We start from the raw sequence: 68,573 nt of genomic DNA on the forward strand, positions 1-68,573 counted from the left end.
AGAACATCTATTTAATAGTGTGCAAAAAAAAATTTTTTTTTTTCAGGGACTCCTTCAGACAAAAATAAGAAACAACATTTTTGTAGACAGCTTTTGATTCCAAGTGATCACAAAGAGCTTAAGGACATTTTTTTTAAATGCAATTTTCACTCGACTAAGAATGCATTCATAAAAATTCATGCTTGTGGGGGTACCTGTTGTGTAGGAGGATGCTCTCTGGTCTATGGGCAAAACATCAGGGAAAAACATGAAGTCAAGACCAAAGCAACGCTTCTTCTTTCTATCAAAAGAAAAAAAAATGCAATAATAAGATCCAGGACAACACTTTTTCATATATTCTACATCCAATATTAAAAAAAAAGAAGCAAGGACGCATACATGCTAAAAGCCTAAAAGGCCCGAACATGCAAAAACTACGTCTTTGCAACAGACACAATATCCCAGGTCTTATAAATATGTCGATATTAAATGTTTCCATATAATTTGTACTGTTTTAGGAACTGCAAGCAGTTTCAATAGCTTCATAATATGACTTCAATCAAAAAAAATTAAAGTCCATCATTTAAATTCTAAGTATTTATGTTGTTATCTGACTACCCTTGCAAAAAGTGCTCCAGGTCTTAAATGACAAGGAAACAATATACTTTGTTCAGTCCTTGACAACAGACCAAAATGAAGGTCGTATTAAGTGGTACTGTCCTATTAAAGTTTTAGTTACTGGATTTGAAGTCAAATCAAGATGAAAGGACCACTCCAACATCTTAAAATCAAAAACTTTTTTTCCCAAACTTTGCTCTTCATTTGAGTGCTTTTGTGAGACAGTCTCATTTAGGACATTACACGGCTTTAAAGTGTAAATCACGAGTGCTGATTCATTCAAAGGGTGAAAGCGTGAGGTCACGGTGTTCACATGAGCTCTCGTTTAGTTAAGCCCGTGGTCTTGCTCTGCTTGTGTGTGGGAGGACCGTGGCAGCTGAGGGATTGTAATAGCCCCTCGGACTCCCATCCTGAGGTCGGCCCAGTAAGGCGAAATGAGTTGCACACTCCTCTGACTGGCCCGTCTCCCCATTGACTAGATCTGGCAGGATGTGTGGATAGTGCAAGATCATTTTCCGCTCCTGCTCTGTAGTCTTTGATGGAAACCTCTGTTTTGAAGGAAACATCGTCAAAACTGAAAGCTCCTCCTCCGACTGACGTCATTCAGAGGAAATGTATTTTTGTCAGCGCGCTGATTCTAATCTCATTCTGCAAAAACTGCAATAGTCTAGGTTTTTGATTTTTTTAAAAAATTGTTTTTTTACTTGAAATGGAGAGGCCCGACACTGTCCACTGTGATGAGCTAGAGAGAGGAGAGCAAAGCCTAATCTGTTGCAGTGTAAACATGGCCCCAGAAAAGCACAGGAATGTCTCTGCAGTGGGAGCTGGACAGAGGTCAACTGGAGGCCAAGGCAGGTGGTATACATCAGAACCCGGGCTGACGTCTCCACACTCACTTATCCAAACAAGAGGCGGGCAGTATGTTGGCCTTTTAGCAATGGAGAAGGAGGAGGAGGAGGAGGAGGAGGAGGAGGAGGAGGAGGAGGAAGACTGAGAGAAGGAGAAAGAGAAGAAAAGGGGAGTATAAAAGGCTCAGCAGACAGGAACAAGGAGGAGTTTCCCTTCCATGCGATCATCTTTCCTGTCTCCCTTTATCCCCACGGGGGATAAAAACACCGGTTAGCAAAGGAGGCTAAACATGACAAGCGACTGTTGCCATCTCAATGCCCTTGATCTTGAGCCCTGCACTGATCTGGAGAGCGTAGGCCACAAATCACTGGCAGCAGGTTGGCGATGGTTTTGCACACAGGAGAGACAGTGTGGACTGGCCAAGACGGAAAAATCACTCATTCCACACAATCTCTTGTTTGGACTCAATTTCTTTAGACCCCCAACCAGTGAGTCTAAAAGAGCTGGCAGGCAGAACTCTTTTATTTTCATCAGTGAGGCATACACTACTGTGCACCACATTTCTAATTGATATCCCATAGCTGCAGAGAGAGTTGGAGCTTTCACATATGTGTCTCACAAATGAGGTTATGGGTTACAAGATTAGCTATTGAGATGGCAATATTGGTTTACCTGTGGACACAAGTTGCTCATTACTTGCTATCTCTACTGAGTTAAGTATGCCTTGAAGTGTGTCATTATGACAGACTAAAACAAAAAATCGACTCAAAGGAGCGTTGCCAGCCAAACATATTGTGCCCTTCCATCTGTTATCCAAACTGCTTATCCTGCTCTCGGGGTCGCGGGGATGCTAGAGCCTATCCCAGCTCATAGACATGACAAGGGTTGACTTACGAAGAGCAGGTATAAAAATCAGCACAGTTTGGTGGCCCAGTGGTTAGCACTGTTGCCTCACAGCAAGAAGGTCCTGGGTTCAAACCCCAGGCCGTCCCAGGTCCTTTCTGTGCGGAGTTTGCATGTTCTCCCCATGTCTGCGTGGGTTTCCTCCGGGTGCTCCGGTTTCCTCCCACCATCAAAAAGACATGCATGTTAGGGTTAACACTCCTGTCTGTGCCCCTGACCAAGTCAATGGAAAGAAGAACCGGAGTTGGTCCCCGGGCGCTGCAGCTGCCCACTGCTCCTATACAATAGGATGTTTTAAATGCAGAGAACAAATTCATTGTAAGACTACAATGTCAAAAATAAAGTGGCTTTCTTTCTTGTTTTTTTTCTTGTCAAGTTGGGGAGCGTAGAGTATTGATCTATGTGCTGTCAGTTGGACTAAAATTACATAAGTCTTTGTCCACACACCAACTGCAGATGACGGCCTAGTCAAAATAAATTGGACACAAGCAGTAAGTGACATGAATATGGAACATGCTCTTTGATAGGTCATCCTCACATGTTGACCCCTACCATTTACCACCGAGTTCCTATGTAAGGCTAAAGCTGCACACTCTCTGCCATGTAGTGTTTTTCTCTAAAGTCCTAACCTTACTTGGAATCAGGAATTTAGAGACTTCTCAACCATGACAGTAATTTTGCGAGGGCAACAAAGTAGCCCACAGTTCTGTGATTTACATATCCTGAAGATTACAGACTCAAAGCTTGCTGCTAGATATGAGGTTCACCATAAATGGAACCAGGATTTCCACTGAAGTAAACAATAATTACAAGCCTTCCTGACGCAACCTATTATGGAGATGTATTAAGCTATTGTTGCTATTGGCTCGTAATAGCAGGTTAGGTGGTATATTCTCTCAGAGGTTATACTGGGCCTTATTAGACCTAGCAGAACTTCTGGACACGCTGTTCTTACGGTATCTTTACAAAAACAGCCTCAAACGTTGACATATTTTCCGTTTAAACAGTAACAGGGTAGTTTGTTGATATTGCTAAGTATTATTTATTTGAAACTGTAGTAAGTATAGGTGCACTGTTTCCATCATTTTCTCTTGGTGCTTTTCACACAATAATAATGTCCTTGCAGAGGCACTGGTCTGGTTGTGCTCATAAAAACGGGTCCTTGTAAATCTGCTTACCGAATCCGGTGGTGGTGGTGATGTGTCCTCATTGTGTGGCAAAGCAATCAAGTATTGAGAAAAGGCATGCACAGTTTGTTGGACTTGTGTCTTTAATCCACTATTTCAAACCTCTGTCAAACTGAGTAACACTCATATTCAGAAATAGAGCACAGGTTTACACCATTTTCCCATCTGGAGGATCCAACCAAAGGTCACCATAAGAAGTGTTTAAACAATAAAATTTTAAGCATAATGAATAATAGATGCGAGTTGAGCATCGGACCAAAAGGTACATGGTGTTCCTGTACATTACGTAATTATATAGATAAATGCATGACTACTTTGGACAGACACAATAACACTATTCAGTTTTTAATCCGAGCACAGCGAGATGTTTCAGTTTGTTATCCGCGAGTCACTTATCACATTGCAAAGAAACAGTTATGCTTTTGTCCCTCTGCTTTCCTAAGAATGGTTTTTGTATGATAGTATTGTTCGCATTACTCACATCCAGCTGATCCTGTTAGCTGCAACCTGAAGATACCTTCTTTCGGCTAAGGAGAAGGAAAACCCACCAAACACATCCTATGTTGTCTTTCAAATTTGATGCGGCCGATAAAAATTATGGCAAAGTTTGATGTATCTGATTTATAACACGGGGTGTATCAGTATATATAATGTGCTTAGTCATTCATCTCACTTTCATTCAAAACCCTCAAATCCCAATGTGATGTGGGTCTTTCCTTTGGAGAAAAAAAACAATTATTTCAATCACTTACACTGTCATTTACAAGCAGTTCTACTGCAGGGGTGTAATTGGATGAGAGAGTGTGCCAGGCATTAGTGTTGAATCAAATTAGCTTATTTAAGTGTTGTTATTATAATTACAGCTTTACTTAGACACAAGTTACATTCCTTGGTGCATTTACTTTATTTTAAATCAACATGTTTGAAGCAGAAGAGTTGGATAAACATTTTGTGCTGGAGGTTTGGCTGTTGCAAGGGGTATTGAATACATTTGGATAGTGAAATTCAACAGTGGTATCAGCAGTTCTTCAGTTTTTCATTGCTCAGTTTTCTTTCAAACTCCATATCACGACAAACCAGAGATTAGGAAACTAGCCCACAGCTTAACAGCTTGCTGAATGAAGACTATGTGGGATCAGCTCTGCTGTAAGTGTGAATGAGCTAGCTACATTAGTACATGGATCGGCATGCACCTCTTCTGCTTTTTACAGGAAACTGTGCTAGATATTAGTTGAATACAATGTCACACAGTCTAAGAGGGCTTTATACTCACACAATGGAAAACAGGTGTATACAGTAAATGAAAATGACAATAGACAACACCCAAAATTCAGATAAGAAAAAACTCCACAGATAATTAAAAAAAATCATTGGGGTGTCCAGGTAGCGTGGCAGTCTATTCCGTTGCCTACCAACACAGAGATTGCCGGGTTGAATCCCCGCGTTACCTCCGGCTTGGTGGGGGGTCCCTACAGACACAATTGGCCATGTCTGCAGGTGGGAAGCAGGATGTGGGTATGTGTCCTGGTCGCTGCACTAGTGCCTCCTCTGCTCGGTCGGGGCACCTGTTCAGGGGGAAGGGGAAACAGGGGGGTATAGTGTGATTCTCCCACATGCTACGTCCCCCTGGTAAAACTCCTCACTGTCAGGTGAAAAGAAGTGGCTGGCAACACCACATGTATCAGAGGAAGCATGTGGTAGTCTGCAGCCCTCCCCGGATCGGCAGAGCAGCAACCAGGGCTGCTCGGAAGAGTGGGGGTAATTACCCGGATACAATTGGGGAGAAAAAGGGGGGGAAAGTAAAAAAAAAAAAATCACTGGAAAAAAATGGAGAAAGAGGAAGAGCATCAAAGGAGGGATCAGGGAGTCCTCTTTCAGGACAGATAGACATGAAATATGTGCAGAGTGGGACAGGTAGTCAATACGGTACCAGATTTAAGGAAGACAAATTATAAAAAAGCACTCAACAACCACAGTTGATGATAACAAACCAAAGCAAAAGGCAAAATGGACACTGGGACAGCACTGTGTGAATTTTATGTATTTGTACAAGAATTTAGATATTTCACAAGCTCCATTGACAGCTGACATTAATCCAGATTGTTTCTGAGGGAGCCTGACATCCTGAAATCCAGGCATGTCATCCCAAGCATCGCCACAGATTAGCACCGTCCCATGAAGCAACACTAACTTTTAGCATTACAGAGGGAAAAGAAAGCAATAGAGGCCTCATTCATGCAGTGGTCCGACCCAGAAACATCAATTACACAGACACAAAAAGTGCAGAGGGAGAATGATTTGCAGCTAGAGCCATCACAAATGGAGAAGCAGCAGTAATAAATGAAAGACAAAACTAAAGGTAGATGTGAGTCTCCAGCAAAGCCGGAGCTAGTCCAGGCACACAGCAGGCAGGCTTATATGCTCACTGCAAACATGCAGATGGGTAGTGAGCGGCCTAACCCTAAAGGAAAACTCTGGTATTTTTTAACATAAGCCCTATTTTCCTTCAAACCAAGGGATGGATAGCTGTGTTCTTTAAACTGATTCAGTATTGTGCAAGCTAGTGTCAGATGACTGCACACTAAACTGCAATGCAATCCTTTGGGGCAATAGCGCTCACCAAATACCATCTACTTAAAGAGCTCTTTATTGCAGTACCAGGCTCAGAATTTTATGAGAAGAGTCCAAAGAGCCATAGCCATGATATCAGTTCTGTATTTAGATATCAATCCATTTCTAACCCAGAGCAGAGGTCTCGCTCTGTAACCCTGCAAGCAGTGCGCTGTTGCAGAAGGAAACGTGATAGAGTTATATAGAAATGCAAAAAAGGAAAATGCGGGGAAAAGTCCACCTTTGCAGTGACTGAGTATACTGGGATTGTCTTTTCATAATGGAAAGTGTTTTCAGACACTTATCAAAACGGTCTGACCCTGTTAGTGCCAAAAAAAGAGCTTTCATTAGACATTATTGGCTTGAAGGATTCCATTGCAGTTTGGTGTACAGTAGTGGGCTGATGCTAGCACGCTCAGCACTGAATCAATTTAAAAAGTTCTGCTATCCATCGCTTGGTTTGTCTCCTAAATTTTGGATGTAGCCGGGTGGGGATTGAGTTCTAAAGTAAAAAACCACCAGAGGGCGCTGTGCCTTGTGGAGCCCCCCCAGCGCGAGCTAGAACAGCGGAGATTAAACCGGAAGTTCCGGGTTTTTTTGTTCCCTTCCTCAAGTACGCTGGAGTGATCGGCTGTGTTTCTAAGAGCTTGTAAAAGAGATTTATTGTTAGAGCGTTTCCATGTGTAACGGATAGCCAAGCAGAGTTAGGCATCCATCACACCATGTGGGGGAGGACCATATAAAACGCTATACTTGGAGGACCCTGCAGTTGTTTTTTGTGCAGTTACTTTATTTGCTTATGTTCTTTCATTTGATTAGGCACTTGTATGCTAGGTAGTTTCCACTGGCTAGCTGTACAAGAGATTAGGCATTTTATAGGCTAAGACCCTGAGATTTATGTTGAGCAGTATCATTGTTGAAACTAAATTTATTAATGTCATTTTTCTAAATCATAAAATTGATCGGAATAAAGAACGCTGTTTTTTATGTTGTCTTGGGATATTTAATTTTACCAGGCTGCATATTTTGGTACCAGGAGTGGGGTTTAATTTTTTGGAGTTTCCTGATAGTTTGAGAATTAGCTAGATAGGCTAGGGTTTTTTTTTTAGCACATAAACAACTGCAGTGGTCGTGTGTTGATGAGGATCCCAGACCGTGAGACCTTCCTGGAGTTGCGGTGGAGAACCAGTGACCAGATTTCGGCGATCCAGGCAGCACTGAGAACGTGGAGGAGGAAGACCTATCACCTCTACTCAAGTCTACAGACTGTCAAGGGACTGAGTTGAGCTAAGAGACGTTTCACCATGTCAGAAGCAGGTAACGACGCCTGGGCAGAAGAGGAGGAGGTAGAAGAGACTAAGATAGCTGCGGTGAAACAGTGGGAAGTCCCCAGTACCGTAAAGGATTTGAGGTGCTTCCTAGGCTTCTGTAGTTATTATCGGAAGTTCATAGAGGGGTTTTCTCAGCTGGCAGGGCCCCTACATGATGTGGTCAATTCGTGTCTCAGGAGCACCAGTCCATCCCGGTCTAAACAGCTGTTTGGAAGTTTATGGACCACAGAGTGCCAGGAAGCTTTTGAATTACTGAAAGAGAAGCTCACCTGTGCTCCGCTTTTAGGTTATGCTGATGTCTCTCTTCCTTTCACTGTTGAGACAGATGCCAGTAGTTTAGGATTAGGCGCAGTCCTATATCAGCAGCAGGGTGAGAAGAAAAGAGTGATAGCTTATGCCAGTAGGAGACTGCGTAATGCTGAGAAAAATTACAGAAACTACAGCAGTATGAAATTGGAACTGCTCGCCCTTAAGTGGGCCGTTTCCGAGAAGTTCAGGGGTTACCTGTTAGGTTCTAAGTTCACAGTCATAACGGACAACAACCCCTTATGCCACCTGAATCCTGCGAGGTTAGGAGCCGTTGAATAACGCTGGGTGGCTCAGTTAGCGATTTTTGACTTTGAGGTCAAATACCGCTTAGGTCGCTGTAACACCGCTGCTGATGCCCTGTCTAGGCAGCCGTTAGCAGGGGAGCCCCAGCCAGATGTAGACGACCTAGAGTATGATGATTGCATAGCTATTTGCAATTTTAGGAAGGGAACAGCTCTAGGCCCAGAGTTAGGGACTGCAGGGGCCAAGTGTTGTAGCATAAGACAGGTTCGAGCCTCAGAGGCCGAACAGGGTACTGACGGGAGGGATGAACAGGGTAATACCCCTACCTTGCCCGGGTACTCCAAGGAAGAGCTACAGCAGTTCCAGAGCACAGATCCCACACTCAGTACATTTAGACAGTTCTGGGACAGGAAAGAAAAGCCCGCCTATTGGGAGAGAACCAGGTTAGCCAAGCCTGTGGTGTCCTTACTTAGACAGTGGTGCCGGATCAAGGAGATAGATGGCTTACTCTATCGTGTGGTGGATGATGCTCATGTGGGCGAATGTCGTCAACTACTGTTACCTACCTGTTTAAAAGAACCAGTCCTGGAGAGCGTGCATGATCACATGGGGCATCAGGTAATAGAAAGAACACAGAACCTTCTGAAACAGAGATGTTTCTGGGCGGGGATGTATGACGACGTAGAGCAGTGGGTTAAGAACTGTCAGAGATGTGTCCTCACTAAGATGCCACAGCCCAAGATACACGCCCTTAGAGAGTCATTTATAGCCACACGACCCCTGGAGGTAGTTGCCGTAGACTTCACCATCTTAGAACCTTCCTCAGATGGTCGAGAGAATGTTTTAGTGGTGACAGATGTGTTCACGAAGTTCACTCAAGCGTACCCCACTCGTGATCAGAGAGCAGACACCACAGCCAAGATTCTCCTCAGAGAGTGGTTCATGGGGTATGGTGTGCCTGAGAGATTGCATCAGATCAGGGGAGAAATTTTGAGAGTGAAGTAATTACAGAGTTGTGCAAACTGTACGGTGTAAAGAAAACCCGCACAACACCTCATCACACCCAAGGGAATGCGCAATGTGAGCGATACAACAGAACTCTGCATGATTTATTGCGTACTCTACCGGCAGAGAAAAAACGCCGTTGGCCTAAGCACTTAGCAGAGGTAGTCCATGCCTACAATGTGACACCTCATTCGACTACTGGCTATACGCCGTACTATCTACTTTTCAGGGTCCATCCGCACCTCACAGTAGATGCTCTGTTAGGGCAGGAGCAAGTGCATGATCAGAAACATGATTGGTTAGTGGTGCATCGAGAGCGGTTGAATGAAGCACATGCTAGAGCAAAGGAGTATGCTGAATAGAAGGCAGCAGAAAGGATCGAGCTAGACAAACACAAGGTGTACTGTCCCCCAATTGAGGTCGGTCAGTTGGTGTATCTTCGTCACAGACCACAGGGCAGGAATAAGATACAAGATGCATGGAGTCCTAATGTTCATAGAGCGGTGGAGATCCAAGGTACTACGCATGCTGTGGAGCCTATGGAGGGTGGTCCGGTTAAGAGGGTCCATAGAGCGGATCTTAGACCATGTGTAGGTCCTGTGCCTGCCCCCAGGAGGGAGAGCCCTCGTGCCCCTGTCGTGACACCTGTTCAGGCTCCTTCTGAGGCTGTCCCGGTCTACACAGACCCTGAGTATGTAGTTCTGGAAGAAGTCACTTGTCCAAGCTTGGGTCAGGGGATAAGTAGAGAGAGAGATGAGATTACTGAGATTACTGATGCTCAGGACAGAGGGGACACAGTGTCTAGATATGGTCCTGAGCCGGTGGAGGTAGAACCTTCTGGTAGGGAAACAGAGTTAGAGACACCTGTTTCTATGACTGATGTACGGGCACCTGTCCCTGCACCACGTAGAACTCTGAGAGCTAATGCAGGGGTACATTCAAACCCTCACCATGTCCCTAGGTCAACATGTAATTCGATTTCACTCAGTCCTGATGTGCTGCCCCCGTTGCTAACGAGTATGGGTGCTGTATTCTTCAGGGAAGCAGTGAAGGAAGTGAAAGCTACGAATTAAGTCACTGAGGACGTTGACTTTTTAGCAGGGGAGTATGTAGCCGGGTGGGGATTGATTTTTAAAGTAAAAAACCACCAGAGGGCGCTGTGCCTTGTGGAGCGCCCCCAGCGCGAGCTAGAACAGTGGAGATTAAACCGGAAGTTCCGGGTTTTTTTGTTCCCTTCCTCAAGTACGCTGGAGTGATCGGCTGAGTTTCTAAGAGCTTGTAAAAGAGATTTTTTGTTAGAGCGCTTCCATGTGTAACGGATAGCCAAGCAGAGTTAGGCATCCATCACACCATGTGGGGGAGGACCATGTAAAACGCTATACTTGGAGGACCCTGCAGTTGTTTATTGTGCAGTTATTTTATTTGCTTATTTTCTTTCATTTGATTAGGCACTTGTATGCTAGGTAGTTTCCACCGGCTAGCTGCACAAGAGATTAGGCATTTTATAGGCTAAGACCCTGAGATTTATGTTGAGCAGTATCATTGTTGAAACTCTAAATTTATTAATGTCATTTTTCTAAATCATAAAATTGATCGGAATAAAGAACGCTGTTTTTTTATGTTGTCTTGGGATATTCAATTTTACCAGGCTGCATATACACTACCGTTCAAAAGTTTGGGATCACCCAAACAATTTCGTGTTTTCCATGAAAAGTCACACTTATTCACCACCATATGTTGTGAAATGAATAGAAAATAGAGTCAAGACATTGACAAGGTTAGAAATAATGATTTTTATTTGAAATAAGATTTTTTTTACATCAAACTTTGCTTTCGTTAAAGAATCCTCCATTTGCAGCAATTACAGCATTGCAGACCTTTGGCATTCTAGCTGTTAATTTGTTGAGGTAATCTGGAGAAATTGCACCCCACGCTTCCAGAAGCAGCTCCCACAAGTTGGATTGGTTGGATGGGCACTTCTTTGAGCAGATTGAGTTTCTGGAGCATCACATTTGTGGGGTCAATTAAACGCTCAAAATGGCCAGAAAAAGAGAACTTTCATCTGAAACTCGACAGTCTATTCTTGTTCTTAGAAATGAAGGCTATTCCATGCGAGAAATTGCTAAGAAATTGAAGATTTCCTACACCGGTGTGTACTACTCCCTTCAGAGGACAGCACAAACAGGCTCTAACAGGTACTATTTAATGAAGATGCCAGTTGGGGACCTGTGAGGCGTCTGTTTCTCAAACTAGAGACTCTAATGTACTTATCTTCTTGCTCAGTTGTGCAACGCGGCCTCCCACTTCTTTTTCTACTCTGGTTAGAGCCTGTTTGTGCTGTCCTCTGAAGGGAGTAGTACACACCGGTGTAGGAAATCTTCAATTTCTTAGCAATTTCTCGCATGGAATAGCCTTCATTTCTAAGAACAAGAATAGACTGTCGAGTTTCAGATGAAAGTTCTCTTTTTCTGGCCATTTTGAGCGTTTAATTGACCCCACAAATGTGATGCTCCAGAAACTCAATCTGCTCAAAGAAGTGCCCATCCAACCAATCCAACTTGTGGGAGCTGCTTCTGGAAGCGTGGGGTGCAATTTCTCCAGATTACCTCAACAAATTAACAGCTAGAATGCCAAAGGTCTGCAATGCTGTAATTGCTGCAAATGGAGGATTCTTTGACGAAAGCAAAGTTTGATGTAAAAAAAATCTTATTTCAAATACAAATCATTATTTCTAACCTTGTCAATGTCTTGACTCTATTTTCTATTCATTTCACAACATATGGTGGTGAATAAGTGTGACTTTTCATGGAAAACACGAAATTGTTTGGGTGATCCCAAACTTTTGAACGGTAGTGTAGCTTAGATTAGTTTTTTTCTTTAAAGCCTCCTTCCTGGGAGGGTCTCAGTCTAAATCCAAGGTCAGGACAGGCTTTCTAGCTCTAACTTCTACACTGTAGGTGCTGCCAGTTCAGCACAGTTTAGGTTTTCATTTTCTTTCCCAACAGAGATTTGATGCTTTTGCCATTTTTTGTCTGTCTGTTTTTATGTATCTACCCACCAAAGTGTTTTCACCACCACTCATGAGAAAGTGTGGAAGCAAAAAGACTTAATGCTTAATTGGAGCATGGGACAAAAATTATCTAATCCTTATTCACGATATTTAAAGAGATGCTATAAGGATATGGCCAATTACACAACTCCACAATATACTGTTCAATCACTATGGAGCTGACACGTTATTGTAGCGAATTCGGGGGACAACGCAACCACAGAAACTGCCGCGGCCGGGAAGCGAACCCGTATCGCCCGCACCGCAGGAGACATCGCTAACCACTCGACAAAGGGTCAGACCCGCCAGTCAGCAGCCAGCGTGTCTACTTATCCATGCACGTTACATTATATTTCAGTATCTGATATATTCTCTGTACCATTGCACTTTACCTCTTATTTAGCCTATATATAGTCAATCCTTGTGTAAAATTCAACTTGACTTGACTTGACTATATATCTGAAGATTGTTGTGTTGTTATTCTATGTTAAATACACTGAGAGAGCCATGAAACCAGAGTCAAATTCCATGTGTGTGCAAACCTACATGGCCAATAAACATGATTCTGTTTCTGATTCTGATGTTGAGTCGATCTGAGAAAGCATGCTTACAGGATAGGATAGGAGATGGAGATGGGAGTGGTAAATTACTTTTTTGATGACATTCACCAGTGACATGATGCTGTGGTACAATACACTTAGAAAATTTAACCCAGCAAGATATTGAGCTCAAAATAGCTGGTAATGATTTCTTTGTTTTTATGTAACCATTAATTGAAAGGTTATCAGTCAAACTGGGCCTCAAGGCGCAGGTCTGAGGTACATTTTGATTTAATAGTGTAGCCAAAGCTCTGTTAGTTTGTTGTTATTCATCAGCAATAAGCACACTAGTGAATAAAAAAATAGGCATTGGCAGACCTGCATGATGCTTCTGTCCAAATTTCTTTGCTTGGTTGGGGTTATTCCCGAGTCTTTGGTTTATTCCAGTATTCATTGTGCTACTGTGAGAGGCTGGATGGCAGTAATGAAATTTGAATGGCAGCATGCCAAGATGCTGGATTCCTAAGACTGTGATCGTCAGATAGCTAAAAATGAAGTCATTATTATCATAAATTGAAGCTGGAAGAGAGAAAGGCACTGGCTTAAGATTTGCTGGTCCAAAGTATTCATCAGATGTCTTTATACATGCTCAATATTCCAGGTAAGGAAATCACAGAAAGTTGAATCAGTTCATCTGGACATATTCATCAGATGAAATATCTGTGCTCATGTAACAACCAACGTAAAATCAGTAGCATTTGTAGCTTACTCATAGCAGCTCTGTTTACCTGTTTTTTTTTTTTGTGTGCCAATAGGTGGTGTATGTGTGTGTGTGTGTGTGTGTGTGGTGGGGGGGGGGGGGCTTGATGGCCTGGAGGCCTGTCCAGGGTGTCTCCCTGCCTGCTACCCAATGACTGCTGGAACAGGCTCCAGCATCCCCACAACCCTGAGAGCAGGATAAGTGGTTCAGACAATGGATGGATGGATGGATGGAGGTGGGTTTTACCACATCAGCGAGGTTCTGACCATGCTGGGTAAACTGCCACTCACTAAGAAGTACTTTTAACCACGGGCATCCGGGTAGCGTAGCGGTCTATTTCGTTGCCTATTAACACGGGGATTGCCGGTTCAAATCTCCACGTTATCGAATTCCCGTGTTACCTCCGGCTTGGGCTGGCGTCCCTACAGACAAAATTTGCCGTGTCTGCGGGTGGGAAGCCCAATGTGGGTATGTGTCCTGGTCACTGCACTAGCGCCTCCTCTGGTCGGTCAGGGCGCCTGTTTGGGGGGGACTGGGGGGAATAGCGTGATCCTTCAACATGCTACATCCCCCTGGTGAAACTCCTCACTGTCAGGTGAAAAGAAGTGGCTGGTGACTCCACATGTATCGGAGGAGACATATGGTAGTCTGTAGCCCTCCTCAGATCGGCAGAGGGGGTGGAGCAGTGACCGGACGGCTTGGAGAGCGGGGTGATTAGCCAGGTGCAACTGGGGCAAAAAAGGGGGGGGGACTTTTTTTTTTTTAAATGCTTTTAACGAACTTTCAAATGTCTTCCATTGACTGTTTTAGAACTGTTTGGCACCCATTCAGTTTTGTTTGCTGGTTATCTGTCACTAATGTGGGCAGCTAAAGCAAAGTATAAGGTATCTTTACTATTTGGCCCAGGTATTTTCTTTGACTCACTAAATAGAGTTGTGCAGCATAGCAGGTGTTCCTTACATCTGCTAAATACTCCTACTCTCTCAATGACCTCTCTCACCTTGACCTGCACAGAGCATCTGTCTTCCTGCACATTCCCATCAATAGGCCCTTTGTTCCCCCCCTTTACCACCTTTATCCAAGAAATACTCTGATTTATCATTTTTTTATATTTTTAATCCCACACACACACACGCACAATTTTTTTTAAACATCCAAAAATGACTCAGGGAGAATGTTGAGTACATCAAATGATTCATTTTTGTTTGGCCACACACTACAAGGCAGAGGAATGTCATAAAACAAAAGAAGACTCAATGTCTCAATGTACTATCAAAATGAGTTACCATTCCTTTCTTTAATTAGCTGACATTAAAGAATTGCTTATCTTGAAATATGAGGTGGGCCTATTGCTAGCTGCTCCTGCATACCACATGTGCACATGAACGCTGCCATCCTAGTTTTAGAGAAAAGTTCTTGAGAAAAGTCATGCTACTTTTGAACCCAGCCACGTCCATTGTCTCAACTGGCACATCTTCCGTTGCCCTGTTTAAATAAAAATCTCCCAGAAACTCGGTCTGTTACATTTTTGATAAGAGACGTACACCAAAAACAGCGGGTGGCCATTAAATTATGCAACTGTTAGCGTCCTCTTAGGGGCAAAAGTAGAGTTGGGCTGAGTTGTCGAATGGAACAAGCCATGACAGGCCCATGTGAGGGGGAAGGGTGACCATGCATTATGGATGGTGCTAAGTACGCCTCAGCTGGAGGAGTTGAGTGGAGGTGATGGAGGGAGATGTGATAGTTTCAACCCATTGGCTGCCCGCGGGTAATGCACTTCACTTTATCTCAGAAACATTCTCGCTGCTTTATTTACTCCACCCCACCATTACTGCTCCAGCCTTTCCACACACCACCTGCCCCAGCCCTAAGAAGACCACCTGAAGTACAGGACCCTCTTTCTTTCTTTTTTTTTCCTAAATAAAATCTTGAATACTAACCTGCCAATCTGCAGTAGTAGTGCAGACTAGAGTCTTAATGATGCTCAGCACAAGGACAAGGCCTTCTTGGGTGTGACATGTATTTTTAAAGGATATTTTTCTCATCTGCCTTAAAAATCCCCCTTTCCAATGATAATGCAAGCAACCCTTGTCGAGAAAAATTTTAGAAACATGCACCCTATTTCACACCAAAACTAGACACCCAACAACATATAATTGGTATTAACTTATCGCTCGTACATACCCCAGATGGATTTTTGACCATTAAAGGTTCGAACATTTATTACATTTCCTGCCATCAAACAAATGAGGTAAATTTATTGCAACTGAATGAATTGCTTTTTTTTTTCTTTGAGAAACAAACTTTCAGGAATGAGTGCCATGTCAGGATATGTAGTCAGAAGCAGAAAAGAACAATTTATGTGTTTGTGCAAGATTTTGGACATTTCACAGGCTCCATTTACAACTGACATTAATTCAGATTGCTTCTGACACAGCCCGACACCCGAAAATCCAGGTGTCAGTTCAGTTGTATGGCTTGTAAATGCATCTACTACAATATTTTACAGCAATATACATTAGCTCTGTGTGCCTTTAGTCAACTATTGCATTAAATGGTCAAGGAAGAGGTGTTATTAGAAGAAGCAAGAGTGAAAGTAACATTACATCCACTCCCTGAAATGTGAATAAGGGAGTTCCCTGCATATTAATTTTAAAAAGTAATGCTCCTAGACAGATCCTCTCATATAGTCTAACCAGATGATGTTTAACAGGGCACTGTCCATTTAATGTGAGCATTAACAGACATGTATGGAAGATCTGGATGTGCTTGAACAACATACTTGAAAACTAATAGTGTTTCATAAAACACCCACTTGCTTCAGCTGCAAATTCCTTGGACAGCACCCTGAAAAATCACATTTTTCTTGGTTGTTTTAGTGCTTTTGTAGTACACTTTGCCCCGGGGCACTGAAAATGGGTGCAAGGGAATTTTACTATTTCATACATCATCATCTAGCCATAAACCTTCAAAAATGGGATGAGGCATTTTTTTCCCTAATGAAATCCTAACATGACTGAGGGGGGTCGATGTGTGCGTTAGCCTATATAATCATGTCAGGGTTCCTTCCTGAGCTAAAATTCAAAATGGCTGCCTCTCGGGCGGACTTCCTGTGCAAAATGTCCCATGATCCTGCAGCTTTTTCTCTTCAGTTGGACTGCAGGAAATCCCACTGGACTTTACTGCTGCTCAACCAAGTCTCCTAACCAAGTTTAATATTTGATGAGATTAGTTCTGCTCACTGGCTCTGCACTTATCTGCTGGATGCCTTCCAGCCCTAAATTGTGATTCTCCGAGCCAGAATTTCACTGCATTTTCAGTGGCAGGTGTATTACAACTGGGATAACTTATGAGAATTGGCCCTTTAGTCTCTGAAAAAGAGGCAGAGTGATAACAATTCAATGTCAAGAAAATATTGATTTTAGCAAGACATTTATTGTGTTGAGAACTGACAGAATTTGTTTGTTTTGGTGCAGCTCTACTGTACAATGTCAGGGGAAGGCAGGATCAGCCTATGAGGGTAAAAGTGAGGAAACACATTTTCTGAAACGATTATGTTAGTCTGTGTGCACCACAGTCTGTGTCTGTATATGTCTGTGTGTAGATTAGCATCACTTGTGTCCTCAGACTGTCAGGGAAAGGTTGAAAATGTGAAAAAATTACATGATTTTTAAATGTGTTTGGGAAAGATTTAGAAAAGAAGATTTTAAAAAAAAAAACGTCATGTATGGTGACCTTTTATCTTTACTCTTATTTGATCTTACTCTTATTCCTGCCTTGTCTGGTTTTATCTGTTTTTTTTTTTGTGTGAAGCACTTTGTAACATTGTTTTAGAAAGGTGCTATATAAATAAAATTATTATTATCATTATTATTATTATTATTATTATTATCATCATCGTCATCATCATCATCATTACACGTCCTGTGATGGCCTGGAGACCTGTCCAGGGTGTCTCCCCACCTGCCACCCAATGACTGCTGGGATAGGCTCTAGCATCCCCGCGACTCTGAGAGCAGGATAAGCGGTTCGGATAATGGATGGATGGATGGGTGGATGGATAATCATGACATTTATATTGCGCTTTTCTAGACAACCAAAGCGCTTAAAATTAATGGAAATTTTGAGGTAAAAATCAAAGGGGAAGCCTTGCCACAAAAAATTCAATCATGGGGTAGTAGTAATGAAAGTGCAGACAGTAAGTCACAAGTCAGCAAATGTATTATTACAAGCTGAACACTTGTTTTGAATTGAAATATCTGAATTGAGTTGAGTTGAATTGAATTGAATTGAATTGAATTGAGCTGAATTGGGGCAAACCTGCCCCATTTCAGTTTGGAGAGTTTTTTTGACTTTGCATAAAAATCTTCAAGCATAATATTGAAATTCATGTTTCCTTTGTGATTAACTGTTTGAGCGGTGTTTCTGGAAGTTTCAAATCAAAAGCAGGACACCCCCCTTATAGAGGATCACAGTGGAGAATAGCCTGTGGCTTTATTGTGTAATCTAATCCTTGGCAGTTTGTAAGTGCATATGATAACTGTGGTCAAGTGAAGCAATATAATGTGTATTTTATGATCGTCAAATCTATCTATCTATCTATCTATCTATCTATCTATCTATCTATCTATCTATCTATCTATCTATCTATCTATCTATCTATCTATCTACCTATCTATCTATCTATCTATCTATCTATCTATCTATCTATCTATCTATCTATCTATCTATCTATCTATCTATCTATCCATCCATCCATCCATCCATCTACCTACCTACCTACCTACCTACCACTCTTCCGAAACTTAATCAGACAACAGACATGGTTCACTCCTGAGCAATTTTACTTTCTCTATTGCCTTGTGCCGTAAAATAAAACAAAAACCTTTCAAACAACCCGAGCAACTCAGAAACTGTTCTCAAAAGTTTTCCGTAAGTGTATCACATATACGGTAAATTACTCAGCTTTCCAAATGGAGACTTTGCCGCACACCATAAAATCCCCCCCTATAGGTTCAACAGATGCTGACATACAGTGGCTTGCAAAAGTATTCATACCCCTTGAACTTTTCCACATTTTGTCACGTTACGACCACAAACATAAATATATTTTATTGGAATTTTATGTGAAAGACCAACAGAAAGTGGCACACAATTGTAAAGTACAAAGAAAATTGTACATGATTTTAAAAAAATTTTACAAATAAAAAACTGAAAAGTGCGGTGTGCAAAAGTATTCAGCCCCTTTTCTCTGAGTGCAACCAATTGCCTTCAGAAGTTGCCTGATGATTGCTGAATGATCGAATGTTGACCTAATGACTAAATAGAGTCAACCTGGGTGTAATCTAATCTCAGTACAAATACAGCTGTTCTGTGATGGCCTCAGAGGTTTGTTAAGAGAATATTGGGGAGCAAACAGCATCATGAAGTCCAAGGAACACACCAGACAGGTCAGGGATAAAGTTGTGGAGAGGTTTAAAGCAGGGTTAGGCTATAAAAAGATGTCCCAAGCTTTGAACATCTTACAGAGCACTGTTCAATCCATCATCCGGAAATGGAAAGAGTATGGCACAACTGCAAACCTACCAAGACACGGCCATCCACCTAAACTTACAGGCCGAACAAGGAGAGCACTGATCAGAGATGCAGCCAAGAGGCCCATGGTGACTGCACGAACTGCAGAGATCCACAGCTCAGGTGGGGGAATCTGTCCACAGGACAACTATTGGTCGTGCACTGCACGATGGAAGAGTGGCAAGAATAAAGCCATTGTTAAAAGAAAACCATAAGAAGTCCCGTTTGCAGTTTGCCAGAAGCCATGTGGGGGACACAGCAAACATGTGGAAGAAGGTGCTCTGGTCAGATGAGACCAAAATTGAACTTTTTGGCCTAAATGCAAAACGCTATGTGTGGCGGAAAAATAACACTGCACATCACTCTGAACACACCATCCCCACTGTCAAACATGGTGGTGGCAGCATCATGCTCTGGGGGTGCTTCTCTTCAGCGGGGACAGGGAAGATGATCAGAGTTGATGGGAAGATGGATGGAGCCAAATACAGGGCAATCTTGGAAGAAAACCTGTTGGAGTCTGCAAAAGACTTGAGACTGGGGCAGAGGTTCACCTTCCAGCAGGACAACGACCCTAAACATAAAGCCAGGGTTACCATGGAATGGTTTAAAACAAAACATATTCATGTGTTAGAATGGCCCAGTCAAAGTCCAGACCTAAATCCAATTGAGAATCTGTGGCAAGATCTGAAAAACTGCCATTCACAAACGCTCTCCATCTAATCTGACTGAGCTTGAGCTGTTTTGCAAAGAAGAAGGGCAAAAATTTCAGTCTCTGGATGTGCAAAGCTGGTAGAGACATACCCCAAAAGACTTGCAGCTGTAATTGCAGCAAAAGGCGGTTCCACAAAGTATTGACTCAGGGGGGCTGAATACTTTTGCACACCGCACTTTTCAGTTTTTTATTTGTAATTTTTTTTAAATCATGTATAATTTGCTTTGTACTTCACAATTGTGTACCACTTTGTGTTGGTCTTTCACATAAAATTCCAATAAAATATATTTATGTTTGTGGTTGAAACGTGACAAAATGTGGAAAAGTTCAAGTGGTATGAATACTTTTGCAAGCCACTGTACTTGCAGGCAGTCCATCCGAATGAAAGGACCTTTCGGTTTCTGTTGCAAGCTAAAGGTCCACCTAGGAATGACATCATCAGATCCAGATCTAATGCTTTGAGGAGAAAGAGGCAAGATGAGGTTTGTTTGGGCCAAAGAAGCAAGTAGCGGAGTTGTGAGGAAGCTTTTAAACATGTTACTTCAAAAGCACGATGGCTATATATAGGATAAGGCCTCAGGATATGCTGCGGTGTAAAAAATTGGCAGACAGGTCACGCTCCGAGTCCAGGTCAAATCCGGCCCAGGATGAGCAAGTGGTGGAAGAGCCTTGTGTTTATTTGGCTCGGATTGATTTACTCTCTCTGAGCAGGACTGAACTATGTCTTGCTGCTATTAACAGTCTTGTTATTGTCCATTAGATGAGAGCCATGCCTCGGATCCACACAGCAGATAGGAAAGAGGAGAACGTGAGTTTAACATGTGTTTGGATTGTGGCTCTCTGATTGATGCTCCATGAGATGCATTCATCACCAACACGTTCACACAGCTCAAAGCACCATAATATAGCTGCCAGGTTTTTACGTCTGCCAATAAAGACTTTCTATGGGGGGGAAAAGCAAAAGAAAGAAGAAGAACACTCAGAAAGCTTATTACATTTAACATGGTCGGGGAGCAATCAGTAAGACTGGAATAGGTGATGACTTATTGGATATTGATTGTTTATTTTTGTAGATCATGCGCTTAAATTTAGAGAAAGCACGTTACTTATGGGTTAATTGTTGATTTTTTTTTTTTACAAAATATCTTTTATCTTGTTATTCAGGGAATAATTTAGAAGAATGTCTTCTTCTTCTTCTTTTGGCTTGTTCCCTGTTTTTCAGGGTTCCCCACAGCAGGTTTCACAGTTTGTGTCGGTACCATGTGAGGGCACAGCACCAATGGTGGCCGTTGTTAACCCGGGCCTCGATCCAATCCGCATTTTTTTATTCCCCCCCCTCTTTTTTCTTTTCTCTCCACAATTGTATCCAGCTAATTACCCCACTCTTCTGAGCCCTCGGTCACTGCTCCACCCCCTCTGCCGATCCGGGGAGGGCTGCAGACTACCACATGCCTCCTCTGATACATGTGGAGTCGCCAGTCGCTTCTTTTCACCTGACAGTGAGGAGTTTCACCAGGAGGACATAGCGTGTGGGAGGATCACGCTATTCCCCCCAGTTCCCCCTTCCCCCCAAACAGGCACCCCGATCAACCAGAGGAGGCACTAGTGCAACAACCAGGATACAGACCCACATCTGGCTTCCCACCCGCAAAAACGGCCCAATTGTGTCTGTAGGGACGCCTGACCTAGCTAGAGGTAATACAGGGATTCGAACCGCCGATCCCTGTGTTGGTATGCAACGGAATAGACCCCTACACCACTTGGACGAGTTGGCAACATTTTACGTCGGATGCCCTCCCTGACATGGGGGCACAGGTAAAGCACCGGATGCCATCCTAGTATTCATGAACTTGTGCCCATGCTTGTCGCCTAAACAGTATAGGAAAACATGCTATTTGTTATTTGCTTCTATATTGTTTGTTACCTGGCATGTAAATATCCATCCATTATCCAAACCGCTTATCCTGCTGTCAGGGACGCGGGGATGCTGGAGCCTATCTCAGCAGTCACTGGGCGGCAGGCAGGGGGACACCCTGGACAGGCCACCAGGCCATCACAGGGCACATGTAAATATAGATATGACAAAAAGATAACGTTTTCTTGACATGTTGAGTGAGTAAACCCTTGGTCTCTCCCTCACCTCCCTGAATAGCCTTCCTGATGGACAATCTCTCATGTCCCGGGTCAAAGTTCATAAATTTTTGAAATTGAAAATCCGCCACACCCACAAAATACTCAGTCCCAGCCGTCATCTTACCTGTAATGAGACAAGAGCACGTTTGTCAGCCAAAGCTAGGGTGTACTCACACTAGGCGGTCCGTACCGTGCCCGAGCATGTTTGACCCCCAAAGTCCAGTTTGTTTGACTAGTGTGATCGCTCCATACCATGCTCGAGCACGGCCTGGCCCACTTGAAGAGGTGGGCTCCGGCACGGTTCAGTCAGACTCCGGCATGGTACGCAGCTTCTAAAACAGAATGGCGGTTCTTTGTAATGTTGCCACAGAGCTCTGCTAAATGAAATTGCAACATTGTAACACAGACACCTGCCGATCCAAACAACCCACTGAACACAGCCACAGCATCGTACGTGGCATTAATGTCTCCTCAACCTCTGAAAGGGATGATGAAAGAGAAATCTCACATCTAACTTTGAATATCTGAGGAAGTATCAACCCTTGGGATTGATGCATCTGTTCAAATAACGACGTTGTAGATTAGCATGACTTTATCTTGTAGATGAATTACATGAACCTCTTTTTTTTCGATCTATAGATTTTAAGACATGTGTGGAAGCATTTTAAAGGTATACTATGTAAGACTGCACCCCATCTCGTCCCACCGATCTCTCAATGTGAGTATGAATAAAAAACCTAAATAAAGAAAAGAAGAAAAAAAAACAGCCTGCCTCCATTCATCACTTCCAGACCTCCACCCTCCTCCCCTTGTGTGTGTGTGTGTGTGTGTGTGTGTGTGTGTGTGTGTGTGTGTGTGTGTGTGTGCATATCCGGTTTGGAAGTGAGGTTTTTCCAACGCATTTTGTCACAAATATAGCAAAACAATGGGTTTTTGATGAAAAGAAGGCACTAATATGGCTCTGTTTGTAGTGTCAGCCGACATGTCTGCCACAAATTTTAACTTGCCTTATATTGCTTTGTTTTCGTACCATGAAACCCTGAAGAGGTTGTTCAAATCATTACTGGGAGGTAATTACAGAATAAAGCAAAACATGCTTTTTCTATTAATTTGACCCAAAGGCATACAAGACAGGAGAAATACTGCAGAAAAAAATACTCTCATTCAGTATCGTGGTTATAGTCTACAGTACGTCACACATCAGGCTTGCATAAACATCTATAGTGTGGGAGTCATGCAGCGCTCTAAAACCGATGACGTGATCATGGTCAGCTTTCAGACCTAATCTTGTACCAAACCAAGCTGTACCAACACCAAAACAAACACGCTATTAATCCAACAAGCGGAGGTAGCCAAGGCCCATTTGATGTCTTGCCCAACTTAAATAAGAATCACTGGCCAAACTAACCCTCCTGTTGTTATGTTGGCTATTTTTGGGCTGGATCAAGATGATGTAAAACACAATGAGCTATATAAATTATGCAATCACGTGGAGCCTGACATTTTGAAAACAAAAAAATCGTGTTTTGTCTCGTGTCAATCTGGCACCATGGGATGCAGTGCCATGATCTCTATTTTATAAATGTTTACCGCAAAGTACAGGATGGTTTACATTCCAGAGATGCTGCCCAGCGATACAACGTGATGCTGCTCACAGAGGGGCCAAAAAAAAAAAAACTGTCCCGAAGCTCTCCTAACTTTTTTTTAATTATGAGAGGAAGAAGATCGTCTATTTGACTTAAATGCCACTGCGACCTTCCCTGTAGGCCGAGGGCGTTTCGACCACAGTCGGGTTTGATTGTTATCAAAAGGCCTTCCGGTCTTTGAAATTCCTGGGCTGGTCTCACTGCCATAGGCCACAATCCAGTGTCAACATAATGGATTCAGATGGAACAGCTACACTGCATGCAAACACAATGACATAGTGCCGTGGTTCAGATTAGCTTGTCCCAAAAGAGCCTAGCAGCAGGTTTTTCCCTTCGCCTTTATGGTCTCATTTGGAATAAGGGAGATGTCCGTTCACTAACCAACTATTTCATGTGCACAGTAGAACCATGGACTGCTCGGTGAAAAATACACCTCGCCCTCAACTGATCAAATATTGTGAGGATGTGAGTTTACAAATTTACTACAGGCAACAAGTGAACAACACACACACACACACACACACACACACACACACACACACACACACACACACACACACACACACACACACACACACACAAATCAGGCACTGCTGGCATTGATTATGCTTAACTCCTATTTCTCATTGCTTGTCATTATTGTGTTTTTCTCATTTTCCCCCCTTTCCCTGATTCTGCCCTCCTACTTAAATTCCCCCCTTGAGAGAAGGGGAACAGAGTTTAGGATCCCACCAGCCTCCACTAGCTGGGAATCTGTTGCCCTTTTAGCTTTAATAGCACAACCCTCTGTGTCCATGTCCCGTACACAAACAGGAAGTTGAGGACGTATTTATGTGAGAGAATGTTGCGAGAATGTTTATGTTCATGGAGTCTTATGTCAAGTCACTTTGCTTTTCCTTCGACTGTGATTTGGGTTCGTGTGTAAATTCTTCAGCTCTGTTCCCGGTTTGCCGGACATGTCTTTTTAATACTGCTTTAAAGCTCTTTCTCCACTGTCTCGATTTGATTTGTTGTTCGCTGTCTTTAAGACTTCACCTTCATTCTTTCTCCCATGTTAAATAAGTTCATGTCATTTTAACTGTGAGAAAACTGTTATTTTACATAAACACACTGGACAGTTTCTTCAGCTTTTTTTCAGTTTGGGAATTGACACTGTATCTCATAATAACGGCATAATTTCAGTACAATATCAAATATTGTATCCGTTGTTATGGCAAATGTGTGTGTGTGCGTATGAGATAGAGAGAGAGCAAGAGAGGGAGAGAGGGAGGGAGAGAGCGACAGAGGGAGAGAGAGAGAGCAAGAGAGAGGGAGAGAGCGAGAGAGCGAGAGAGAGGGAGAGAGAGAGGGAAGTAGAGAGATTGAGAGAGAGTGAAGGCGAGAGAGAGAGAGAGGGAGCGAGAGAGAGGGAAGGAGAGAGCGAGAGAGAGAGAGAGAGGGAAGGAGAGAGAGGTCGGGAGAGAGCAAGAGAGAGGGGGATAGAGAGAGAGAGAGGGAAGGAGAGAGAGAGAGCAAGGGAGATAGAGGGAAGGAGAGAGAGAGAGAGGGAGATTTGTTTTTTTTTTCTTCTCTGTCACAAGCAATATATTGCACGCACACTCAGAGTAGTTCCCTGATCTGACAGATTTTTATTAACATTTTTTAGTTGATAGTTTTTATTCTGCTCTATGTAAAACAATAAACACAGTCAGTGCTGGCTCTGACATTGTTGTCATTGGAGAAAACACAACACTCTTCAAATCCAGGAATGGTGGAGGCAATGAACTGGGGTTATTGTGTTCAGCACATATCAAGAAGGCGAATGACAGACAGCAGTATTTATCAGCTATGATGAAGACCTCATGGAGCTGAAAGGCTTTTGAAATCCATTATCAATTTTGAAATATGAAGGACTAACATAACCGGCTTGTGAAAACATCTGATGGTGTACACCACCGGTACACCCTATGCCCCATACGAAGGGCCTCTGCAGCCCATTCGGGGGGAATCCAGGCACTTGCACATATGACTGTACTGATGATCAATATCGCCGTTCTTGGTCGCTGGTGCAGTTTCTGAGCCTGTGAGCAGATAGGACGAGGCAATGGCTGAAGGGGCGAGTGCACAGGATAAACACCAAAGCTAAACCTCCGAATGGATGAGGTTCGGCTTTCTCCTTTCAGCTGCCATGATGCAGTAGAGAGGTGGTATCAAATAATTCCCTTCCTGAGATATGCATCATACTCTATCCCTCTCTCAATTAGGGGGGAGGGTATCCCATATGACTTCTGTTATGGGAAACAGTTTACTGGAGCCACTGTTCCTGTGGAGGCATGCATGTCCTGATTTTTGCAAAATGGGAGACTGCTCACAGATCAACATTTGATACGGTTACCTTGGGTTCATTGTGGCCCACATCCATAACCGTTTCTAACGTGAAGCTGACAGGTTAGATAACATGACAGTGCAGGGACATCACGTCAAATGTTGATCTTAGCACATCTTTCACTTGCAGAAATCGGGGGAACGGTGGAGTCATGGTGAATTTACCACTTTGCTTTTGCCTTGTGTCATATTGCCTATGTCCATATATCGAAAATGCCCGCTGTTTTGACTTCAACCTACCTAAAACATCCACCAAAGGATGTAGAAAAAGGCAGCTGTACAACTGAGTCGTAGGGGACGCTGCTGTGACAGCAGATGAAAGCGAAGAATTGTTGTTTTCTAATGCCCCCTTTTCAAAACAGCGCACCCCGTCGTGTAGTTTCACTCGATAGTAAGACCACAGTTAAACCTCGCTTACTTTGCTGTGATTTCTACACTGCAAAAGACGACACCTTGTCTTTTTTTTAACCATATTCCTGTTTATCTACCCATGAATAGAGGTGGTGGTGGTGGGGGGGGATTGATTCTTTAAAATGCAAGAGCTGAGGATCAATTCAAAGCAGGGGGAGAGATATTGTGTCCTGTCTGTTCTTGCAGGTTCCCTCACCAGTGTTAGCGGTAGGACGATGGCGTATGTGCCACTGGATGGCCAAGACATGGTACACCCTTCGCTAACAGGCCGCTGCATTTATTATTGTTGTCAGTTCTTTCAACGTTTTCAATTTGTGTTTCCCCCAGTTAAAGAGAAACAATTCTTCTTCTTATTTTTTACAGATTGTGCTACAAATATTTCAGGCATAAAGTAGATTTGTCTGATTAGCTTTAATGTATTCGTGAAGAGGGTTATTTATTGGACCAGGTCTTCCTGTAACGTCACAGAGGCATCCTGCGCCTCCCTCGCTCAGTGAGGGGGCGGAAAACGCTTCAAAGTTTCCCCAGGACTTCCAAATGGATCTTTGGCAGTACCACAGAGGACACCGAGAACACAAGCTAAGTGCTTTAGCGGTGGGTGATGCTAACACAGTAGGACAGGCTCAGTGTGGCGTGAAGCAGAAGAGTGCTGTGCGAGGTGACTTATGGGACAATGGGGCCGCTTTTCGCAAATAAAACATGAGGCTTATCTAGAGCCTCTGAACTATACAGTCTCGGTTCTTGTCAGGTGGTTGTGGATAGAGAGGGCAGGAAAGAAATCTGATTTAATGCCCCTAAAGGGGTGCGGATTATAATTCAAAGAAAATTTTGCGCAAGGTCAATTTTGCTCCAGGAAGATGGTATTCTTTGGCTGTGGACCCGAATGATATCAGGACCTGTCTTCTGAAACGTTATAAGGAAGACATTGTTGATGTTCTGATGAAACTCAACATGCCAACTGCAGCCGATGTGGGATTTGGGGGGGGGGGTGAATAGGGCTAGTCACCAGATGAGTCATGGAAATTGCAAAATAAAAATCCAGCAGTGGCGCACACAATTACAACTGTAGCACAACAATATAATCTAACTCGTATTGATAAGGTTGGGAGAGTGAGCCAACGAGCGACCTAAAAGGCTGCTGATCGTTTCTGGGGCGCTTGCTCCTCAGACGTGTATGTGAATATGGCAGCCTCCTGGATTAACACCATTTAGTTCTCCCGGCCCATCTAAAAGTCCGCTGTGACCTCAGCACTTCCAAACCAGCAAGATTGATGTGGACAGTTGCAGGATTTTGTAATGTGGCATGGGTGATAACGTAAAGCCCACAACGAGTCCATCAAAAAAAAAAAAGCTTTTTATCCGCTCTCTTTAATTAATCAGTTTCTCTGGTGAACCAGTTCAAAAACAACTCTATAACATGTTAGTTTATTTCAAATCTGGAAATAAACATGCCTTGATGATTTAAATTATGAAAGCTCCGGTGTGCGGTTGTGTCAGGCAACGCAGGTGATCTTGACAAGGATTTTTTTTTTTTTATTATTATTTTGCTCCAAACTCGTAGTTAAAAAGCCTTTGGTGGTTTGTTATAAGCATCCCTTGAAATCAGTTTGGAGAGATGCATGAATAAGACATGCATCTTGTGGTACAGTGCTCTCCTTGGTTATTCTCTTTCCTTCTCAAACATCCATGTTTTTTACCATCTGCAGCTGCTTAACATGTATTATTGCCCCAGATTGTTCAAAGACATCCATGTTTTATCAGCTCATGAGCAGGGAAACCGTGTGAATGGAATGACGGGGAGGAGAAGACAGGAGACAGGGATGACAATGAAGCAGCAGCACAGTTTGTGTCTCGTCTTACTGAGACATCCAGGAAGTAAACCACTTCTCTTAGGCTCCATGAGTCAGATGACAAAAAAAATGATATTTAAGATGTGATTTAGTACCTCTCAGCACATGCTATATACCTTTTCAAAACTTTTACATCTAATTTCATGTCTCAGGGGCGACAGCGGCTCAGGAGGTAGAGCAGGTCGTCTGATGACTGGAGGGTTGCTGGTTCGATCCTCGGCTCCCGCTTGCAAAAAATGCCTAGGTGTCCTTGAGCAAGAGCATTCCTGATGAGCTGGTTGTTACCATGCATGGCTGACACTGCTGTCGGTGTATGAGTGTGTGTCTGTGTGTGTATGAGTATGTTAGCATGTGTTTATGTGTACGTGTGTATGATTGTGCATGTATTTGAGTGTGTGCGCGCGTGTGTGTGCATGTGTTTATGAGTGTGTGTGTGTGTGTGTGTGTGTGTGCATGGGTGAGTGTGAGGCATTCGTTGACTAAAGCGCTTCGAGTGGCCGTTGAAGGTAGAAAAGCACTATATAAATGCAGACATTTACATTTACCATTAATTTTAAAATATTGTTATTACTCATTTCCTGAGAGTTTTTGACATAAGATATATATTTTTTTAGTACAAATCGTGCCCTCCTTGACCTTTTCCTTGTTTAGGGGAAAAAGAGAGAATTGCTTTAAGTTTAATTTAAAGCTTAAATAAAAACCATGATAAGACTGACATGTTTGAAAGTGTGCAGTTGTAGATGACCATAATACATGTAAAATAAGTTGTCTGTTTATTTTCAATGAGCTGCCACACAGTGTGTTGGACTTGGTGAGGGACTGAATGAGACCAGCCATAAAATGTGATTATTTAAGTCAACATCTCGCTAAATCAATAAAGTGGCTCCGTAAAGACGATGGCTCTCTGGTTCAATGCAATACAAGCTGGTTCATACTGTCCGTGCCATTCCCACCAAATAAACTATCACTCAGCAGCACAGTCAATATTTCATACACTGCCAAGTGCTGCTAAAATGACAAATACCGAATAATGTATGTCACAACATCTCATCCTATATATCCGTTATAATGAAAATCAGCTAATGACTCTAACATACATGCCCTATTGGAGCAGATCAGGTTTGGTTTATTTGCATAAAAAAATTGTGTTAATAATTTGTATTCACATCATTGTAAGGAATAATAACATCAAATGAGGCTAAAGAAAAGGTTGTGTGCAAGATGTGTAATGAGATTATTCATTGCATTAATGTACTGACATCTCCATGTGTTTGCATGGACCGTACCGTGCAACGTCATTGGCTGTATCAATGCTTCATTTAGTCACCAACAGAGACACTCCGGCCACTTCCACTTCAGTAAATATATCTCGCTTTTTCAGTATGTAACGCCTTGGTCTTCAGTGAAGCCTTACCTCAATATCTATGTTGCTGTCACACAGCTTGTTGTTGTGCACACAGACAGTCAAGGCAAATGTAGAGATATCTCTAATCTTTACCCATGGCACAGATCTGATCTATCTAGATCAGATATCTCCCAGATGGACAAAAACCCATATTCAAACACAGCACGGCTAAAACCTAACTATATTTAGACAGGCCGCTCTGTCAAATGACTACAGTAAATAGCTCTCTGTGCAGTCTGCACCAGGCCTAATTGTATCCCCATACAAAGTCAGGAAACCGTCTGGCCTTTGAGAACCAAGTGGTGGTGAGGAAACAAGCTGCATACTGGGCACCTTTCCAACACACTCCACTTCTCCACAAGCCTGCCTTTAAAAACAAATATTCAACCACATTACAATAACCGATAAATCACATATAGCAAGGCAATTATTATTACCATTGTTACCATTATTATCATTATTACTATTGTTATTATTGTCATTATTATTTTTATTAATAATAATTATTATTATTGTAATTATTATTATTTTCATATATTGTTGAATTTCTTGCAAAACAGTTGAATAACTCTAATCATTTAATAGGGAATACTTCACTGAAATCTTGCCTTCCTCAGTTAATTCAAACACACACATTAGCATGCTAACAGGCAATAGCATCATGTGAAATGGGTCTATAATTTCATCATAACCCACTGGTTAAACGATCACATCAAATGCATTGGACTCTGCATTCAATTCAGCTTCTTAGTGCATGGAGCTATAATTGTAAATGTGAACTGTATGGTTTCGTTTATATGTTTGTTTGTTTTTTTCATTCTTCATTTTATTTGTTAAAGCGCAACAGAACTGGATTTTATACATAATCAGAGCATTTTTTGTTTTTTCTATATTGCACAAATTGTTCGTCGCAGCCCCTACCAGTTTTACAGGAGAATCGCGGACAGCCATTTCTTACCTGTAATATTATCCTATAAATGTGGTCTTAAACGAATTAAACAGAGTTACATAACCCATATTAAATATAGCACCCTAAACTGACAAGTATATGGCAAATACAATTATGTACTGATTATTTACGAGACGAAATCAGGTACGATACATTTATTTAGTCAACCCAGCCTGATAACTGCGCCATATTGTTTTATAAACGGGTTAAATTGGGTCTATATATATGTGCGGACTGTGCGATTTACAGTGGTGGGTCGGGTGGTGGGGGGTGTGATTGGTGGTGGTGGGGGGTGGGGGTGGTAGAAAAGATGTTATGGTTTGGGGAAAAATAATGGCCATTGGTTGTTTGGGTCCCACGGAAAGGATGATGTAGACACGGAGGGGCCGGGCTCTCCTATAGCAGCTGAGGCGGATCCGCGGCTTGATTACCGCGCGCACCAGAATCCAACATAATTGATGACCTAATTGGAAAACAGGAGGGGGAGGAGGGGGAGGACAGCGACGGAGGAGACGCGCTCCAATGAGAAAGTTTATTTGTTCTCCCGCAGAAAGCCACAGCCAAGGGCATTGATGTGAGCAGGGAGGTTTTACGCGCACTTCTTTTTCCCCCCCTCGTTTCACCCTCACAGAGCACACATCACTTTTCTCACCTTTAGTTTAGTTTTCTTTTTTCATGAATGATTCTCTCTCGCAACGTACCATCGGATGCCTCCTCGTCTGCTGCACGAACTCACCTCGGCACGTCTTTGCTGAAGTTAAAACGCCACCAGGACTCGCTCTGCAACTACAAACGCACTTGGGGGAAATACTCGGCGAGGAAAACCTTCGTACTCTCTTCCACTGTCACCGAAGTAACCCTCAGCATGAGTCTCAAGTCCGACGCCGAGCCCAATAACAACGTGTCCATTGAAGAGGAGGTAAGGAAACGGCTTGTATGTGTATGTATGTATGTATGTGTGTGTGTGTGTGGGTGGCGGGGAGATTTTTTTTTTAACTTTCCTGCGTTAGTGTCACGCGCGCCGCCGCCGCCGTCCGTGTCCGACTTGAGGCAGAACGAGACTCGGGGACTTGTCATGTTGTCAGAATAATAAGTCTCGTCCGGGTGACACGGACCGGATTCGGTCGGCCTTTCAGTCTCCCCCCTGTTAAAATAACACCTTTTTAACAAAGGCGCAACGAAACAAACGGCGGGAGAGGTGTCGGTGGCCAAAACGGGTCAAAACAAACGTGACATTATGAAACTGAGTAATATAAAGTGAACGGAGAGTTTCACACTCCACGTACAGCTGGTTCAACGCCGCACCGGCTGATCTGGGGTCAGTGGGCTGGCAAAGGGAAATTCGCAGTTTACCTTTTTTTGCGTTTCCCAGTGACATTTGTTTTTTTTAATGTGGTTAAATCCATTTTAACGTTGACATTTGACTTGTTGCATCTCCCTGTACGTCTGACTTTTATACCCGATGGGAATGTAACATAGTTTATCTAATCTCCCCTTCTATTCGTTTGCTTCCTATATTTGAAATATCGTTGATCTGGTGCCAGAAAAAAATGGATCCTCCTTTGTAGAGCGATGGGTCTATCACATAATACGTCGTAACTTTAAAAAAAGATAAAATACGAATTTTAGTTTGGTAAAACTAAAGCCTGCTGTGATTGTGGACAAAACTGGCCTGCACGGGGTGCTTATTCGCTTGTACCGTTAAAATGCTTAACCCGTAGGAGGCCTACTGGCTTAAATAACACGAGCCTAATTATTCAGCCGCTGCACTTAATGACGTCCTATGGCGCGATACGGAGAAACTCGGAGCCCTTCGTCTTGTTTCTTTGTTGCGGTTATAACGATAATACGGGGTATAAGTAGTCAGTGGGCAGATGATAACGACTCCGTTGAGTTTGTGAGTCGGTCTGGGCCGGTCCGTCAGTCTCTCTGTACGTGCTGGGCTTGTAGCGGGCTGAGAAACGCTGCAGGGCTGCACCTGAACCCGGCGGCCGGGCCGGGGCCGAGGGTCAGAGGAAGGAAGTGGAGTCTCGCTGTGCGCTGTTGTCCGGCGCTGTTCCTCTGGCAGCCCATTGTACTGCAGGCCTCCCCGCCGAGTGGGAACTAACGGGGCCTCGCAACGCACTGTTTATTTCCTCAGCTAAATTCTGATCCTTACAGGACAGTCGTGTCCCACGACTTTGTTTGTGTTTAATTCAGATGTCCAAGCCTTGGCCTCATCGTGTTCGGGCTTCCTTCTGGGAAGGAATGGCCACAGCGTGGTACTATTTTTGGATTTATTCCAGAAGCAGGACATGTGGATTAATGATCTGCTCTTGTCGGTTTCCAGAGGATTTTAGTACAGTGGCTGTCTTCTGATGGCATCCGTTTATGAACAGTTTAATTATTTGTTATGGCGAGCTGGCAGATGTGGGCTCTGGGCCAAGCCTTGCATGCATAGCCTATTCCATACAGTCAGTGACTCATCTTACACATTTCAGCTTTGCCTGTAATGCTTTGTGAAAGTGTTTTTTTTTTCTTTTTTTTCTTCTTTGACTACAGGTACGAACGCTGTTTGTCAGTGGCCTACCAGTTGATATCAAACCACGGGAACTCTACCTTCTCTTCAGACCATTTAAGGTGAGCCGTAATGTGTTGATTAATCTTCCCCTTAATGAGGATGCCACAGTTGCGGTGACGTTTTTCATTAGGTTGCCACAGTGTTTGGTGCCTTTTTTGTATACAATCAGTGTACAGCTTGGGGCATCCAGATATTCACATATGGTAATTGGGGGCTACATCATTGTTTGTCAGTGGCTGTTTTTGATCGGATCATCCAATTCTGTAAATGCCCCTCCCACCCACCTCTTAACTAACCAAAGTGGAAGTGGTATCCCTCACACATGGATGGGCCTGCGGAATGTGTAAATGAGTAGCCTTTGCCATTGGCCAACCCGTCCCTCCCTGTGACCTAGCTCGCCTCCCAGTTAGAGAAATTATGCCTCCATTTCCTCCATCAACTTTCAAAACGTTCTGAAACCACGGTGATGTTTGTTGATTTGCAGAGCCAGTCCTTGATTCCCTATACTGTTTATTTGTAAAGCCCTTTACTTTCGTCACAGGCAAATGGAGTGTACAATACTGCATCAGTTCAGTATTTTTGACTGATTGCAAAACAAGTTTGATTTCAGCTTTTGAGGTGTTTTTTTTTTCAAGCGTGGCAACGCTAATTTATGGTGCCTCTTACTTTACCTCACTTGAGGAAACCTGTCTGTGTTTTCTAAGTATCGGTGGGATTCTAGTACGAGCCTGACGTTTGAGTTGAATCTGGCCTGGATTGTGGCAAAAGATTTTTATGTGATTACCAGAAATGCAAAGGCAACCTCATCTACCAGTACTCCCAAGGCACATTTTCCTTTCCGTTTAAGGAATTTGCTCATGCTGTAACCAAACCTCGGTTTTAATTCGGTGTAAACAAATGCTTCGTTTGGTAATGCATGCTAACATGAATGCATGTACGCTGGCATGCATATGAATTACAGTGAAATTGTCATTTAGGCTACCTTTTTTCAGGATGGAAGATGAATGCATTGCAATTTGCCAGTTTGACTAAAAATGTGTGCGTTTTCCATCACATTGATAGCAGGGCATATGTTCATACAACACTGAGAGCAGGGTGTATGTTCATACAAGTGTCTAACAACCCAGCCCAAACCTAAGATGCAAACAACTGGGCTTCTCCTCAAATGGGGAAGAGTTCATGCCTGGCTTCCTGCATGTGACTCCATAGTGGATAATTGGCCATCTTTCCTCTCCGCAGGGTTATGAAGGGTCACTGATTAAGTTAACTTCAAAACAGGTGAGACGCTTTCCATAAAATTTTGGGATGGCTTGCTTTTAATGCTGTATTTAAATCAATGCTGGATGTGTGTGTTTTTTATTAATTCTGTATTATCTGAGGGGAGGGGGTAGGTAAACTGTCATTGGTAAGCTGATTTTTCCTGAAAGTGTCCAACCCATTTAAAACATCGGTATCTTGGCTGTAAAAGACGGGCTGCGAGTGGGGGGCATTTATCTTCAGCGTTGTCTACCCTTTTGTCTTCCAGCCTGTTGGGTTTGTAACCTTTGACAGTCGGTCTGGAGCTGAAGCTGCAAAAAATGCCTTAAATGTAAGCATTCACACATACACCATATGGGAATTGAGTCTAGGCTTGCAGTATTGATAAGATCTCATTTCCTTGGAGTCCATTACTGAGAGCAATTGCCCCCTGTCCCATTTTGAGTATGTTGTTTTGTGATTTAAATTTCCTCAGACCTGATAGAAATGAATGGGAGTAATTTAGATTTCCTCAGACCTGCTAGAAATGAATGGGAGTTTAAAAGAAAGAAATCACTGAACTGATCCCATACAATCTCTCAAAGCCAACCCATTTTGTCTTTTACAATTCAATGGCAGGGCCATTTTTGGAAAGAGACCAGAATCCCGTAGCCTTACGGTAGTTTACTTTGACCTTGGTAAACATCCTTCCTAAAGTCTGGTATAGCATTCCTCATTTGCATATCACTGCTTTACTGTAATTACTGGTACTATAGCCACATCAGTAGTGTTATTTGGACACATCTTCTGTAGTGTAACCTTATTTTGTCACCATGTAGCCCACATTGGCAGTGTCTAACACTTCTCTCTCTAATAGCCTAGTCTTCCTTATATAAGCATCACCTCTTAGACACACCAGCAGACACAAACACATACACCAAGATACTACTCACCTGCATGTGGGCACAACGCTTAGGGCACAGAACACAAGCCGGGTAAAACCACCAAAAATTACACTTGAAGTCTTTCCATCGGCTCCTCTCCTTGTCTCCCTCTCTTCCTGGCCAGTGCTACTGGGTGGGCACCCATCCCAGTGGCCAAACATTTTTTATTCTGCTAGGAAGAAAAAGAGATGCAAGCCTGTTTAAATACTTCAAATAATGTAGCCTTCGGTCTGACGTCTTTCTGAAGCCACAACAGATTTGAAGGGCAATGAATTTTGGCAAAAGCCGTTAAGCAGCAGGAATGTACTTGCACATCCCTGTTTGGTTGAGAATAGTGGTTAACCCGCGGGAGGCATGGAGGATACATTTTGAGTATTGAAACAGGGCTAAGGAAAGGAGGCCATGTGAGACTATTGAGCTACAGCCCCCAAGACTCAGCCCAGCTCCCTTTTTTATAAGACTGTGTCCTTCCCTCCTCCGTCTCTCCCCCAGGGTATCCGTTTTGACCCCGAAAGCCCCCAGACCCTGCGCTTAGAGTTTGCTAAAGCCAACACGAAGATGGCAAAGAGTAAGCTGATGGCCACACCGAACCCCACAAATATCCACCCTGCTCTAGGAGCACACTTCATTGCACGGGACCCATGTAAGTTAATACAGCTTCACAAGTTCAGGCTCTCATCCACTTGTCACCTGGCAACAAGTTTTTCTTTTTCTTTTAAACCCTGATTTCTCCTTGTTTCTGCCTTTTTGGTTTGCTGTGGTTAAAGTTTAAAATGGGTGGTAAACAGAAGCTAACAAACGAGACTAACTCACCCTCCACATGCATGCGTCATCTTGATAGAAGAGAGCCCCCTATGCCTCAGACAAATTCCACTCACACAAGGCCAAGCCAGCAATTGCCTTCCTGCTCATTGTCCACGCATCTGCTTGAGTCATTGGGCTGGAGTTGGTGGTATAAACCAGTTAGATGTTAAAGTGAGTTGAATTAGCCTGTTGATGGTGGTTGGATGTTAATAATATTGGTATGACAACACAAAACTGCAGGTTACAGGATCCAGTGATTGCAGACTCTGCTGTAGGCAGAAATTGGTCTAAGCGTACACACCTTATTACACCATCATACAATAAATTGTCCCTTTTTCCATATGTTTTGATCAAATTTTTTCCTTTACTGAAGAGCTAACATGTATATTCAAATTGCATACTTGTTGGGCCACATCACGATGCAACCTGTTATAACGGTAGGTCAGTGAGCACTTTTTTTCTCCCCCCCCCCCCCCCCCTAAATTCTCCCTGCATTTGCTTAGATGACCTGGCAGGGGCAGCACTGATCCCAGCGTCACCTGACGCATGGACCCCCTACCCCTTGTACACCACGGAGCTGACCCCTGGCCTTCCTCATGCGGCCTTCACCTATCCAGCAGCCGCGGCAGCAGCTGCAGCCCTCCACGCCCAGGTGAGGGACCAACCGGTGTGTTTCTCTTTCATCTTCTATTTCATAAATGCTGCGTTCGGTGCTGAGAAAACACATTTCAACACACTGAAGAAATGCCAGCACACTGTCATATGCTCTCGTCTTATCCACGGGCATCGTTAAACAATGATAGTCAAAGATGGTTGTGGCCATTGGCTTTTCTTTTTTTTTCTTTTTTTTTTTTGTTTCTCTTTAAACTATGACACACGAGTTGCAGTGTGCTGGTATTTCCTTTATTTCGTTCCCTTTTGTTAGAAAACGTGACTCCAAAAAGGTGATAAAGTGCTTTTGTAAATGTAACATTGGTAGACCTGATGTCCCTATTTGAAAGGCATGATTTTTTTTGATTTTTTTTTTTTTTTAATATGCCTTCAGCAGCTTTGAGATATCACAACAGTAAAGCAAGACCTGTGCTCTTGAGGCCAACAAACTTCAAGTAGGAGACCAATGCAAATATTTAGTATATCACTTACTGGCTACATAGCTTTTGGCCAGTGTTTATGTTGCTTAAAATAGTTAAAATGTGGGCGTTCACCTCACATACCTCCTCATTGGGCGCCATCCATAAGGACATTTTAAGTGATGTCAGTCGTCATAAATGTTGTGTATGGACACCTTTCTGAATTCTCTTTTCAAAGCCCTCACAGGTGGGGATAATGTCTTGACGCTGCTCACCTTGCACACACTAATCCATTCACTCACCTCAGATTTTTCAAATGGCTTAGCAGGCCCCTGCTTCAGCCCACTGCTCTCTAGGTGTGTGTAAGCCTGAGAGCTGGAGGTGTGACCTCTTCCTTTAATGAAATACCCTCCTCCTGCCACCACGCAACCTCAGAGTTGTATAGGAAAAGGAAGTGCTCCTGTTGACCGGAAGATGGAAAGATTAGATATTACACAAGTGGGTTTGTGTGTGCAATGAGAGGACAAACTATAGACTATAGCACTGGGTTCAGTTTTAAAAATTGCACCCTGTCTTTGTCCACAGCTGTAAGAAAGTAGGAGAAAATACAGAAAATGAAAGCAATCGGGAATGTAAATTGAGGTTTTTAATGATCCTAAGCTTTATACTATAACTGACTGAGCAGCAGGAACCAGACGCTGCTACATGCCATTAGTCACACCAAAGAAGTGATGTTTATGTAGTACATTATTTGTTTTTAGTTGGCGCACAGGGCCACTTTAAAACATTGGTGTGTGTGTGTGTATCCCATCAATTTAAAAATGGCCACATTGGTTCACTACATAGAAAGGAAGGTTCAAGATTTTCCATTGCAAGCTAATTGCTGTCTAAATGTGGCAGTAAGGATCCAGTACGCTACAAGGCAGTAGGCGAGGATTTTTGGTAATGATAACAATGGAAAATATTTCTCCTGGCAGGTCATTTAAAGTTCAGTGCAGAGCTGACTTCCTTTTACAATGTGAATACGCAGAAGTGCTGCACTGTAAAGTAAGCAGCTATTGTATAGCCTATTTTCTTGGGAACAAGAGATTGAAGAATGTAAGGTATTTGCTTGGGGAAACTGTCAGTCTTGTCGGCCTTCTTTGGAGGTGCCAACTTGCTGTCCACGTTCCCCGTTGGAACATAAGCCGTCTGTGGAGACGCACAAAGGGGAGGGGGTAGGCGTCTACTAATTGCAATCTGATGAGAGATCCCTAAAATTTGGAGTTCTATTCCCACTCTTTCTCCACTGTCCTTGCAGGAAAGGCTCTGTTGTGTTTTCATGTGGCATTATCAAATTATTAATCTGTGAACGTCCATGGCCATTCTGCCTTGTCCTTTTACTTTAGCTTTTTTTTAAAGCATGCCATTTAAGGAATTGGGCCTTTTTGGGGTTTTTAGGTACCCAACACAGTTTAGTAACAGTGTGCTTGTATGGAAAAGTATAAGCATACCAACTCTAACCCTGTGGAAATGTTCAACACATGGAAAGATTAAACTGTCATTTGCAGGCCCGTTAATTACTCCAGGACTATTGTCCTGATGGAGCAGTTATGTGACCCACATTCCCATGGTACCCATGGCTTAAAGGGACAGCCCCATGAAACCTCTATACTTTTTTAGACCCCATTAAAAGTTCAGTCAGTATTGGGTGTATTGTTCCGATGTCCATGAAGTTTTTCCTCGATGCGTTTTAAACCATGTCGCTGGACTAAAATGCATTTCAAGTCTTGGTGGCATAGCTCTGGGCCTAGTGTGCATGACTGTGTTTGTGTTTCTTTAGATGCGCTGGTACCCAACTCCGTCTGAAACTTCCCAGCCTGGATGGAAGTCCCGGCAGTTTTGTTAGATATTTAGTGAGTAACCTTTGATTTGACTGGGTTTTTTTTCCCCTCCAATTAAATGCTAAGCTGATGTCATGCCAACTGAAAAACCCATCATTGAATGACAAGTGCAAAATGTGTGTTCAGTGTCGAAAGAAATGACATGCCAAAAATTGTGGTGGTGTTAAAGGCTTGTTAAGAAATGAGTGACATCAGGCGTCCGGGTAGCATAGGGGTCTATTCCGTTGCTTACCAACATGGGAATCACCGGTTCGAATCCCTGTGTTATCGCCGGCTTGGTAGGGCGCCCCTAGAGACACAATTGGCCGTGTCTGCGGGTGGGAAGCCGGATGTAGGTATGTGTCCTGGTCACTGCACTAGCACCTCCTCTGATCAGTCAGAGCACCTGTTTGGGGGAGGGGGGGGGGACTGGGGGGAATAGCGTGACCCTCCCACGCGCTATGTCCCCCTGGTGAAACTCCTGACCGTCAGGTGAAAAGAAGCGGCTGGCGACTCCACATGTATCAGAGGAAGCATGTGGTAGTCTGCAGCCCTCCCCGGATCGGCAGAGGGGGGTGGAGCAGCAACCGGGACGGCTCGGAAAAGTGGGGTGATTGGTCAAGTACAATTGGGGGGGGGGTACAAAAAAGAAATGAGTGACATCTGCTAAATGGGAATAACTAACTTGTGCTCCCTGTTTCTTCAGGCCTCTGGGGAAACCACACCTTCGTCCACCTGAAGTGAGGTTTGCCAAGGTCTCCAGTAATTTAATCAGGTTTATTTTATGGACAAATGTGCATTATAAACATACAGTATTTATATATTCCTCCCAATTGTCTCTGGGGGTGGAACCTTGAATTGAAACCATCTTACTGTTTTGATAGTCCGAGTTTGTGATTCCTTTCTGGCAACTTTTGTGGTACCGTCTTAGCATTTCAAAAAAAAAAGCAGAAAAAAAAGAGCTCATGCAAACGAACTCAATGGATAAGAATTGCTGAGTAACCTGACATGTTGACGTTACCATTAAGATTTTCCTTCCATGGTTATTGCAGTGGGGAGGATTAGAAGTTAATCATTGCATGCTAGTCATTTTGGCATGAATTTAGAATGCAGAGTTGTGTATTCTGATTTTCTTAGTGTTTGTGCTGCCTAGACAGTGTTTTTTTGTTTGCCCCCCCCCCCCTGTAGACCCTAGGTTTTACCTCCTGTGAAAGGTAGGCTGTTGCATACATGGCTTATCTCGCATGGACCTTGTGAATGCATCCCTAAGTTCTGACAGTCCCAGTCTTTAGCCTGATCATATCAATGTCTTATTTCAGCGAAAGGAAGTACAAATATTTTTGTACTCTCTGCGTAATGTATATTTATGCATTTTGTGCAACTACAATAATGAACCTGTATAAGTTGGATGTTTAGTTGTCTCTTGCGTTTATGGTGTTTGAGCCTATAATCCTGTTGAAGTAGTTTAAAAAAAAAGTGCAATTGTATTTGTTTAAAGTGGGAGTGGTTATCTATCACAAAACGTAAGTATTCTGAACGTGGCTTTTGCCATCTTGACTGCTAAAATGAGATTGCTGTAAAATGCTGTTCTTTCAGAATGTGAAACTGGACTACAAACGTAAAAGGGTTTTCTGGGGGGGTGGGGGGCATTTTTGAAACGGGAACGCAGGATTAGAAGAGATGGACTGAAGTTTGTGGTTTAGAAACATGTTTGTCTTTGTATCTGCTGTGCATAAGATGTACAAATAAACCATCTTATGAATAAAACGAGCAAATAAAATGTCTTCATGCATGCTCAGTGATCCAGGTAAGAAAACCACAAAGCTGAATCGGTTCACCCGGACGTAACGTTTGAGAGCGTTTCATCCCTCATCTAAGTGACCTCTTCAGCCTCCATGAGACTGAACTTATTCAACTTTCTTTCTTTGAGCAAGTGAAATCACTTGTTCTTTTTGGTCATCCATTACCATGTCGGAGGATGTTGTTTGAACACTGGGGTAAATAATCCTAGCAAAATCAAAGTTTGTAAATGCTCAGCTTTAAACACGGTACACAAATCCTTGGTGTTTAAATTCTGGACATCAGATGTTAAATTAATAATTGACGGCAACGTGTCATTTGAAATGCATCGTTGCATTAGTTCCTCCTTTAAATTGTGAGTGGGCTGACCTCCACACTTTGCCCTCAAAAGTTGATAAGCTGCTTTGTTCAACCAGCCATGATGGTTTCTCAAGGGAGTCCTCTTAAGTGGCCACTCAATAGAGCCAGCTGCTTAATAACGGTGGTTAGAGGCGATGGAACTGGTAGATGGATGCCTGTAAATTTACCAGATGAATAATAGAAATACCAGTGTTGGCTCTGTTAATTACAAGTTTAAATAATGCATGCGTTAGTGACCCTTTGCGTCAATTCTAGTGGACGGTCATCTTGTGTGGCACACTGATGAATCCTGTTCCAGTCCTTCCACCAGCTCTCCCCAAGTGTTCATGTACTGTGCCAGCCGCAACATGGCAAGGGAACGGTGTCCATTTATCAAGCTGAGTAGCCGACAGGACGACCCCTTTCAACTGGGAAAACATGCCGTTTGTTAAGCTATTGTAGCGAATTCAGGGGGCAGCCGGGACGCGAACCTGGGGGCTACTGCGCTTACCAGCAAAGTCCGACCCGTTAGCCAACCGGCTAGTGAATCGACTCGTTCATGACAGTTGCACTACTTCTCTCTCTCTCCCTCCCTCCCTGGGCGCACGCGCTTCCGAAGGCCCCGGCGTCTCGCCATCGCACTTCTGACACCAACGTAGCGAATTCAGCGGCAGCCGGGAAGCGAACTCGGGTCTCCCGCACCACGGGCGACTGCGCTAACCAGTAAACTAAAGGGTCAGACCCACTAGCCGGGTTCGCGAGTTGAGTGATTCATCATCGTTACACAATTTTCAGACGTTTTTTTGTTTTTAGTCGCAAAGCATTTGAATATTTCTACTTTTAACACGTTTGTTGCTGATTGATGGGTAATGACTCATAATGTTCATAGTTTAGTCATTTACATTGAGCACAGACTGCTGCAGGGGACACATGGCTATTGATGGACACAACACAGACTGTCAGGTTCTGAACCTGAGGCCAACTGCTTAAGGTGATGGTCTGTAACTACTATACCATCCGATCTAGCTGTAGTTTGCGTCACACACACATAGTCTCCATTTTCTGTTCCCTTTTAATGTAATACAGGGTTGTTGTTGTGGGGGGGGGCTGAAACTCCAGTGGGCAGGGATGCTCTGCAGCCAGTCCATTACATGGCCCACGCAAACAATTGTCCTAGCTTGGCCAGTAGAGCGCCAGGTGTTGTCAGCATACACGAGTATGGTGCCGATTCTTCCAAGTTAGGAGTTTGATTCCTACTCAAACATGATGCAGTTGTTTCAATGTAAAGCGCTTTGTCGTTAAACTAGAGTGAATGACAAGAAAAGAGCATCCGGACACTCAAATCTGTGCAAGAATTTTCTAATTTGCAAGCTTTTGGTCAGAGCCCTGATTCAAGGCCTGCAGAAATCCAATTCACCTACCATAAAACTGCAGCAGATTGTCAACAAGGCATCCAAAATCATAGGCAACCCACCCCCCTCATTTTAATCTCTACATACTCACCGAACTGTACAGCAAGCTAAGAAGATCATCTCCCTCACATCCTGCTCATCGCCTCTTCCAGCTCCTTCCCTCAGGGAGGGAAGAAGACTAAATGCTTCAACAAAAAAAAAGTTCCTATCAGGACTCTGAACTCCTCCCTACAGCCCCCTCCTCACACACCGTTGGCATGCATACTATCATTCTGCTGATTGTTGTGCGTAATAGATTTCTGCTATTGTGTAACTGTATTGTTAGTGATAATATGTGGAGTGTTTGCTGTTACCCATGTATGTATTGTGCTGCAGAGTTTTAACATGTACCGAAAACACATTCCACCAGCCTTGGTCGTGTGGCTAATAAAACTTATCTGATCATACATGTCTTTGGACTACAAGAGGAAACGGGAGTACCCGGGGGGGGGAGTCAATTGGAAGAACATGTAAACTTCACACAGAAGTTGAACCCAAGACCCTCTCACTATAATGAAAGTTGCCAAACCGGCCTTGATTAACTAATTCATTAAAAAAATTAACCATTTTAGTAGTGGACACATCCTTAATATTGGCCAACAAAATGACATCAAGTCTATGACTCAAACTGAATACTAGTGATGGGGTTTGTGTGGCATGCCAAGCCGCATATCATGATCACTTCTGACATTCAAACTGACAAAACCTTTCAACTGCTTGGTCAGGTGGCATAAGTACGTCAACAATGTATAATTGCTGACACAAGGCTGACCATTATTTGTGAAAGTGCATTTAAGCTCTTGTTCATGTTATAAACTGGAATTCGGTTAAAGAATTTGCATTCTGTACACAGCTGTACAAATGTTAGGTTATGTGATTTACTATTATCTCAAACACGTCTCAAACATTTCAGCTTGCCAAACAAAAATCCAAAAAAGCAAATGGAAGAAACATCCTTGCGCCTTTCATGGAAAACTGAGCTATGTGACACTTTCACACGGAATGCAAATTGACAGGAAATCAATAAGGAGTGCAAGGATGGGAATGTCATGGATCTGAAGGCAGTGTTCCTGGTGTTATATTTCAACCACACAACCTGTGCATAAGTATCACGGAACTCAATTTAATGTGTGTGTGTGTGTGGGGGGGGGGGGGGTAGTAGATTCACAAGTATGCCGTTTTGGTTGAAAATAACCCTTGGTGGAGATGTAAGTGGTCAATTACCGATGGGCTAAAAGACAGATAGATGGAATATGGTGCTTTTAAAAATCCTTTCAGCAAAAATCTTTAAAGTTTGGGGCGTTCAGCTTAACGTACCTGTATTTAGATATATTTGATCAAATAATAGTGACCCTTTTGCCTTGGGTGGCACAGTGGCGCAGTGGTTGGTGCGGTCACCTCACAGAAATAAGGTCCTGGGTTCGAGCCCCCGAGTAGTCCAAACTTGGGGGTTGTTCTCCGTTTGGAGCTTGCATGTTCTCCCCCTGTCTGCGTGGGTTTCCTCCAGGTGCTCCGGTTTCCTCTCCAGACATGTAGGTCAGGTGAATCTGCCGTACTAAATTGTCACTAGATGTGTGTGTGTGCGCGAGTGTTGGCCCTGTGATGGTCTGGCGGCCTGTCCAGGGTGTCTCCCGGCCTGCCACCTAATGACTGCTGGGATAGGCTCCAGCATTCCCATGACCCTGAGAGCAGGATAAGCGGTTTGGATAATGGATGGATATATATATATATATAAATATATATATATATATTGTAGCGAATTCGGGGGACAACGCAACCACAGGAACTGCGGCGGCCGGGAAGCGAACCCGTATCGCCCGCACCGCAGGAGGCATCGCTAACCGCTCGACTAAAGGGTCAGTACCGCGAGCCAGCGTGTCTTCTTATCCATGCACGTTACTCTCTCTCTCTCTCTCTCTCTCTCTCTCTCTCTCTCTCTCTCTCTCTCTCTCTCTCTCTCTCTCTCTCTCTCTCTCTCTCTCTCTCTCTCTCTCTCTCTCTCCTCTCTCTCTCTCCTCTCTCTCTCTCTCTCTCTCTCTCTCTCTCTCTCTCTATATGTATATATGATGAGCCTAGAGGAATATTGAATTGCGTGTGTGTTGGCCCTGTGTGATGGCCTGGCAGCCTGTCCAGGGTGTCTCCTCGCCTGCTGTCCAATGACTGCTGGGATAGGCTTCAGCATCCCCGCAACCCTGAGTAAGGATAAGCGGTAGATTTTCAAGAAAAAAACATTTTTTTGAAAAAACAATTATTGTATTTGTTAGTTAGGTTGTGTTAGCTGTGAAAAAAAGATTCGTGTCTCAATTATGACATTTTAATACTTTTTCAGTATGTTGAAAATTCAAATGTGCCAGAATTTCACTGTTTTGGGCTTGTCCCCAACCCAGCGTTTTTAACTTCCACTCTATAATAAAGTAATTAAAATGGTTAAATTCATTAAAGCTTTACTTTGCATTTTCTCATAATTAAAAAGACATATTTCAAATTAATATGGTTTATATATGTGCAATTTGCACATTTTTATAGTTAAATATCGCTGTCCCTCATACATCTGTCGTTACCATCACACCGAACATTTTAGAGAGCAATAACGTTTTTTAAACAAGGTGGTTGCCATGGAAATGAGAAGTGCTAGAGGTGCATGGCAGAAGCATGACTTTTTCACGTCAATCAATCTGTCAATCAATCAATCAATATTTTATAGCGCTTTTCTAGCTGCAACAGCCACTCAAAGCGCTCTGCAAATGTAAGTAATCTGAAGATGTATGTCCTGATCTGAGAGTATGTTTATTAGGCGTCATTACCAAACAAGTTACTAACATGGTATTTTAGTTCAGAAATAAGAAATTTCACTTTATTCACGTATATTCATTGTACATTGTATGCTAGCTAACAAGTTAGGTTAGCAAGTCTAAGACTTAGCCAACTTTTTCTCCAAAAAGTGAAAATCGTCATTACCATCACTTGCCATTACCATCACACTTTGCTGTTACAACCGAAAAAAACATCATACTATCAAACGTATTTTTTAGGACTATCAAAGCTATGCTAAGACATTTGTTCCATACCACTTAATAGAGCTTTGGAAAAAGAAAAAAAAAGATTTTAAATAACTTTTTTTTTCTTCAAAATTTCAAAAGCCGAAAGTGCCCCAAATTGAAGAATTACCCATATATATGCTTTGTATTTTCTGTGCAAATTCCTGGTGTGATGAGGCTTTCCCTTCTCAAAAAATGTATTTTGAATGAAGAAAATGATACATTTATATTATCATTTGACAGCAGCTGCTAAAAAAGTCACACATTGAACTGGTGTCCAAGCTACTATTTTAAATATATTTATTACAACGCAATTTATCACATCCGGGGGACTGCAAAAACTTTTCGATTGCGCTCACTGGACAAAAAAACACTGAGATAGTGAAGACGTGAGCTTTCAATTCAGTCACAGTTCACATTTGAAGTGTGGCGTCGCCATCTACAGGCACACTGTCCACAAGGCAACCTCTACACTGAAGAGAAAGTTGGCGTTACATACAGAGTAAGATGTTAAATACGCCAGGATTCATGTTTGTTTGCTTTTTGTGAGGGAATGAACAATAACAATGAACAATGTACAGAATAAGGGTGTGCATTAAATGACAATTATAAATGCGTCTCATCTCACAGTTGTTTCCGGGGCAACGGTGTGCCCCCCCCCACACACACACACACCCACACACGTGTCACAAAAGTGCTCTAGTATCAAAAATACCCTCGACGACTTGTTCCTACTGCCAACTTTGCATTGCTAAGGCCGCCGTGGGCTGTGTTTTGCACAGCATCACAGCTGCATGGCCGGATTTACCCACCAGGGGGCACCGGGGCACGCGCCCGTCAGATTGGCTACCAAACGATACTAAACATTGTAATGTAAAACTAACGCAAATACCCAAACACGGTAGTTGACGCTATGTCAATCTGCATGGGATTTGGATGGCGACTACAGAGTACAACACAATTCTGAATCATAAAACAAACAGAGGGTCAGCATCGCCCCTGACCTTTTGGGGCCCCTCTTGGTCCGGGGCCCCGGGGCACTCGCCCGGCATGCCCGGTCCGTAATCCAGCCTTGCACAGCTGGCCCTCCCTCATGGTGGCCGCGCGCAGCGCCTTCGCAGTCTCCAGTGCAAACGAGTCAGTGTTATGTAACCGAGCTATTTTTCGCCCGGTGAGGGATTCGATCGGGTGTGTACTGCGCCACAAGGTGACGTCGCTAACCGCTCGACTAAAGGGGTCGACCAATGAGATTAGGTTACAGTAACCCTCTCCCGGAAGCGCGCCCCACGCTTCTTTATTCCCGCGCTCCGAAGAGACTACCGAGGAACGGCACGCTTCCGGATCCGATCCACCACTGGCCACCAATCTAACCGCGCTATTTTCTCGCCCGGTGCCGCGCCACATCGACGTCACCGCTTACCGCGTTTGTAGGTTACAGTTATATTTCAATTGAAGAGGGATAATTCGGTAAAATACGTTTTTATTGTGTTTTTTAAATATATTTATTTCTGATTTTTCCCTTCTTTCTCACAATTTAATGGCCAATTGATCGCTATTTTTTAGTTCAAACACCCACCCTCGTACTACATGTGTTCGCCTTCGCCATCTCCGACCGGCAGTCTCGAAGGAGACGCCTCCCCCCTGTCGTGACAAGGCGAATCCTGGCCGGACCACTGCTTTTTTTTAAGAGTTTCTCCTCAAACATCACATTTAATATAGACCAGCCAGCTGTAAATGTCATTTCTCCACCTGTCCACATGGTCCTCATAAGATATCCAACACATCACTAACAGGATATTAAGACGGGAGCCGGTGCTGATGGAGCCACGACTGCTAACTGTTGCTAACTAACGCTGTGTGCACATCACAACTTCATCAGTGCGTTTTCTCTTGGTCCTACACACAACATGGTGCACACAACAGAGGATTGGAATAGTACATGTCAAAATGCTGACTTCTGGTATGTCGCCCGTGGTCTGGAATGCACACGAAAGCAGAATGACGTGATTTTGGGGTTAAACTTCCATTGACCACTGGTGCAAATCTCTTAACTTCATAACATGGTGATGGCGAAGGAACCTGAACTATCTCGTTCCCTCATTCCTGTGGCGTGTAACTGGTGTCGGCGTTGAAGGACTCCGAAGACGCATCTGCTGCTGAACTAACCAGGACCAGCCTCCAGTGCTCAGCAACGATATTCTCTGTATTCTGCTTTTTACATCATCTCAGTTTAGGCTATCTAAAAACTGGACTCCAAACTGTGATTTGACTCAGTTTAGTCAGTCTTTTACCCGTATCCGAGTAGAAGACCTGTCCTGAAACTGAGACTTGTGCTAAAAGGGAGCTAGGCAGCTCTGAGTTACCAATCTTGTAAATAATTTCATCATTTACAACACAACAACAATTTGGAAGAATGGGCCTTTTTATAATGGGTCTGAAATGAATGTGGTATTTAATAAGATTGTGTATGAGAGATGGTCACTAAGCTTTCAGAGTGGCACATTTGTGTTTTTATAACCAGTGTGTTGGCACCAGGTTTCTATATTTCATATCATATCCCAAAATGACCTGAGGAAAGGGGATCATCTGTGCAGATTAAATTTAGCTGAGGTAGACAGAATCACAATAAACTGGAGTGTTAATAATTCTCCGGCTGTTCAGATGCTGGTTAAAGGTTTCTCAACATTGTCCTGTAGATAAATCAGTGTCATCAGCGTAAACACGATCTTCTCCGAAATCAAGTTGTTCTCCACACAGACAATGTACGCACAACTAATGAACAAATTTATGGTAAGATTCAAAGATGGTAGCTCTCTCTAGCTAGAAGATAGTCCTGCAGGCTTAACAGAAATGGAGTGTAGCAGGTTCAAGTAGGTTAACCACGAGAACACACAAAGAACCACCACCCACGCAGAGCTTCTACACAGGGCTAGGAAAAACCCCTCAGACCTCCATTACTCAGATCAGTGCTCTCTATAAGGTTCAAGTAGTCGATGTTTCTGGGCCGAGGACTCGGACAGATTAGCTGTCAAACTGCTTCATCATGATCTTCCGGCTAGCTTCATAACCCAGGAACAGTGCACCGTTTGCAGGGAAGGTACAGACCATGGTGGGAGTGAGACCAGAGTAGAGCGCTCGCACACCTTCTGTGCGTGTGATGGCCATGAACGTTTTGAAGAATCCCGCCTGTTTACCCATGAGCACTGCTTTTTCCGACACACACAGACAGAGACGCATTCTTGTGACGAACACAAGCCGACTCCGCCCCCCTCGCGACAGACAGCGTCGCCTATTATTGCTGTCATAGACAAATAAGAAGCAACGTTTTAAGAATCGGCGCAAGACCCATTTTTATCCTCTTGCTTTTAATCATTCCATTTTATTTATTTTACTCTTATTTCTTATCTTGTACTGTGGTTTTATTTCTTGCCTCGTTTTATGTTTTTTGCCTAGGTCTGTGTTTTATTACTTTTAACTTATTTTATCTGTGTTGTTGAATTTTATTGTTTCCCTTGTTTTTAATGTAAAGCACTTCGAGCTGCATTTTATGTATGAAAGGTGATATACAAATAAAGTTTATTATTATTATAGCCGGATCTGACGAGACAGTGGGCAACTGCATCGACACAAAGCCGATGCTTAGATCGCTACACCACCGCGGACTTTATTCTGGTCTTAATAGTTTTTGTGTGTAATGCGACGTGCAAATTACCTCTCAGAAACAGCAGATGAGTATGGCCCCTCACTAAAAAAAGGGTCTTTTTCACAACGAATGTGGCAAATGCCATAAACGTGGAAAAAGTACACGTGGGAAGGCGGTGCGAATGAAGTTAGGTGTCAAACTAATAATTAGGTACAAAAACATTTTAGGTGCCAAAATAAGAATTCTCTGCAGATTACGGCAGTGCCACTGTATAGATTAGCCAGTACAGATCCACAATTCAGCGACGGAATTACGAAAAATTTGAGCATTATTGGGAACGTAAAACGACACTTGAGACCGGAAATACGTCTATGCCGGAAGGTGGCGGTGATGTCACAAAGTTCACCCGTCTTTGAAGCAAAGAGCACGTGAACACGTTTGAGTTAGCGCACGTTTGCGGAATTGTGACTAATTAGCTTGGCAGCCGACATATATACGGTCTCTATCTTCGACAACGTGCATGATTGTTGAATTTTTTTAGCCCTTCGTTCCGATCATGGCTTTTTCTCTGGTGAGTTAAACCGAGAACATAAATTTTAAACACATTAAATGACAGCTGGGAGCACATTACAATGGCCTATCCGCCGCGTGGCTGCCTTTTCGTGGTTCCTGTTAGTTTCGCAAAGCCGTGTCGAACGGGGTTGAGAGACATTTTTAACACAATAATTCTGTACTTTCAAAGTGTCTTTATGGGAAATATGACGTTTAAGTTTGGTCGTATTAGAGGAAAAAATTAGTGTTTTCATTGCTGCGTCACGTTTACAAGCTTCCTTTTGGTTGTGTCCACCAGAGAGATGACCCTCGAGTTCCAGATCGTTGGGATCTGGACTCTCCTGCCTTGTCCACTTGCAGCAATGCGGATATTTTCCGCCGTATGAACACCATGCTTGGCAATGCATTGGATTTCACCGGTGTCTGCACCACACCCAACATCAAGGGGAAGCGAGGCCCGCAGTGTGGTAAAACCGTAACCGTTTAAGAAAAAGCCCTAACCGATAAATGTAAAGGGTTTTGTTTTTTATATAAAGCGTGATAACGTCATCGTTCTCTGCTGCGTGACAAGCGCGATTGCAGCATGGGATGGCGGCTAGTAAAACTGCGAAGCCCCATGTGGGAGGTTGGATTAGAAAGCTTCTCAGCGGGATCTAATCGCACCGAAGGGCTTCGCGGAAGCGGTAAATTCTCAAAAAAAAAACCCGGCAAGTTTCTAACGCATACTCGTCCAAAGATATTCGATCTTTTGTAAATGGTGTAGCCTAGTTGTGTCATACGACATCGGCGACCTTAACAGCGGTGAATCTATGGCATAATAAGGCTACAGCGGCCTCTAGCGGCGTAGCACCGACATCGTTTTAAAATTCACAGAAATCCTGAAACGTGTACACGTTTAAACGGCAAACATTGCACCGTGTAAACATGTACAGATTTTAGTACACGTTCACATCCCTACACATGCAAGAAGGGCTTACCCTGTCGGTGAGGTCAAGGGTGTTGAGGGGAGAGAAACTGCTTTTTGCACTTTCTTAACCAGCATACATTCCTTACCCTCGTCATTATGATTCATGTGCCAGTAGCTGATTCATGCTGCACTGCTTGGTTTGCAGCATTGCAGCATTTGTAAGTTTTTGCCCCTCGAGCCATTTGCCAAGTTTTAAACATAGGTCCGCCTGGTGTCCTTTCCTTGGTAGAATTAATTCTTCTAAATTGTTGTGTCCATGCTTTCTCTGACTACTTCTAAATCCTGTAAAGCAATAAATTTTCTTACTTCTATTGAGATGGCAGATGTAAGTTATTAAGCCTATATGTCTGGTTTTGGCCAGCTTCTGACGTTCAATAAACCCAGACCCAGTGTGACATAACTTGTCCCCTTAAACTGATTTGGAATACAATGTGGAGTCAGTCTGGTAATGTAATCCAACATGAAACAAACTTTTAGTATGGTGTTTCCACCTCCCCCAATCCCGTTTGGCCTGTGGGAAGTTGCTGAATCAGGGCTGTAGCAAGCAATTGGAAGCTTTCCAGACCTGAAGAGGGATACGAAGAGCTGGCAGTGCGAATTGCTCTGTCCTCCAACATCTGATCAGTCAGCTACCCCTACTGTTAATTAGCTCTTATCTGCCAGTCTTAAAATAAGTATGTGAGACTAAAGAAAATTTGGGGGGGGGGGCAAAGCAAGTAATGCACCATTCATTTCAGTTCAAAGCCTCCATCCCTGTCTTAAACATTTACTAACCTCAGGTCCAGAGTACTTTTTCCAAGTCTGCTGAGTCATTCACTTGTCTCCCATGCTGCCTCCCTCTAAGCTTCTCTAGCTCTGTCGCTTCCCCCTCCCTCTAGCCTCTCCTCCAGCTCACTCGGGGAAACAAGGCTAGACATACTGTAAGCAGCCGTAACGGCAGCGGCTGTCTGTGGCTGACTCCGACGTGCTGTGCGTACCAGAGCATACTGCCAGCCAATTTCGCCGACAGGAATTTTTCATTGCACAGTTGTTGGGAGAGGAAATGGGGGAAGAGGGGGGTAGCTGATGTCATTAGCAGGGGTGTGTGAGTGCATCAGCAGCCATGTCACATGCTGCTAGGTGGGTCGATGATGCAGACGGAGATGCATGGCAGTCGCACCAGGCACAGTGGCAGCAGGTTAGATCCCCGTCAGCCAGGGAAAAGGTGGTAGAAGGAAGATGAGTCATTACAATGGGACATTTTGTTTACAGTAGGATTTTTTTTTTTTAATCTGAAGCCAATGTGCTAGTAAATCCAGTCTCTTCTCCCTGCCTTCATCTTTCTAGGTGAAAGCTGACTAACTACTGAGCTTATTGGCTGTCCTAACACTTCTCTCTCTTTCCATCCTCCCTCATCTCTGAACTGGACCTCAGAACGCAAAGACTCGGAGCTGGCTGCGGTGGGAAGCAGGATGCTCTTCCCCAGCTGCAGTGGCAGCAGCGGCATGTCAATCTCCCAGGAGATGTCGTCGTCCAGGGGCCTACAGGATGTCACCGACCTAGGCCTGGGCCTCCAGTCTCTAAGTTTGTCTGGTTGGGATCGCCCCTGGAGCATCCAGGATAATGATACACACATTACTACTTCCCAGACTCAAACTAGCTCACCCTCCAGTAAGTACTGTACAGTTTTCAAATTTGCATTTGCTAACATTATTGCAAAGGACGCACAGCAAAGCTATGAGGTTACCATGTTGTACTCCAGAGCACATAATGTCTCATAGGACTCAGATATTGGTTTGTGATGGTGGCTGTTAGCATAGGTGGTGTTCTTGTGCCCCTATATAAAAGGGCTGTATATTGGATTCTATTAAATGTTTTAGACATTAGCTTTTTGGTAAGTTATCTCTGCGGCATAGAAGTTATTTGAATTGTGACAGCTGGCTGTTCTCATCCCTAGTGTGTGTGGAGGGGTGAGCTGTCGCAAGGGAGGATGATGTGGCATTTTTGCTCTGCATCTCTAGCAATGTGGCAGGCTAAAACAATTGAGACATTATTGGTGGGTGTCTATGTCCAGCCATTATTTGTTTGATATGGAGACATGCTTATGTCCTTTTTAACTTTCAAATACTAAATAGCAAATGCCTGACTTCAGAACCTGTTGATCTGTATATATCAATCAATTGAATCTTGGTGTTCTTTAGTGCAATAACGATGTTTTCCAGGCTGATGGCATTATGCTGTAGTGCTCCAGACTTTGATTATACACTCTACCTGATTATACCATCTACCTTCGATGTATTTATGGTAAAGCATTACACTGGTCTGGGTGGTACCTCGTCAGTTTAACATTTCACACTTGCTTTGAAATGACAGTCTCTGGGAAGTATAATGGAGACGTTGGCAACTCATGATCACCACCCTGCCCTATTTTTCTCCTGACCCATTTGTGTTGCTCAGATATTGGGGCACATCCATAACATCTAGACATAACTTTTCATTAAGAATTCTAAACTAGGCCTGCTAAGTGGGCCACAGCTTCAAATGCTGCCTACAGCTGAACTATCCCCTAGTGCCTGCTGCTCAGTACATAGTTTGGTTGCAGGCTGGCCAGTATTTGCCACAGTTGCAAGCAGACAACTATTAAGGCTATTTGTATTGCTTTGGGCTTTGCAGGAAATTCTAGAAACTGCAGTTTCTTGGAGTAAAATAAGAGTAATAACTAGCCATTGTTGTAAACACCTTTTTTATAATGCAAATTAAATGTGTTTAAGTTGGAAATTTTGAAAATATTTTTGACTTTCTGGTTTGCTGTTGTAAGCTTTTAAGCGCAGTGCAACTCAGTCCAGTCTCTATTTTACTCTCACATTCTCTAACTTGGGAGTTGCAATGTGGCTTACCCAATCATGGGCAACTCAGCTTACGTGTTATTTTTAATGTCCCAAATGATTTCTTTAAACCTGTCAGTTCAGTATCTGTTTTTAGAATTGTTGCATGAAATGTTTGTCTTGAAAGCTTTTAATGATGTCAACATGGAGAGAATTAAGAGATGAAATTCTGTTTAATAATCTTTATTCATCACATTCACATGAAATTGATCTTAAATGGCAATGAGTCATTCAAAATATCTAGCAGTTCTGTCGATGCTGTCATTCCTTCCTCAGTGCGAGGGATATTGAACAGCCCTCTGGGTAACCTCCTGGGAAAACCCCCAGCTTACCTGCCTGAGCCCATGAGCACAACTGCTGACTTCCTGGAAAAGTTCCCTGTTATGGCACGCATGGCAAACCGACTAGACTCGCGCTCTTTCCTGGACTCGCGCTCCAGCAGTCCTGTGGACTCGGAGACCAGTGGCTTTAGTTCTGGCTCAGACCACATCTCTGACTTGCTGGTATGGTAGACATCCTATAATTACATTTTGTTTGGATCACTGGTGTTCAGTTGGGAGGTAGTGCTGGACAACTCCTTTTTTCTTTTTACATTTTAAATGATATTGCATTGGGATATTGTATCCTGATGCAAAATTGTCTTAAATTGAGAACAATGATGTAATGTCTACAATTTCTCAATGAGGTCTTAAAATATCTGAAACTAGTTTTAGTTTGATATAAGTTACATTGCTAAAAACATCAATGTACTGAACCTCAGATGGGTTCTTAAACGTGTTTTTTAGGGATGCACAATATTGGCTTTTTGCCTCAGATATGCCAATATTGTCAAACTCATTTTTGCCAATACTAATAAATGCACCCCCCCACCTAATTGCAGAGAACATCAAGTCTCTCCTGTAGTGGACTGAGCTGAAGCTACTAAACTGACCACGAAAGCTGCGCAGGCGTCACGCTGTTGAACTCTTTACGCGGCTTTTTTTTTCTCTACGCGCAGCTATGCAGCTTCTATGCAGCCCTCCGACAGACGAGTACAATCTATTTAACACTAGAACGACCAGGATTTCACTCCTACCTAAAACAACCATGGGCCATCAAAATGACCGCCAGTTTTTAAACTCCATGTTCTGTCAAGATAAATACCCAATTGAGATATTAATGCATTGCATATGTTACTATGCCTGTTAGGAAACAATTGACACCAAAATTAACATTTTAACAACTTTAATACTATTTTTAAACTTCGAGACTTGGTCGAACTTGAATATCTAAATTGGAAAATGTGAAAATATTACTTGAAAAACAAAACGGAAAACACATATTGCTAATCTAGCAAACTTAACAAGGCCTATAAAACGTAAAATGTAATAAAAGAACTGAAAGTGACCATTGAAACGGTCCCAAACAACAACCGGAACTTGAACTACTAGAATGACCATGGGCGGTCAAAATGACCGCCAGGGTTTTTAAACTCAGTATTCTGTCAAGATAAATACCCAGTTGAGATATTAATGCATTGCACATGTTGGTATGTCTGTAAGAGACGACTGACACCAAAATTAACATTTTAACAGCTTGAATACGATTTTTCAAACAATTTGAAATGGCTGCTGTCCAATGCCTGTAAATGCTGCAATGCTGCGGTGGTAGTCATGGTGTGTCTGAAACAGTGTCTGTAACCAGGCATGTTGGTAATAATCAGAAATCAAGTTTATACTATTACTCTGAACTGGAGAACGCTAGTGTGTTTCTAGGACACAGCAATGAACTTCACAAAGGAAACGCGACCAACACACGTCACAAATAGTGACATGATGCACAAATTGCTCAAGGTCATTTTAGGTAGCTCTTGTAACTTTTTTGTGCAATTGCTCTAAAACCCATTTTAATCCAAATATATGCAATGTTAGGAGCATTCAGGGAGTGGCAGCCCCCCCCCCCCCCCCAAAGTTATTAAAATTTGAAAATCCAAAACAATCAAAATGACCACCTTGGTCATTCTAGTGTTGAATGAATGAATGATTTGTTTCGGTCATGCATTTGTGTTCATATGTGGGGGATGGGGGGTGAGGGGGAGACGCAGTCATTGTACATATTTGCATCAGTCCATTTCACATAACAAAACTGAAATCAATGACCGAAAAAGGAATAGGTTGAAGCCCAAGGCTTATTGTTGCCTGTCCTATGCCTGATTAAAGTAAATGCATCATTGGGCCAGAGGCAATGCAATCTTGTGGAGGTTTTTTTCATTGCACATTGAAATACTAAATCAAATCAATTTGTATCTTGGTCAGTGGTTCATGTTACATGTGCATAATCAAAGCATCATCATATTGGCATTTCAGGCTGATGCTGATATTCTAAAGCCTTTATCGGCCGATACGATGACATGCCGATATTGTGCATCCCTAGTTTTTTTTTTTTTTTGCTGGGATAGGCTCTAGCATCCCTGCGACCCTGAGCGCAGGATAAGCAGTTTGGATAATGGATGGATTTTTTTTTTTTTTGCATATTATGAAAAATCGCCTATAATTGTCACGTTTTCAATATCGCCCAGCACCAATCAAAGGCAGATTTTGTCAGAAGGTAAATCCTGTAAGAAATTTTCAATTTTATTTTTATGAGAAATTGGGGCTAATACATGGCTCATAATTTTCCAACCTGTATCATTTTGAATACACTACATCCATAAATTATAGTTGGTTAATCCTTCATGCTTTTATTAACATATTTCTCTGGGCTGTTGTTTCCCCAGTCAACCCTGAGGATCTCCCCTCCCCTGCCTTACATAATGTCCAACATACAGAAGGAGCCACTGCGACTTCAGTCTCGCCTGGACAACCACGACAGCAACTCTCCTCTGACCCCACCACCCAGCGCCAGCCCTGCCTCCTCAGCCATTTCCCGTCGCTGGCCTGCTAGCTCCCTGTGGCCTGGTCTGGACTTGCTTGACCAGCCTGATGATACCTTTAGCATAGAGAGGGAGGCCCGCCTGCATAGACAGGCTGCTTGTAAGTAAGGAAGAAACATGGGTAACAGTGACCGTACCGTTATAAGGTCTCATTGTTTTCACAAAACCCTTTTTCTTTCTTTTTTTTACATTTGCTTTTGGTTGGGGGTGGGGAATTAATTACCTGGTCTTTGCTGCTCAGAATTGGAATAGTTTGCATAGTTTTTCCACATTAAGAATTTGGCACAGCAGTTTGTTCACATGGCAGTCAATTGTTGATATTTGACATCACCTGGCAGACCTGGATAAAAGCGACTAACTTGAATCCCCTGGTTCCTTCAGCTGTGAATGATGCCACATTTACCTGGAGAGGGGAGCTGCCACAAAGAAACAACAAGAATCCTCTGTACTCCTGCAAGGTCTTTCTTGGAGGAGTGCCCTGGGACATCACTGAGGGTAGTACCAGGGTTGCCCATTATAATCCTGCACTGCCAGACACTTACTTTTGAGGCATTCTTTCAAGACTCTCCATGTCTTTGTTTAAAACAGTGGAGGGGACTCAAAATTAACTTGAAGTGGTGAATAAATGCTCACTCATAAGGTCCCCTGCCCCCAATGACATGTCAATGTACCTTTTGCTGTATTTCAGCTGGCCTGATCAGCACATTCAGTGGCTATGGCCCTCTAAGTGTGGAGTGGCCGGGTAAGGATGGCAAGCACCCTCGTTGCCCTCCTAAAGGTAATATACCCAAAGGTAACAACAGACTGGTAGGCTATATATTTCTTTTCCTACTTCTAAGGTTGCACTGTGGTGAGCACACAGCATGATGGTGAGTTTGGGAAACAAACCACTTCGGCCGGGTCACAAAAGGTTAAAACACCACTTATACTTTATACAATTAAAGTCATGTCTGTGGTTAGTTTGCTGAGTATACAGTGGCGCTTGAAAGTTTGTGAACCCTTTAGAATTTTCTATATTTCTGCATAAATATGACCTACAACATCAAATTTTCACACAAGTCCTAAAAGTAGATAAACACAGCCCAATTAAGCAAATGAGAAAATATTATACTTGGTCATTTATTTGTTGAGGAAAATAATCCAATATTACATAATCTGTGAGTGGCAAATGTATATGAACCTTTGTTTTCATTATCTGGTGTGACCCCTCCCCCTTGTGCAGCAATAACTGCAACTAAATGTTTCTGGTAACTGTTGGTCAGTCCTGCACATCGGCTTGGAGGAATTTTAGCCCATTCCTCCGTACAGAACAGCTTCAACTCTGGGATGTTGGTGGGTTTCCTCACACGAACTGCTCGCTTCAGGTCCTTCCGCAACATTTCGATTGGATTAAGGTCAGGACTTTGACTTGGCCATTCCAAAACATTAACTATTTTTCTTTAACTATTCTTTGGTAGAACGACTTGTGTGCTTAGGGTCGTTGTCTTGCTGCATGACCCACGTTCTCTTGAGATTCAGTTCATAGACAGATGTCCTGACATTTTCCTTAAGAATTCGCTGGTATAATTCAGAATTCATTGTTCCATCAATGATGGCAAGCCGTCCTGGCCCAGATGCAGCAAAACAGGCCCAAACCATGATACTACCACCACCATGTTTCACAGATGGGATAAGGTTCTTATGCTGGAACACAATGTTTTCCTTTCTCCAAACATAACGCTTCTCATTTAAACCAAAAAGTTCTATTTTGGTCTCATCTGTCCACAAAACATTTTTCTAATAGCCTTCTGTCTTGTCCACGTGATCTTTAGCAAACTGCAAATGGGCAGCAATGTTGTTTTTGGAGAGCAGTGGCTTTCTCCTTGCAACCCTGCCATGCACACCATTGTTGTTCAGTGTTCTCCTGATGGTGGACTCGTGAACATTAGCCAATGTGAGAGAGGCCTTTAGTTGCTTAGAAGTTACCCAGGGTCATCCAAAGGAATTGAATCAAGTGCAACTGGACTTGGTATATATCCGTGAAAACGTTTTGCCTCTCATCCAAGAGGCTTCATCAGTTCGTGCCTTTCTGACTAGACCAAGCTAGTCTGACTGGCTGGTGATGAAACTCGGATATTTATTCTCTTTGGAGTCGTTATCAGAGCTATTGATGTCCGTGGCTCTTTGTGTTCCGATGTTTAGCAACGCCCGTCGTTATCAAAGCTATTGATGTGCATGGCTCTTTATGATCCGATGTTAAGCAGCGTAACTTCGTTAGTGCTCCATTCAGTGGTCATGAGCCATTGGAGCCGTTAGTGACCGACTTGTTCTTGGAGGCTAAGCTTCTTGAGGCTCCTGGATAGAGATGAAAGGACGGCATTGTAGGTGGGAGATAGGTGGTGTCGCAGACGACCTCCTCTGTTGAGGGATGGCTTTTCCAGTTTCGCATAGATGGCTTCCTTCACCCCTCTTTCAAACCATCTATCTTCCCTGTCCAAAATGTGTACGTTGCTGTCCTCGAAGGAGTGTGTCTTCTCCTTTAGGTGTAGATAAACTGCTGAGTCTTGTCCTGAGGAGTTTGGCCTTCTGTGTTGGGCCATCCGTTTGTGTAGTGGTAATTTGGTTTCTCCTATGTATAGGTCAGTGCAATCCTCATTGCATTGTACAGCATACACCAGATTGCTTTTTTGGGTGTGTGGTACACGGTCTTTCGGCTCAACCAGTCTTTGTCGGAGTGTGTTGCTGGGTTTGAAGTATACCGGGTTGCGGTGTTTGTTAAAAATGCTCCCGAGTTTCTTTGAGACCCCAGAAGCATACGGGATGACTATGTTGTTCCTTTTCTCCTCGTCGCTCACCCGGCTGGTCTTTTTGGAATGTGTTGCAGTTTTCACAAAGGTCCAACTGGGGTAGCCGCAGGTTTTTAAAGCTCCCCTCAGGTGTTTGTGTTCTTCCCTGAGTGCTGCTGGGCACATTGTCAGCTCTGTGTTGCAGAGTTCTGATGACGCTCAATTTGTGTTCCAGAGGGTGGTGTCTTGGATGAGAGGTGAAACGTCTTCATGGATATATACCAAGTCCAGTTGCACTTGATTCAATTCCTTTGGATAACCATGACCTGGATGAATGAGAACATTCACAGACATGTTACCCAGGGTCCCTTTGTGACCTGGCTGACTATTACATGCCTTGCTCTTGGAGTGATCTTTGATGGTCGACCACTCCTGGGGAGGGTAACAATGGTCTTGAATTTCCTCCATTTGAAAACAATTTCACCTTCAAATTAACTGCTAGTCCAAGAGGTTCACATACTTTTGCCACTGACAGATATGTAATATTGGATAACTTTCCTCAATAAATCAATGACCAATCATAATATTTTTGTCATTTGTTTAACTGGGTTCTCTTTATCTACTTTTAAGACTTGTGAAAATCTGATTATGTTTTAGGTCATATTTATACAGAAATATGGAAAATTCTAGAGTTCACAAATTTTCAAGCATCACTGTACCTGTAGCTTACCTTTAAATATTTGATTGGTAAATTACTTGTCTATAAATGACTGGAAGGTATTAATTCATTTTGCTTTCACAATTTCTGAATGTTGCACACTTGAATATTCTTGAGAACATTACATTTTTGCACATCTGAAAGTAGTCCTGCTTTTATTCCAGGCTATGTTTACCTGGTATTTGAAAATGAGAAGTCTGTGCGAGGGCTGCTCCATGCCTGCGCTCAAGACCTACTGCAACCTGAGGACACTAGGGAGTACTACTTGAAGATGTCCAGCCGCAGGATGCGATGCAAAGATGTGAGTGGCAACTAGATGTACAAATGTAGATGTGGCTTGATGCATGCATAACTTTTATAGAATTCTTTACAGTATGGCTACGCTTATATTGCAATATTGACTGCACTTAACATTTCTGATTGAAATTTGGCTTCTCTTGCATTTGCACCATTGTTTAGCCATGTCAATTAATAGCGGGGAATTTCCCATTTTCTTTTTTGTCTTCCAGCTGAATTAAATGGCATTGAAAGGGCAGCATGAGATGAAAAACAGTTAAATTCCATCTGCTAACCCTTATGCCTTTTCTAATATCTCATCCTTTTGTATTTTAGGTGCAGGTTATCCCCTGGGTGATCTCTGATAGTAACTATGTGCGCTGCCCCTCTCAGCGTCTGGACCCCAGCAAAACTGTCTTTGTGGGTGCGCTGCATGGCATGCTAAATGCTGAGGCCCTGGCAAATGTCATGAATGACTTATTTGGAGGGGTCATGTATGCTGGCATTGACACGGACAAGCACAAGTATCCCATTGGTGAGATATTTCTCAAATGAGTGGGAGCTCTATGGTAGAATTTTAGTTCTGCTTTTAATGCTATGAAACTGAAGCCACAGCTGTTATGTATCATGAACAGCCTTGTTTTGAAAATGCCAGCTACGGCAGACATAACTTTATCAATGGAGTGGGATCTGAGTAGCCTCGCACAGCAAGCCTAAATCTCATCAACTCTGGGTTTTATTTCACTATGATATATTGGTCTGGAAAGGGCTCATTTGTCCAGATCCCAGCTGGACAAATGAGCCAACTGTGGGGAGGGCTTAGATTATAATCAGTGAACGGCATTGTATTGAGGAAAACGAGAACAATGGTGGCGCTCTTCACTTGTAATCATCTTAACCCTCCCTATAGTTTGCTTATCGGCCTGATTCAAAACTGATAACTGCTTTTCCAGAACTATGTCCAGAGCAAAATTGGGCTCGAGTTATAGGGGTGATTGTATGAGGCTAGGACTTGAGTATCCCCCATTTTAAATAAATTTGCCTACAGGCTCTGGACGTGTCACCTTCAACAATCAGCGCAGTTACCTGAAGGCGGTGTGTGCTGCATTTGTAGAGATCAAGACCCCCAAGTTTACAAAGAAGGTAAAGGTGCTTTTTATGTGTGTGTGTGTGTGTTAGTCTCTCTGCAAGTGTGGGGTGACTTATCTTTTGTGTGTGTGTTTTGTTTTTTAAACTATTTGAGGAATGAACATGGGCCAGCTTCACTGCTATAGTTGTGGTCACTTTAGAAATTGTAACCTGGCTGTTCTCCCGCAGGTTCAGATTGACCCATACCTGGAAGATGCTCTATGCCAAGTTTGCAATCGCCAAGCTGGGCCTTTCTTCTGCAGAGACCAGGTGAGGAGTATTTTATTCAATGGATTTCTTGGTTGAGAAGACATTTCATGCCATGGCCTCAGAGGTTTCAATAATCCTGTCTGGTATTTAACGTGGTTCATTAAAAGTGAGTCACCGAATAACTTCTGTTTGAACTGGATTGTCTTGGTGCTTTACCAACTTCAGAAATGTTATCTTTTGTGTAAACCAAAACTGCTTGTGTCTAGGCATGCTTCAAGTACTTTTGCCGTTCCTGCTGGCACTGGCAACACTCCATGGAGGTCTTCATTACCCACCGGCCCCTTATGCGCAACCAGAAGAACAGGGATTCCAGCTAGAGCTGATGGGCCTGAGTAACCGGAGAAGGGCCAAGAGTAATGGCCCCACACTAAAGGGTGAGGTTGCCCGCCGAGCAGAGCACGAGTGCCAGACAGCCTTCACACTGAGGCACCATGGCACTCCCACCAGGCACTGGGGAATAACTAGAAAATGTTCACTATTGCACTTGCTACATTTTTGCTGTTTACTTGTTCAGTGGCACTATGCACAGTGACCTTGTTAGGTTAGACAAGGGGTCCCTCGCACTTATGCAGTTTCCCAGACTTGTGGCCAGACAGATGGGAGTCAGCCCAGGGTTTAGAAATAGATAACTTTTTGTTGTTGTTGCATATTAAAGAAATCACGCAAGTTTCATTGGCAAATGCCATACAGTGCCTTTACATTTTTTTTCCCCTTCATTCCAGTTGGCATGTTAATTTTTTTTCCTGTGCAAGCCAACGGTTTTTGTTTTTTTTTTTAATTTGGAAGATAACAAATAGGCTTCATTTAATCGGTCGCATTTCAGACATTTTTACGCAGTTTTTTACTAACTTGTACACAAACGGTTTTAAGTCACAACATAAATTTTGAACAGAATTCTGCCAAGTGGCTTTTTAATTATTTTTCTCCCCCTCCCCCGTTTTGCTACTCGGCCACAATGCAATTCTCTGTGGCTGTTGGTGTTTCCTTTGCCATCACATAGTTCTCCTGAATTGGCACAAAATGTTATGACTTTGCTTGCCCTTGTTGGTTCAGTTCATTTTGCCTTGTTGATCCAGTGTATAAGTGTTAACATTACTGGATGTGGCATTGATCTAGTATAAAGTGTAACAACATTACTGGACATGGCTTTAATACACCCCCCTCCCCCCCCCAAAAAAAATTTTTTTGGATCTTATCAAGACTGAACATGACATTGTGATTGTAAATAGTTTGAGTGTTGCACTTTTTAATTTGCACTTGAGGGGTCGCAGTGGTTTTTAATCACTTTTTGTACATCAGCAGAGGGACGGGTATCGTCTCGGGCACGTGCCCTGATTCCAACAGCTGCTTGTTTTCTGTTGATTGTAAGAACTTCCCACTGTACTAGAGCTTGAGTAGACCCCTACCCCCGGCTCTTGCCCTGTCCCCATGCCTTCCTGTTCCGTTGGACAGATGTATAAGCTGTGTGCCAAAGACAGTGTCATGACGTTAACCAGTTTGTCTTGCTGAGCCTGTTGTCTAGCCCAGCTGCTTTTTAGAGTTTTCTAAGTCTACCTCATTGTGGTCTGCCATGTTTGCTGCTACGTACAGATGGAGTATGTTCAGATTGGGCACAATAAAGGTGTTGAAGCATTATTTATTGTATCTGGTCTCTTCATTTGAACATGCAAGCTGCATTTAGGTTTTTTTTAAAGGATTAACATTTAGTTGCTTAACAGGACTTGCTGTGTTGGGATCCTTGTTAATCACGGGTAAACCAAATGTCTGCATGCCAGAACTGTTCAATTATTGATGTAGCGGTATAAGAACTAATGACTGCAAATTAGGTACTAGGAGCATCTTCCCTGCTTTTTTTGCTTTTTAACCTTGGAGGGCTGAGCAATGAGGTGCCCTGGGGAACGTAATGCATGTATACACTGAGCCAAAACCTTATGACCACGCGGTGGCAGCAAGCCAAGTAGGGCACTCCAGACATGTGTATGCAGTGTAACGCAAAGCACTTGTCCAACAAGAACGAGTCAACATTTGCTTGGTTTGCCTGTGAATAACATGACATTTTTGCATTTGAGAGTTTTAAATGGTGTATTGACAATTTTTCCAACATGTCCTAGTTTGACCATTATACTCGATACCCTGGTGTATGGTTTGAGATCTCAGGTCATGTTTTGTCTTTCTGATGCCGACATTGCAATGTGTCTGCACTGAATAACCAATTTAAAATTGTCAGTCAATACCATTTTCAAATGGTGACTGTTTGATAGTGTTCATTTCCTACTCTTCTAAAATATATGCAACTACAAATTCTTAGTAAGGGATGAAATTTTTCATTTAAGTAGCATAAACATACCAGATGTGGCCCAGTTGTTTGAAGCACTATGCTTGTGAAGACATTTTGTGAACCTTCTAAGAAAAAAAGATATCCCTGATAACTTTTCTTTATTGAAAGAGAGATGGGTACATATTTCTAGACTCCTCTTGGTGTTTTGAAGTTCATTCCAATAGTTGGCTGGGTGACTTGAAGATTGGAAAGGCCACCAAAGTCCTAAGGGAAAAAAGTTACATTTATCAATGTTTTATAATGACAGTAGTTGATAATGTGTCCTTGTTCATGGATTTGGGAAGGTGAAGTAGGACAGTGGATGCTAGTCAGTTGTGACTACTATTATAGGCAGGCTCCAAGTGTGACTAACCATAATGGCCAAACTGCTAATAAATCTCTCAACAGATTACATCACATTTTCATAACATCTGGATGGAATTTTTTTTTTTTTTTAATAAGGACCATATTAAGCATGTTGAGACTTGACAGTCCTCTCTGCCCCTGTACAGACAGCAGTGGGATCCAGTCATGTGCCATGGAAGACCACATGTATATGGGTTTTAATTCCAAAATGACACTAGCTGATTTCACCAACTTGTACCTTTACTGTATGATTGTGGGGGGAATAAAATCCTGATGCATCCCCTTTTCAAACTGAGTTGAGACTACTGTTATATTGTGTGAACAGAGATGATATGAGCTGCATCAGCGAGCCGACCAAGGCTACGCAATCCTAGGGACATTCAATGTGTCTCAAAAAGAGACAACATGGGTTGGTAATTCTCTAAAGCAGCGGGGCTCGGACATGACCAACTCGGAAGACAATTTTTTTTTTTTCTTGGAAAGAGCCACATTACAAAAATATGCCTCCTCGCCCAACCTTCGTAGGGTCGTAGGTTGCTCTTATTGGGAAATTGGATTATTGATGTTACTGCTGGAAACTGACTCATGCTTTGATGGACTGCACCAACTATCACACAGAGCGCAGCCTCATGCAAGCAGAGCTTTCAGAAATTGAAGTTAACAGGTCATTCAGTGAAATCAATACTCAGCACGTGAACTTTGTGAAACAAAAAGAATTCAATTTTCTCCATGGCACTGGACTCTACGCAAGGATTTAGCTCATTCAATGGAGTTCTACAAGTGACCTGTGGAGGGCAGCAGTATGCCTTTCCTATGTCTAGTCTGCCCCAAATTCATCAGAAGGTTACTGCTGCCAGTGTCTCAGACAATATCTGGTTAAAAACCAATGGAAAATGCAAAATCGGAGATTTAAAAGACTCGCCATATAGTCATCAAAGAGCCGCATACAGCTCACAAGTCGCAGTCTGAGTACCTCTGTTGTAAAGTGAGCCTGGTGTCCAGAAACATCCAAGTCATTTTTAATGAAACTGCTTGCACTCAGGTATTTTAGACTAGCGGATGACTTTGATCGCCTGACAAAAACACACGCACACAAAATGAGCAGTGTGATCTTTCTGTTAATCACAATTTCTAGGATATTGTCACCAGGACCCTCTACCTCATCAGGATGGCATTGTAGCGAAAATTATCCTCATATCCGATCCCTGCCACATACATGATCATGACACTGCGAGGACTTTGTCAGAGCCTGACTCAGAAAAACCTCACTGCGACAACACTAATGCCCCTTTTCCACTACATGGTACCGGCTCAACTCGACTCGCAGAGTGTCGTTTTCCATTACTGTAACAGTACCCTCAGTGTAGCTGGTCTGCATTGATTTTGGTACCCGCTCCAGTTTTTTTGGAACCTTGACAAAGGTGGTACCAGAAAAGTGGTAACAGTTACCAAAATGGCAGTACTTTCCGGTAATGGAAAACGAAAAAGTTGAGTTGAGCCGAGCCAGTACCATGTAGTCGAAAAGGGGCATAAGATGGCCAAAACTGCAGAATTGCAGTGTGTGTGTGGGGGTGGGGGGGGGCTTAGGAAAATCAGCTGGTGTAGTGTTGGATTGGAATGAAAACCCATGTGCACATGATTCCCCACGGCACATGACTGAGTACCACTATTTTAAAGACAAAACGAGAATAAATTCATTTTGTTTACAACTGCGCGCAGATCAAAAGTGTGTTTATTTTAGACTGAATAAGCTCAGTCTAAAATAAACACACTTTTGATCCATCCAGGAAGTTACAAGGCTCCATGGAAAAGCAGTCGCAGAGAGCGCCATCTGAAAAAGTCCTTTACTCACCAGCATTTTCAACATCTCCTTGGTATCTGGATCAACCTCAATGAGCTCCTGGTCCAGTGCAGAAACCTAGTAAAACAAGATCCAGAATAAGGTTGAAGAACTTGAACTCAAGTCCGTTCTGCAGCATCTCTTTTAAGTGCTTTACTTCCTTTCAGACATGTATGAATTCTTTTGAGAACATAGACGGCAGTGGCTCAGAGGTAGAGCAGGTTATATTAATGGGAGGGTTGCGGGTTCAATCCTTGGCTCCTCCTTACAAAAAAAGATCAGTGTCCTTGGGCAAGACACCTAACCTCTTATTTCTCCTGATGAGCTGGTTGTTACCTTGCATAATTGACACCGCCATCGGTGTGTGTGCGTGGGTGAATATGAGGCATTCGTTGATTGTAAAGCACTTTGAATGGCTATGCAGCTAGAAAAGTGCTATATAAATGCAAACCATTTAACATAAAGCAAGCAAAAGCTGTCAATTCATAAACTACTCAATAGCCACACCAGTTACTTTTGAACATTATGCTACAGCTAGAAAAAATACGTAATTTCAAATGCCCTTTCCCCCCAAACTACTATACCCCCACATCATATACTGAGTGCGTCCTGAGAAAAGCTATATGCTAACATAACTGATGCTATTTTCAAACTGGATACTACGGCAATAATAGTTTGATCAGCACAGGAGCTACATATAAAGCTATGAAGCCTGGCTTTGGACATCTGTCCAACGTCTGTCCACTTTAACACGGCAGCTTGCGCTTTCCTGCTGAGGGAATAGCTTCTGAATAGTAACACAAATGCCTACATATAACTGCAATGGGGGAAAAAGTTTAGATGTTTTTAGGTGTATCCTAAGACTTTTCCCATGCATTTGGCAGGAAGAGAAGCACTCCTACTTCAAAAGATTAATGTGCAACAGATGTACTGCCTATTGAAACGATATCATTTAGATGTGGGGTTGAGAAAGGCAGAAAAGGATTTTTCCTAGAGAGCCTACACACCTCTGGGACATAGTTGTCTCTCCTCTCCCTCTCCTCCTCTTGCAGCTTGATGGAGATGCCTCGGACTGGACCTCTCTGGATGCGTTTCATCAGATGAGTTACATATCTAGGAAGACAAGATTTAAGCAAAAACTAATCAAATTGAAAAGACAACTGTCAACCCAGAGAGAGACAGTAATCTAGACAAAGACTCACACAGTAAGATTTGTTACTAAATGGCTTAGTCATCAATCTCAAACTCTATTTGGATAAAAAACTGAAAGAGGGGCCTTGGTTTTTAGTACTGTTCTTGTCCTCTGATGTATAGCTATAAATATTGTTGCTACACATCAGAAAAGCTCATTCAAACAAGAGAATACGTGCCACTTGTAGTGGCAGAGTATGTTATGGAAGATTCTACCCCAAGTGTGGACTCTTACCCAACAATAAAATCTCTGCAAACTACTAAGTAGTATATTGTTCACTCTTCTCCATCTTTCCATGGTCATCCAGTACTCTTTAATGCCACCATATAATGCACGTTAACCATAAAATCACCTTAATTTTAACATGCTGAGTCAATTTCACTATAGTTTGTCTGGTCATTTGAAGATAGTCCCTTTTGTCCAAGAGAAAGTGTTGTATTTTCTTATTCCCCTTGCTTACTTATATATATACTTTATTACAGTGATTCCCAAAAGTGTGGGCTGTGTCGGTACTGTGGTTGGGCCGCGAGAGGTCATTTACATTAAATAGTTTTTAATTTTCAATTTTTAAATTAAGTTTGAAATTACCATGAAATATTTGATATATATATATATATATATATATATATATATATATATATATATATATACACTACCGTTCAAAAGTTTGGGATCACCCAAACAATTTTGTGTTTTCCATGAAAAGTCACACTTATTCACCACCATATGTTGTGAAATGAATAGAAAATAGAGTCAAGACATTGACAAGGTTAGAAATAATGATTTGTATTTGAAATAAGATTTTTTTTACATCAAACTTTGCTTTCGTCAAAGAATCCTCCATTTGCAGCAATTACAGCATTGCAGACCTTTGGCATTCTAGCTGTTAATTTGTTGAGGTAATCTGGAGAAATTGCACCCCACGCTTCCAGAAGCAGCTCCCACAAGTTGGATTGGTTGGATGGGCACTTCTTGCGTACCATACGGTCAAGCTGCTCCCACAACAGCTCAATGGGGTTCAGATCTGGTGACTGCGCTGGCCACTCCATTACCGATAGAATACCAGCTGCCTGCTTCTGCTCTAAATAGTTCTTGCACAATTTGGAGGTGTGTTTAGGGTCATTGTCCTGTTGTAGGATGAAATTGGCTCCAATCAAGCGCTGTCCACTGGGTATGGCATGGCGTTGCAAAATGGAGTGATAGCCTTCCTTATTCAGAATCCCTTTTACCCTGT

General features: G+C 42.9%; 3 protein-coding genes and 1 long non-coding RNA gene across 8 annotated transcripts in view; 2 read left to right on the plus strand and 2 right to left on the minus strand.

Annotated features, from left to right (window-relative positions):
* Nucleotides 1-208: 208 nt before the first annotated feature.
* LOC130111215 (uncharacterized) lies at nucleotides 209-42,946 on the minus strand. The gene is made up of 4 exons (XR_008810151.1): nucleotides 42,545-42,946; nucleotides 37,343-37,500; nucleotides 35,176-35,338; nucleotides 209-280 (listed from the first exon to the last, which is right to left on the minus strand). It is a non-coding gene; the product is annotated as an uncharacterized LOC130111215 (long non-coding RNA).
* Nucleotides 30,807-40,698, plus strand: LOC130111212 (RNA-binding protein, mRNA-processing factor 2a). 2 transcript variants are annotated; one of them, XM_056278307.1, is made up of 8 exons: nucleotides 30,807-31,345; nucleotides 32,968-33,045; nucleotides 34,226-34,264; nucleotides 34,512-34,574; nucleotides 35,659-35,809; nucleotides 36,474-36,637; nucleotides 38,863-38,935; nucleotides 39,609-40,698. In XM_056278307.1, exons 1-7 carry the CDS (start codon nucleotides 31,106-31,108, stop codon nucleotides 38,926-38,928), a joined length of 801 nt encoding a protein of 266 aa, XP_056134282.1. In that variant the 5' UTR covers nucleotides 30,807-31,105; the 3' UTR covers nucleotides 38,929-38,935; nucleotides 39,609-40,698. The 2 variants fall into 2 exon arrangements, with proteins under 2 accessions (XP_056134282.1, XP_056134283.1); XM_056278308.1 differs by having other exon boundaries at nucleotides 30,811-31,345; nucleotides 36,474-36,622; nucleotides 39,609-40,697.
* A 6,783-nt stretch (nucleotides 42,947-49,729) lies between the features above and the next one.
* cpeb1b (cytoplasmic polyadenylation element binding protein 1b) lies at nucleotides 49,730-63,891 on the plus strand. 4 transcript variants are annotated; one of them, XM_056278130.1, is made up of 12 exons: nucleotides 49,730-49,744; nucleotides 50,024-50,192; nucleotides 52,106-52,342; nucleotides 53,833-54,059; nucleotides 56,312-56,567; nucleotides 56,849-56,962; nucleotides 57,156-57,260; nucleotides 60,115-60,251; nucleotides 60,563-60,761; nucleotides 61,275-61,369; nucleotides 61,544-61,624; nucleotides 61,831-63,891. In XM_056278130.1, exons 1-12 carry the CDS (start codon nucleotides 49,730-49,732, stop codon nucleotides 61,939-61,941), a joined length of 1,746 nt encoding a protein of 581 aa, XP_056134105.1. In that variant the 3' UTR covers nucleotides 61,942-63,891. The 4 variants fall into 4 exon arrangements, with proteins under 4 accessions (XP_056134105.1, XP_056134106.1, XP_056134108.1 ...); XM_056278131.1 differs by having other exon boundaries at nucleotides 52,115-52,342; XM_056278133.1 differs by lacking the exon at nucleotides 49,730-49,744 and having other exon boundaries at nucleotides 50,093-50,192; nucleotides 57,156-57,245.
* A 152-nt stretch (nucleotides 63,892-64,043) lies between these two features.
* Nucleotides 64,044-68,573, minus strand: part of LOC130111098 (40S ribosomal protein S17-like) — a 13,694-nt gene continuing 9,164 nt past the window's right edge. The window contains exons 3-5 of the mRNA XM_056278134.1: nucleotides 67,155-67,260; nucleotides 66,160-66,225; nucleotides 64,044-64,166 (exon numbers count right to left, since the gene is read on the minus strand). Of these exons, the coding sequence (XP_056134109.1) occupies nucleotides 64,089-64,166; nucleotides 66,160-66,225; nucleotides 67,155-67,260 (250 nt within the window). The 3' untranslated portion in view covers nucleotides 64,044-64,088. The remainder of the gene's footprint in view (nucleotides 64,167-66,159; nucleotides 66,226-67,154; nucleotides 67,261-68,573) is intronic.

The sequence above is a fragment of the Lampris incognitus genome, chromosome 4 (genome assembly GCF_029633865.1).
Source record: "Lampris incognitus isolate fLamInc1 chromosome 4, fLamInc1.hap2, whole genome shotgun sequence".
In the NCBI taxonomy this organism is placed as follows: Eukaryota; Metazoa; Chordata; class Actinopteri; order Lampriformes; family Lampridae; genus Lampris; species Lampris incognitus.

Excerpts from the sequence above, each read along its gene's own strand:
- LOC130111212 (XM_056278307.1), top strand. The coding sequence starts at position 31,106 with ATGATTCTCTCTCGCAACGTACCATCGGATGCCTCCTCGTCTGCTGCA. Across the intron at positions 34,575-35,658 it reads CTGCAAAAAATGCCTTAAAT|GGTATCCGTTTTGACCCCGA; the intron begins GTAAGCATTCAC and ends TCTCTCCCCCAG. Across the intron at positions 35,810-36,473 it reads CTTCATTGCACGGGACCCAT|ATGACCTGGCAGGGGCAGCA; the intron begins GTAAGTTAATAC and ends GCATTTGCTTAG.
- cpeb1b (XM_056278130.1), top strand. Across the intron at positions 60,252-60,562 it reads GCAGGATGCGATGCAAAGAT|GTGCAGGTTATCCCCTGGGT; the intron begins GTGAGTGGCAAC and ends TTTGTATTTTAG. Across the intron at positions 61,625-61,830 it reads CTTTCTTCTGCAGAGACCAG|GCATGCTTCAAGTACTTTTG; the intron begins GTGAGGAGTATT and ends GCTTGTGTCTAG.